Source organism: Bidens hawaiensis, unplaced genomic scaffold (assembly GCF_021521415.1).
Source record: "Bidens hawaiensis isolate Kalapana, Puna unplaced genomic scaffold, B.hawaiensis_p1.1 tig00008513_1, whole genome shotgun sequence".
Classification (NCBI taxonomy): Eukaryota; Viridiplantae; Streptophyta; class Magnoliopsida; order Asterales; family Asteraceae; genus Bidens; species Bidens hawaiensis.
Window position 1 is genome coordinate 306221 of NW_027491607.1, and position 72089 is coordinate 378309.

General features: G+C 35.2%; 2 protein-coding genes across 2 annotated transcripts; one reads left to right on the forward strand and one right to left on the reverse strand.

Moving 5' to 3' along the window:
- Nucleotides 1-4580: 4580 nt before the first annotated feature.
- LOC143529172 (syntaxin-132-like) lies at nucleotides 4581-28551 on the forward strand. The gene is made up of 10 exons (XM_077025016.1): nucleotides 4581-4811; nucleotides 11380-11499; nucleotides 12231-12304; nucleotides 12445-12487; nucleotides 12570-12630; nucleotides 12736-12761; nucleotides 12846-12923; nucleotides 13016-13096; nucleotides 13170-13235; nucleotides 28358-28551. The coding sequence occupies exons 1-10, from the start codon at nucleotides 4581-4583 to the stop codon at nucleotides 28520-28522; spliced, it is 945 nt and encodes a 314-aa protein (XP_076881131.1). The 3' UTR covers nucleotides 28523-28551.
- Nucleotides 28552-31615: 3064 nt separating this feature from the next.
- LOC143529173 (isocitrate lyase-like) lies at nucleotides 31616-42328 on the reverse strand. The gene is made up of 4 exons (XM_077025018.1): nucleotides 42268-42328; nucleotides 42047-42131; nucleotides 31813-32924; nucleotides 31616-31710 (listed from the first exon to the last, which is right to left on the reverse strand). Exons 1-4 carry the CDS (start codon nucleotides 42326-42328, stop codon nucleotides 31616-31618), a joined length of 1353 nt encoding a protein of 450 aa, XP_076881133.1.
- Between the last annotated feature and the right edge of the window lie 29761 nt (nucleotides 42329-72089).

The following is a 72089-nucleotide window of genomic DNA, read 5'->3' on the forward strand; positions in this document are numbered from 1 at the left end:
TTAAATGTATGAAAAGTTTTTTTTAAATTGGTTCATAACAAAAATTCTTTCAATTATATATATAATGGTTTTAGAGCTCGTGTAATACACGGAACGATTCATATACTAAAAGTACAAATAAATTTAAACAATAATAATTTATGGGAAAAAACATTATATATCTATAATTCTATTTATAATAATATCAATTGTTATTATTTCATAAATGAAATTACATTATTTCATTTATATTTATGTGCTTAAAACTTACTTGGTATCAATTTAAAGGGCATGCTTGTTTCCATGTAAAGAGCTCCCATCAGCATGAAGTACACAATAATCTTCAGGAAAAAAAAAGATGAACTGCGTAATTAACTCTTTAATTATAGATATAATGAACATAAAATAATATATTAATATAGTTAGTAAATAATGAATGAACTGAAATAATAATAAAATTATTTTCTAATATAAATATAAACAATTTATGTACACATGTTATATATATATATATGGGAACTATAAATTGAAAACTCAATTGAGTTAAAGAAACTTTGCAAACTCAATACTTGGTTCTCAAGATGCCACATCTTCTTATTTCACTTTTTGCTAGATTATGACATAAGGGCATTAAAGTCTTTATGATATAATATGTACTAACCTTCCATCTCTCTTTCTTAACAAACATATGTTTATGACAGATTGTTTTCATAAATGATCTCTCTCTCATCTCAATTTATTATTTTTTATTTTATATAAAGTGTAAACCACGGGAATTTTGAGATTTTGGACGAGTAGTATTTGCATTTTGCTTTTGATTGTTTTTTTTTTTTAATTTGTCTCTTTATCTTTGCAATATATGTGCTAAGTATAAAATGAAAACTCACTTGAGTTCTGAAAACTCTAGAAACTCATTCTCAACCACATGTTTTTAATTAATGTTTAAATCTTGTGGTTCACAATGAAAGTGAATAAAAAATGTAAATATAAATATAATTTTTTCTCTCTCCTGAAAACATATATAAAAATTAGTAAAAAATGTTAAAAAATAGTAAAACATTTTTTATTATGTTTTGATGTTTTGTATTAAATGTTTCAACATATATTACATGTAACAAAAAAAAACGATGTTACATAGGGTTTTCACAACTCAAGTGGATTTTCATTTTAACCTTTCCCGTAGGCTTCCTATATACTTTTATAAAATAAAAATGTAATCCCCAACAAAGAAACAAACATACTTAATTTTTGATATGTTTTTGAGTTTTTTTATTGATGATTTATTTTTTATTCTTTTAGTGATAGAGTTATAACTTTAATTACTTATTTTACAATAAAAAACCTTCATTTTATTTCGTAAGATGTTTATATTACTATACTATTAGATATTACTTCATTAACCATTAGTTTCTTAATATCACTGTAACCTTTAATTGATATATTATTTTAATTAAGAAATAAAATTAGTTCTACAACTAAATAATGCACATTTTCTATAAACAAACAAATAAAATAAAAAATAACATTACTTTGTGAACAAATAGAATAAAAATGATAAGATTATCAATATTTTTTAGAACAAATACTTCTACAATTAAAAAGTCTTATTAATCGTATGTAATATAGAGCAATTGTTATTGTTTATTTAAAAAAAAGTTACACATAAGCATATTTTTATATTTATAAAACTATATAACATATAATATTTTTAAGCAAGTTAACATATTTTTAAATATGTAAAACTATTTTTAAATTTAAAAAATACACTTATACTTGTAAAAGTATTATTTAAAAGTATGTAACAAATTTTTAAACAAGTTTGCGTATATACATATTTTATTATTTGTAATTTTTTTTAAAAATATGTAACACGTTTTTGAACAAGTTTACATATTTTTAAATATGTGAAAGCATTTTGAACATTAAAAAAAATTGTTATTGTCAAAATAAATTTACATATAAGCATATTTCTATATTCGTAAAAATATGTAACATAATTTTAAACAAGTTAACAGATTTTTAAATGCATAAAAGTTTTCTTACCTTTAAAAAAAATTTATAATTGTAAAAATATTTTAAAAATATGTAACAAGTTTACATATAAGCATATTTACATATCTGGGTTTTTTTTTAATATGCAACATGTTTACATATTTTTAAATATGTGGAGGTATTTTAAATTTATATGTGATAGTTCAAAAATAAACATGTAAACACAAATCTAAGATAAATTATATTAAAAATATATGTAAAGTTAAATGGTAACTCAATTAAAACAATTTCTTTTAACCTTAAAATTTGTAAATTACAAGTTCACATATTTTTTCTATTAAATAATATTTAAGAAAATTACGTATGTACAATTGTAAATAATAGTTATTAAAAATATTTTACAAAATAAATATATGAAAAGAACTTAAGGGTCTAAAACAAAAATGTAAAAATTCATTCTATATGATTTAACCGTCCTCTCTCTCGTAACCTACCTCCCGTAACCTACCTCCCGTAACCCTACCTCCCGGCCGCCCGCCTCACCTCCCGTAACCCCGCCTCTCTTCCGCCCGCCTCACCTCCGACAGTCTCCGCCAGTCTCTCTCCCGTAACCCTACCTCCCGGCCAGTTTCTCTCCCGTAACCCTTCCTCCCGACCGCCGCCACTATTCCCTCTCACCGGAAATCCTCCCCTCCACCTCACCTCCCGGCCCACCACCCTCCACAGTCGCCGCCCCAACCCAGCCTCACCTCAGTCACCACCACTATTCCCTCTATCCGCCTCACCTCAGTCACCCCAGTCCCCCACCCTGCTGCTTTGACCACGACCCTTGGCGGCATGGATTCAGAAGAATGGGAACATCCACGTAATCGGAAAGGGAAACGGAATGGTCATCAGGCTCAAGGTAATAACAAGGTTTTATCGAAGTTTTTTGTCTCAAATCTTCCCCCAAAGTGTTCTTCGCAAGACTTAAAAGATGTTATGGGTAGCTTTGGTCGTTACGAAGGTTCCTATATTGCTAGGAAGCTGGATAAATGGGGCAAGAGGTTTGCTTTCGTATCGTTTTCCAAGGTGAAAGATGTCAAACGGTTGGAAGATGAGTTATCAGACGTATGGATCGGTTCGTATAAGTTGTTTATTGCGATTGCTCGGTTTGTGGATGGTGGGAATCTACATAGACCCGATTCTGGTAATAGGAGGAAGACGGCCTCGGTCCCTGTTTATAGGCATGCAAATCCTAGTGGTCAAACAAACCCTAGTTCCGAAGGATCCGATAGGAATGGGGTTCCTTATGCATCAGTTGGTAATGGGCGTTCCTTTGTTGATTCCTTGTTAAATCGGAACAAAGTAGATGAGATTAAGGTGGATGATTCGGTGGAACGGTTTTCTCATTGGAAGGGATGTGCTCTTACGGGGAGGGTGGTGAATCTTCACACGTTAACGTCTCTGAAAAAGTTGGTTCGGAAGCATGGTTGGAGATCATTAGAGATTAAGTATCTGGGAGGGCTTTCAGTGGTGTTGGTATTCTACGTTAGTGGGGATAGGGATGCCTTTCTGAATAACAAAGACAAATGGTCAGATTGGTTTGAGTTTTTAGAACCTTGGTCTGATAGAAATGGAGTGGAGGAGGGTCGGATCGCCTGGCTCCAAGTTCATGGGGTTCCGGCTCAGTTGGTGTTAGACGAGGTTTTCGATTTGATTGGAAGCAGATTTAGCAAGGTGGTTCAACCGGCTTCCTTATCAGGTGAAGAGAACAACTTATCGTATACTCTCATCGGTGTGTTGAGTAAACAGTGCAAACGGATTGTGGACCGGGTGGACATTAATTGGAGGGGAAAAATTTTTAAAGTGTGGGTGGATGAAGATGTAGGGGAATGGATACCGGAATGTGTAGTAGAGTTTGAAGAGGATGATGGTCCCGTTTTACCGGAGGAGGATAAGTGTGATGATAATATCGTGCAGGATGAGCCCCATAATGTGCATCGTGAAGAGGGTGAAGGTTCTCAAGCTAACGAGTTTTCTGTCAGGGAACATGCTGTTAATGGGTTGGATGGTTGTGTGAACGATAATTCTAACGTGATGGTCGGTGAATTTTCGAACTCCTATGATCTTTCTAATGAGGAGGCGGTTGAGAATGGTAACGTTGATAGCACTAACGTTTCTGTGTTGAAAAGCAAGGGACATAAGAAGTTCAGACGGAAGTCTTTATTTTCTAATCGAAGTGGGGGTAGTGGTTCTAGGGAGCGTCCTAAGAAGAGACCAAGGGAGGATAAAGATATGTTTGATCTTGATAGGTTTATCGGTATTATGCACGTGCCTTCGGATGTTACTAGGGGTATCGAGACAGGTGTTGAAGGAGAGTTCTTAACACCGGATCTTAACAAAGGGATGTCTACTAATACGGAGGTGGTTCGAGACATCGAGGGAGAGTCTGAGGAGGCCTCGATGATTGGTAGAGGTATAGATCCGGTGCAACATCAAGGTCCGATTGAGGTGGAGTTGGAGAAGACCATTGAGCTGAGTAAGGCGTTAGGCGTTGAGAATTTGCAAGATTTTGTTTCTAATGTTAGAGAGGTTCTTGTTTCCGAAGGCTATCAAGATGGTGTTCAATGAATGTTTTTTCTCTGAACATCCGTGGGTTAGGGAGTTCTAGCAAAGCCGATTGGATTCGAGGTCTTCGAGTCCATCACGAGATTAGTTTTATTGTCTTACAAGAGTCGCAATTTGTTTCCTTGGATTCTGTGGATGTGGGTCGGTTTTGGGGTTATGGTGAGTATTCTTTTGATTGGGTTCCTTCATCTGGAAGGTCGGGTGGGTTATTATCGATCTGGGATTCTCAAGTCTTTTGTATGGAAAGGGTGGTCAAGAATAATAATTGGCTTCTTGTTTCGGGCACTGTGAAAGGAAAGAGTAGCTCATATCATATTCTCAATGTTTATTCTCCTCAAAATCTAGTTACTAAAAGAGCTCTTTGGGGGGAAATTCGTGATTTGATCGAGGAGGATAATGGGAGGTGGATTGTGGCAGGAGATTTTAACTCGGTTCGGTGTGCTGAGGATAGGCGGAATTCTTTGTTTAATGTGGGTGAGGCCAATGAGTTTAACGACTTCATTGATGATTCGAATCTTCACGAGTATTCCTTTAAAGGGAGGCGTTTTACTTTTGTCGCAGGAAATAAATTAAGCCGTATTGACAGAATCTTCGTTAATTGGGATTTTTTTATGGAAAGGCCGTGTGCGGAGTATATTGCTCTCGAGAGGAATAAGCCGGATCATAGTCTGTTGGTTTTGAAAATTGGTTCTTCCAAGAACTATGGTCCCAAACCGTTTAGGTTTTTCAATTCATGGCTTGGTAGAGAGGATTTTGGGACGTTGGTTAAGAAGACGTTTGTTGATGGCTCGTTTCATGGTTCTCCGGACGCGAGATTGCTGTATAAATTTAAAGCTTTGCGTGCTGCTATTACTAGATGGGCGATCGATTGTAAAGCCAAAGAAAATGAGGAAAGGGTTTTATTGGAGCAAGAGTTGCGGGACTTGGACCAAACCTTGGAGGTCCGGGATTTGTTGGAAGAAGAGACATGGTCTTTAAGCAAAATTAAAAGACGGCTAGGCGAGTTGGATAATCATTATTACCGGGATTTGAAGCAAAAGGCTCGTTGTAATTGGGCGATTCATGGAGACGAAAATTCTCGATTTTTTCACGGTTTTATTAATAAACGTAAAGTTTCAAATTATTTTCCGGGTTTGGAAGTGAATGGGGCGTGGGAAACAAACCCGGTTCTCATTAAAAAGGAAGTTTTGCGATTCTTTGCTGGTAAGTTTAAATAATCTATTACACTCCGGCCTCGGTTGATTGGATATGGGTTTTCGGTCTTGTCTTCGGTGGAGGCGGATTTTTTGATCAGTGATTTTTCCGTGCATGAGATCAAGAAGGCGGTTTTTGATTGCGGTGGTGACAAAGCTCCTGGGCCGGATGGTTTTAATTTTAGGTTCATTCGGTTTTTTTGGGAGTTGTTCGAGAAGGATTTTGTGGATATACTTGATCATTTTCATAAGGTTAAAAGTTTTTGCTCGGGGGTTGGTTCGTCTTTTATCACCTTAATTCCTAAGGTAAACAATCCGTCTTCTTTGGGGGATTTTAGACTGATAAGTCTCATTGGTTGTATCTTAAAGACTGTGTCGAAGGTGTTAGTGAATCGACTCAAAACGGTTATGAATAAGATTGTCTCAGAGCATCAGTCGGCTTTCTTATCCGGGAGATATATTCTTGATGGCCCTTTGGTGGCTAGTGAGGTTATTGCTTGGGCTAAAAAGAGGGAAAGAAGAATTTTTATGTTCAAGATTGACTTCGATAAAGCCTTTGATAATGTGAATTGGGAGTTCTTGTTGTCGGTTCTTTCTCAGATGGGTTTTCCTTCGGTCTGGTGCGATTGGATTAGTGGTATCTTGTTGGCGAGCAGATCGTCTGTTCTTGTTAATGGATCTCCTACTTTCGAATTTGGATGTCATAAAGGCATTCGTCAAGGTGACCCGCTATCGCCTTTTCTTTTTATTATTATGATGGAGGCTTTTTCAGGTATGTTGAAACAAGCCTGTGATATAGGTGCGTTTCATGGTATTACTCTTCCTAACGAAGGTCCTACTTTATCCCATCTTTTTTATGCGGATGATGCTATGATTATGGGAGAGTGGTCTTCTTTTAATTTTGATAACTTGAAACGTATTCTTCGCATATTTTACTTGTGTTCGGGGCTAAAGATTAATCTCCATAAATCAGTGTTATTTGGAGTAGGTGTAGAAGATGGTGAGATCGATATCCAAGCCGGTTTCATGGGTTGTAAGCCGGGTAGAATCCCGTTTACTTATCTTGGGATTATGGTTGGAGCTAACATGAATAGGGTGGTTAATTGGGAACCGGTTGTGTCCAAGTTCAAGAAGAGGCTTTCTAAATGGAAAGTTAATTCGTTATCTATTGCTGGTCGGTTAACCCTTATTAAATCGGTGCTGGATAGTCTTCCCACTTATTATTTTTCGCTTTTTAAGGCACCCAAGAAGGTTACCAATGATTTAGAAGCTTTGATGAGAAGGTTCTTATGGGGAGGTTCGGATGAAGTGAGGAAGATGTCTTGGGTGGCTTGGGAGGTAATCACCAAACCTATAAAAGAAGGGGGTTTAGGTATCGCTCGTTTAGAGGTTAATAATCAAGCGCTGATTACTAAATGGCTTGGGAGATTTCTAAATGATCAGCACGCGATGTGGAGAAGAGTAGTGTTGTCTATTCACGGGACCTCGCGCTGTTGGGGGCTTGCTCCGGTTAATAATGGGGTTCCCGGGGTTTGGAAGAATTGTGTTATGTTCTGGAACAAATTTAAGGTTGATGGTGTGGGTTTTAATAGAGTGATCTGGGCCACAGTCGGGAATGGTCGCCAAGTTAGGTTTTGGACGGATTTGTGGTTGGGTTCGGCGCCGGTTATGGACAAGTATCCGTCCTTATATGCGGTAGAAAAACATAAAAATGTCTTGTTAGCTGATCGGTTGGTGGTCACTGAATCTTCTCGTCGCATTGTGTGGGATTGGCTTAGAGCTCCTTGCTCCCATCAGGATGTGAGCGAGAAGCAGGAGTTGGAAGATCTCCTTCAAGGGGTGGTGATGGTTGACCGTGAAGATTCATGGTCTTGGGCGGTTGGTAGCTGCAAAGAGTTTGAGGTTTCGGCGATTAAAAGATGGATAGTGCGGTCCGTTGTGGACGCTGGGAGTTCCAGTTTCCAATGGAGCGATTGGGTCCCGAAAAAATGTAATATTTTTATGTGGAGGGCCGTTCTGGATAGCCTTCCAACCAAGCAGGCTTTAGCTAGACGTCATTTGTATTGTGATGATCATAGTTGCGCTTTATGTGAGAGTAATGAGGAATCGCTCGAGCACTTGTTAACCGGGTGTTCCATTTCTATGGCCGTTTGGAATGCGATTGGTTCATGGTTCAACATCCCTAGACTATTTGTTTTTCATGTCAATGATTTGGTGGAAGTGCATAAGGTTTGTGGTGCGATGGGGAATAAAAGGTTGATTATTCATGGAATTGTCATCATTACTTGTTGGAGGATTTGGCGGGCTAGGAATGAAAAGATTTTTTCGGGCAAGAGCACTAACGTGGCAGAAATGGTTGCGGATATAAAATCTTTGGGTTTTCTTTGGTACAAAAATAGATCTAAGATAGGGGTGGTGGATTGGAAAAGTTGATGTTTATTTGATGTAACGTGATTGTTGGTTTTGGTTTTTGGATTTCAGCGTCTTTCTCCGTCTTGGTGATAGTCGTTGGTTGTGTCTTTTTTTAATGAAAGTCAATTTTCAAAAAAAAAAAAAAAAAAAAAATATGATTTAACCTTGGATTTTTGTATAGATTTCTCACGATTTTTTTTCTGGATTTTTTACCTTTTAATAAAGTGTATTATTTGAGAAGAATGCTATTAATAAATCTAAAAATAAAACAAATGTGTGAGTTGACAAATGAACGTGACTCAAGTAAATCAAGCGTTGCATGTGATAGAAGAGAGAGAGAGAGAGAGAGAGAGAGAGGGTGTTGTTAAATGAGAGAGAATGAAAATTGTGTACAGTATTGTGTATTGTGTCAAAATTACCCTTTTGTTGTACTTATTCTTTGTTTTTCTATTTACCTTCTATCCTAACACCTAACTTTTAATCTTGTTCATAGCTTATCTTAAACAATGGCTAGAAAAAGGTTTTCAAAGTTTCTTCAAGTGAGAAGAGTTTTTAATATAACCTTTTCCTAAAATGAAAACCCATTTGAGTTATGAAAACTCTAGAAACCCATTTTCAACATGTTTTTAATTAATGTTTAAACTTGTGGTACACAATTAAAGTGAATAAAAAATGTAAATATAAATATAACTTTTTCTATCTTCTGAAAACATATATAAAAATTAGTAAAAAATGTTAAAAAAAATAGCAAAACTTTTTTTTTTATGTTTCGATATTTTGTATTAAATGTTACAACATATATCACATGTAACAAAAAAAAAAAGAAATTTCATAGGGTTTTCACAACTCAAATGGGTTTTCATTTTAACATTACCCTATATATATATATATATATATATATATATATATGACGTTTTATATATTTTCCGTCAATATATAACACAGGATCTAACATAGTAAAACAATACATTATTATTTTATTATTAACTAGTATAGAAGATACGTAGGAATATATGTTTATTTTTATATATAGAAAAATTTGGTGAACTTTCAAACGTTACAAATTTCAAACATTAAATTCAAATTTTAGTAAATGTGTATATCTTGAGTAAAATTTTTTTTATATAAAATAAAAGATAATTATAAATTTTAAATATTTTTAAAATATAGCAAGTAAATATTAAATTTGAAATATTAAAAAGTGTGAGGTTGGATGTGGGAATGACAAATAATAAAATTTGTATTTTTTATTAAAAGGTATAGTTATTAAAGTTTTATTGTTCAATGTAATACGGTTTTAAGGTTAAAGACTTTTAGCATGGACAGTCTTTGATTAGAAATATGTCTTAAGGGTTTCTTTACCTTATCTTTAGTGCTAAATGATATTATTATAATATTTTTTTTCTTAAATTAGTATTTTATAACTCATACCTTGCTATTCATTATTAATATCAATTAGTATTTAGATCCGCCGCGTTAAGGCGGGTATAGTTAAGATGTGTAACGCTCGGTGCTCGGTTCCAACAGATTTTACGTTGCATTAGTATAAAGCCCGTGAAAAATTTTTTTCATTCTAATCTTGTGTGCATTGTAACCATATAATCTGGACGGAAACAAAGAATATAAAATGTAAATTAATAGCTAAGTGTTAGTAAGTAGTCCACAAAGGAATTAGTAAGTAGTCCACAAAGGAAATCCACTTGTGGTGTAAAAGTGTTGTATATCGACAATCATCCAAAATCTTACAAAAGAGGATTGTTTCTTATGGCAAATATACTTACTAATTACAAAAAAATGTACATGTTGGTTACCAAAGGAAAAAATGGCTCTTGTACCGGTTGTGCTAATAGTGATGGGTCATGTCTTCTACAATTCATGGCATTCGTTTACGGGTCTTGTTTTTTTCCATAGCTTCAGAATCTGCGAAGAAATTTAATTGATTGTTTAATATATAGTTTTCAATTAACTCGTATGAATGAATATGAAGTTGCAGACAAATAATAGTGTAAAGCTATGCAATACGTAACCTGGATGAAAAATGTGTTGACCCAAACAAAAATAACACTTATTTGTCGACCTGTTATGACATAACTCATAGAGACCCCAACCCAATCTGACCCATAAATCCAGTCTAAACTTTGTCAAGCACTAAAACCATTTCAGCCAAAACCCAACACGACTTGAACTTAATCAGCAAGTTTTAAGCGCTACATTTGATGGTTCTAGACTGATAGACGCTTTAAATACTATTAATCTTTTATAAATCATGATATGAGCACTAAATAGGTGAACACAAATGATCCAATAGTCTTGTTTACCATGATGATGTGCTACTTACAAAAAATTGTGTTTGATTCACTTATATAGTCTTTGTTATTTGAGAACTTGATTTATGTATAAATGTATAGTTTATTAATTACAGATTAACCTAATTAATTTTGAGGATATGAAACAGTACCCTTAATTTGATTTCTCAATATGCAGCACATAAAAATATGTCTTCTTCCTCCCATCCTAGCGCAGACTGCATATAAAATAAATTAAAGGCTTGTAAGAGTACAATGAATAAAGCAAATATGTACACATTTAGATTTTCTATTTTCCTAGAACTTCGAATGTTATACACGTGAGCTCAGTTACATGATCATCATAGGCCATATCACAAATGGGCCCAGACTCATCTTCAGCAAATCACCATAGCATCACAAAAACCATTATAACATTCTAATTTTAACAATAAACCACCTAAATGCATTGGCTCAGATACATGATCATTATAGCTCTTGTTAACCAAGCCGACCCATAGGCTCATATACATGATCATCATAGCCCTTATCAACCAAACCAACCTATGGGCTCAGATACATAATCATCATAGCCCTTATCAACCAAACCGAGCTACAGGCTCGCAGCCCTTATCAACCGAACCCACGCAAATTCGATTGTAAAGCCAACGGCAAAACACCAAAGCACAATCGCCGCACAGTCAACGTTAGCAATAGAAACAGATTCAACAGCTGACCAGAGAGTAAAAGTAAACCACATTCCAAGTATCAGTCATGCCACCTGTGCATACAATCATCATGTTTTTTTACACCAGCTAAAGAAGGATGAGCATCTACTCTAAAGTAACCCATAGCCCCAACTCATTCCCCATTGTTTTTTATTGTTGTGAATGATTTTGATCCTTCAGCCATTTGATTATCCGGATTACTTGGCTTTAGCTATAAGGAAACGTATGGAGAAAGATGTTGATGAAGTTGGGAAGATTGCTCGTGGAATAAAAGCGAAAATAGAAACAGTCAATAAAGAGGTATGACCGTATGACTCTTTTTCTTAGGGTGTAAACAAGTTGAGCAACTCATAAGGTACTTGAGATTGGCTTGCTAAAAACTTAAATCGAGTTGAGCTTGAATGAGTTTGTGCTTGAGCCCAATCCCAAGCTTTTGGTGGAGCTCATTTAACAAATGAGTTTGAGAAAAAGCTTCAAATACCGAGTTTCACTATGCTCGCAACCTAAACAAGCCTATTATTATTTATATATGTATATAATAATTTTTAATTTGTATAATAATGTACAACGTAATAAATATCATTATATATAAAGTTATGCCAAACTAACTAAAATATATTTATTTTGTTATATATAAAATTATACTTATAAATGTATTAAAATTATATATATATATAAAACACTATGTAATAAATAATAAACAAGTCAAGGCCAACTGTGCTCAAGCTTGAAAAAAAATATTAACTAGTCATACTTAGTATCGGCTCTTGACACCCACACCCCTACTTATTTCTGGAGTTGGTTAAACGGCCGGGCCTGGTTATGGGTCCAATGGGCTTTGTGCAAACACATTGGGTTGTGTTGGGTTGGCAATTGTGCAAACACCTGGTCATTTCCTTTTTACATATATTATATGTATTTGATCTAAGGTAGAGTAATTTTTCAAACCAACCTAGTAAATGAATCCAAATTGTCACATCTACGGCCTTTTCAATTCGTTTAACCTATGCTCTATCTAACGATGCCCGCAGAACTTCGCCAACCGACAAAAACCGGGTTGCGGGCCAGGGACTGGCGTTGACCGCTCCAGGACAAATATGACAAAGTAAGTTTCAATAATCATTGGTTTTTAATATAATAAAGTAATAATCTCAGAATTCAACGGTCATGAGCTGACTCAGCCGTGAGTTGACTCAGTGAGTCGAATGTAAATGTATAAGCTTGTTTTTCATTCTATATTTACAGTGCTTTGACCAAGAGGTTTCGCGACATAATGACCGAATTTCAGGTATAAATTATCTTCTTATAACTCGGTGTTTTACTTATTTACTTGCTGATGTTATGAAAGTGTATGTCTTTACCGTGTTTAGACTTTAAGACGAAAGATTGATGACGAATACCGTGAAGTTGTGGAAAGAAGAGTTATTACAGGTTCGGGCCAACCATTTGACTTTTTAGAGTCAAACATGTAACTTTTAGAGTCAAACATATGGGTTTTCTACAATTTTGGTCCATTAAGTTTTAATATTTTTGCAGTTACTGGAACTCGGCCCGATGAAGAGGTGAGCCCGAATTTAAAACTAAATTTTAACTCTTATTATGTGTTTTCTATATGGTATTAACCTTATTGGTTGCTTTTATGCTAGACTATTAACAACCTTATAGAAACCGGAAACAGTGAGCAGATTTTCCAAAATGCAATGAAAGAAATGGGTCGAGGACAGGTATGCTCGTTACATATTCGGTACTTATATTTTAAAATAATGTAAGCGTACGAAAATTCTATTTTTTATTCATTAAACTCGGTTTCATTAAGGTACTAAACACGTTAGAAGAAATTCAAGAAAGACATGATGCCGTAAGGGAAATTGAAAAAAAACTTCTTGAGTTACATCAGGTAACTTATTCAACAAAAACACGATAGCTGACTTGAGGTTCTTATGTGCTGACCGAAGTTATGACATTGCTAGATATACCTCGATATGGCGGTTCTTATAGAGGCTCAAGGAGATCTACTGGATAATATCGAAAGCCAGGTAGTTTTAATTTATAAAACATTTTTTCGGGGTCTTAAATGGCAAATCCGAGTCAGGCGTGCTTTGTTGACTTGTACATTGTGCAACGGTACTTGTACACTGCTATGGATTTGTCACATTAAGCTCGAAGGAAAGCACTAAACGTCATTTCTATTAGCAATAATGCAATATGAAACTTGTCCTCTGTTTAGTCACTTGTACCTAGTGCGAAAAAAGTTGTACCTTTTTCCCCGAACCATTTATGTCCCACGTTGATTCAGGTGACAAATACCGTTGATCATGTCCAATCGGGGACAAGTGCGCTACAAACCGCAAAGAAACTACAGATCAAGAGTCGAAAATGCATGTGCATTGCAATTATTTTGCTGTTGGTTATAATAGTAATAGTTTTGGTTGCTGTTATTAAGCCATGGAAGAGTAGCAAGGGAGGCTGACACTTTTTTAAACACATTTACATGTCCGGTGTGCACTTTTTTTGTTTTTTATTTACTTTTATAAATAACTGATGTAGCAGTATAATTACAAAAACGAGAAAACTATACTAATAGGGTTTTCATAATCGGACTAAGAATTTAGACACCCATGTCATTGACTCAAGTTTAACAGAGAATGGATTCAGCTCGCTTCAAGTTCTGTATCTAGAGCTTGAGCTAAGCTCGTTTAATGTTTATTAATTGTTTTTATCTATAATATACATATATTGTTATGTTTATATTTATATGATTATAGTTCTTTACTTTTTTTTTTTATATAGCATAGTTTTTATTGTTTAGATATTTTTACCAGAATAGATATTTATCATATTAAAAAAAGGTTATAGACTTATAGTATTTAATTAAGTAATAGGTTTGTATACTTGTGAACACACTAAGGCTCAAGATATGAAACTCGAGCTTGGGCTCATTTAATGTGCTTTAGTTTCGATCGAATTCACTTCAAGCTTTTATGGAATTCATCTCAAGTAGTCTATAGATGGTTTTTCACGTTTTTGTTTCATGCATATAGTGTTGTTTTTAGAAAATGCCGGGTCAATTAGATACTTTTAAGTGTCATATAACTTGTGTGATATAGCCCGTGCACTGTATGGGACGTTAAGAGTTAAGATCCATCATTCTCATATGCAGACTAGTCAGCATGTCACTATAGCTTTTCACTCATGCTTTCTACATACTCATTTTACCCCAGCACCATCACACAAAACGTTCTCCCACGTAGCCTATTTATAAATGTTTAATTATATATTTTTTGAGAAAAAAAAAAGTTAAATTTGAGCACGTAATCCTTACATACCTAAGGATGGTTGTGCCTCAACGTTGCAACCATGTCTGGCAAGGGTCGACTAAGGATGGGCGTTGGATGTAGTCTAATAGATTTGTGTGGTGTATAGTTTATATATAGCAATATAAAGAGAGTTTAAGAATAAACCGAAACCTAATCAAATAAAATAATTAACTTTTATAAATAGTCGTTATATGATGGCTAACTATAGACCATCTTTTTCACCTTTCTATATATTTTTTAAGTAGTTTTTTTAAATAAATTTATATATTTGACATCTTTTCTTTTATAAAATGGTAAGTCGGTATGACTATTTCATATTTCATTTTTATAACATTTGTTGAAAAACGTTTTTCGAAGTTTAGATTAACTCGATTGTTGTCTATGATCTATGGTCATTGAAGGTTTTTTCAATGTCTTAAAATGATCTTTTTGTTCTCTCATGTTTTGATTTATGCAAAATTTTTTTTTAAATCAAAATTATAAATTTATCTTGTATTTAAGAGGATTTGAACCCATAATCTTCATTTTTGTTTTAGCTATCTTTTGCATGAGAGAATAAATTATAGAATTTTGTTTAGGATCTCAATGCACTCTCTTTAATTCTACATTACCAAAAACCCACCTAGTTTTAGCTATCTTTCGCATGAGAGAATAAATTATAGAATTTTTTTTTGGATCCCAATGCACTCTCTTTAATTCTACATTACCAAAAACCCACCTAAAATTCTATGGTTTGAAACCTTGCTACTTAGTTGAGAGGAATACACCGTCATAAGATGTGACTAAGTTTTTTTTGCCTATGATGTCAGTATTTTTTTCAGTGCTCATGCTTCTAACAACCAAGCCATAATATGATCGTTTTACATAATAAAAGACAATGTTATTAATGAATATATGATTAGTTGGAATAACATATAATAAAGTTACACTGTCATTACAGTATATAAAAAAAATACATTTTTATAGTTTTTCTCTACGGTTTTAACGTTTTAAAATGATGCATTACAACTTTAATAGCAAACTTTCGTAGGTTTGTTGACTTTCTTATCTAAAATCTTTTCATAAACCTTAAAATTCAAGTTTTAACAAATACAAATATAACAAACTAAAATTTTAAGTTTTTAGTTTTTTTTTTTTTAGAAAAAGAAACAATAATTATCTGATTTTATCAAGTCTGGATACAAATCTCACATAAACAAATATAATTTAGCATCATATTTCATTTTATCACTATATAAACTAGTAACCAAATTTTGAAATTGTTTCAATCAACTCACTTATAAAATATTTTGTTTCATTCAGATCATTAAAGTTTTTTTTAGTTCCAATCCTAGATAATTTACTTGTATAGCAAGTTATCTAAGTTTATTTTTTATTTATTTTTAAATAGTTTGATATTGCATAATATTTTTTAAAAAATGAAAAAAATAGTAAAAGTTGAGAAAAATAATTTTTAAATTGGGAAAATTTGCAAAAAGAAAAAAAACAGAAAAAATTGCAAAAAGAAATATGAAAAATTGCGAAATATCACAATATAATTAATATGTTCCTATTTTTTTTTTTTTGTTTTTTTTTCTGTATCGAAGCAATTAATAATTTGACTATTACATATTTTATTATCACCAAACTATCTTTATGAAGTATTTCTTAAAAAAATTGGTGGTTTCTTAAAAAAACCATAACTTAATTTTTCTACATTTTCTTTTGCCATTTTCGCAATTTAAAAATTAATTTTTTCGATTTTTAAAAAAATATTTTGCAATGTCAAACTATTTAAAAATTAAAAAAAAAAACTAGATTACCTGGTATCCAGGTAAAATATCTAGGATTGAAACAAAAACAAAAAATTTAGTGACCTGATTGGAACAAAATATTTTATAAGTGACCTAATTAGAACAATTTCAAAACTTAGGGTATGCTTGGTTGGAGGTAATAGAATGAAGGGGGAATGGAATGGGATAAGAAATGGAATGAACAAGCGAATGGAATAGATCATTACCATTCATTTGTCTTGTTTTGTTAACCAATAGGAATGAATTATTACTTTATGTGGTTTGGTATCCAAAAAAAAAATTGTAGGAATGAAATAGAAATAATAAAAACACTCATATCTTAAAATACGTTTTCAATAATAATAATAATAATAATAATAATAATAATAATAATAATAACTACAATGGCGACGGTGGTAGCTCCAGCGACGAAAACAGTGTTGGTGGCGGTGGCGGTCAAGCGAAAGGGGTGGCGGTGGTAGCATTGGTAGTGATGGCAATGGTACGACAGTGGTGGTTAGGAAACGAAAGTGGTGGTGGTGGTGATGGTCAGGCAGCGACAGTGACAATGGTTGCGGTGGTTACGGCTACGTTGTTGGCAGCGACGGTGACGCTGGTGGTAAGGTGGTGGTAGCGGCGGCGGAGTAGGTGGTGGTACCGATGGTGGTGGTGGTCAGTGGCGAATCTTGAGTATTTAGTATGTATGGGCCGAAAGTCACAACAATCAAATATTTTTTCCTACTTCTAAGTATCGGGTCGGCACTCCGATTCGGGTTGGGTCAAACAATAATTCCAAACCCTAACATTCCAAATTGAAAGAAATACAAAATGGTGAAATGCAAATTAGCGAACCTGGTCTCTGCTTGTTTCTGTTGACTGTTTCGATTAATTGATGTCACTCCCACAAGAGTCAGTTCCGAACCTCAGTCCTCAGCAGACAACGACAGTGCCCAATCAATCAATCGATTTCATCAATTCACTTGCTTGCTTCTCAGCTTCTGTTTTAACTTTTGTGCCAAAACTCATAAGTCAATAAGTCACACAACGACCGTCGAACGATGGAAACTCCATTTGTTGTTGTGTTCAAACATCAACCATATGTTAGGGTTGGATTTTAGGCTTAATGTTTTGTTTTTTTGTTTAAAGTTTATTTGGGTTTAGGGTTGGTCTTATGGATTTTATTTCTTAGCCTTCTTTTCTTTATCTTTACGTTTATTTCGTAAATGATTTCTGAACTTCGGCTTTAAACAAACTTTACATTCATAAAAATTCAAGCCTAGCCCGGACTCAAATAATATGGATGGGCCGGACTCAAATAACTTGGTTGGGCTGGACTCAATACATATATATATATTCTTAATTTTTCGAATAAAAGATACTACCGAGCGAAAAACGTGATTGGGCCGCGGCCCGGCTTGGCCCGAATAAAGATCTGCCAATGGTGGTGGTGGTTGTTGTTAGGTGTTGTTGTTGTTGAGAATATAGGGTGAAGAAGGAATGAAATGAAAAAAAAGAAGGGGGTGTGTGAATGAATGGTTTTGATGGAATGAGATTCCATGTGTAATCTATGATTCCATTCCATTAAGCAACCAAACACCACTTTTCTTATTTCCACGTAATGAATCATTCCATTTCCTCTGTCATTACTGCATACCAAATGCTACCTTGGTTACTATTCTATATACTAACCCCTTCATAAAAGCACATCTTCATTAAAAGTTTCATTCATGAAAAACAACCAACTCACTCCAATAGCCGTTGGTACGCCTCATCGAGGGGTCACACACTCACCCCTCTCAAAAATCAGAAAAACAAAAACAAATGTCGCAGGTTGCTTTAAATTTGAGGGAATTGGGTTATTAAATAACAAAATGGGCTTTCTTTTAATTGGTAAAAGATTTGGGCTTTTTTAAGAAAGAAAAATAATAATCGGCTTTCTTCAAATTGGAAAGAAGAATAACAGTTTAATTGGTTAAACTTTAACAATAAAAAAAGTTATTTAATAAAAGTTTCATGGGCAATGGCTCCGAAGCCTTTTTTATTTCTTTTCACAAAAATAATGGGTTTTATCATTTAAAAAAAAAAGATTGGGTTCGTTGTTCTATATAAAACGTAAAAAATGTATGATGTTAGGTGAACCCGACATCACCTATGTATGTATGTTCGCAACAGAATGTCATTGAACTAAAAGCCTCTTGGCAATTGAAGTGGACCAAATGAAATCAACACCGTTTTATTTTATTTTAATCGAACAAATCATATATTTTTGTTTCTATTTTCTTCGAAATACAATGTTGTTTGTGAATGAGTTAAACCAATTCTCTAATCCTTTTCCACTCTCATTCACAATAATAATCATATATAGTTACAATATGTGATTTTTATATTTAGTACATATACAATAGAATTTCCATGATATATAAATGATTTGACTAGCTTAAAATACTTATGCTGTTATACCCACACAGTCGGAGCGGGAGGAGACCGTAGGCTGAGACTGGATCGAAAATCATTGAATAACACCCGAGGAAGACCTTTGGTGAATATATCTGCTACCTGGTACCGAGATGGAACGTGAAGAACTCGAACTTGACCCCGTTGAACCTGCTCGCGAACAAAGTGAATATCTAGCTCAATGTGCTTCGTCCTTTGATGTGTACGGGGTTGTTAGACAAGTATATAGCACTAATGTTGTCACAATAAACAATTGTAGCCCGGGTCAGGGGACGACGTAGCTCTAATAATAGATTTCATAACCAACAAATTTCGGCAACGGCATTAGCAACCCCGCGATATTCGGCTTCCGCACTCAACCGAGAAATTGTTGCTTGTCGCTTGGAAGACCATGATAGCAGGTTGGAACCATGGTAGATGCAATATCCGCTCGTGGATCGTCGTGTGTCTGGACAACCTGCCCAATCCGCATCTGTGTAGGCAATGAGTGACGGGTTCGTTGAGGCTGTAAGAGTGAGACCGTACGACGAGGTACCCTTAATGTAGCGGAAGATGCGTTTAAGGGCATCCCAATGATCTGTTTTCGGGGCGTGCATGTGCGTACAGATCTGTTGAACCGCGTAACTGATATCGGGACGGGTGAAGGTTAAGTATTGTAGAGCGCCCGCAAGACTAGGGTAAAGAGTGGGATCTGCAAAGTCCGTTCCTGATTGGGCACCGAGCTTGGCACGTGTATCAACTGGAGTGTCCACCGTTTTGCATGTTTGCATGCCTGCACGATGGATGATGTCATTAGCGTATGTTTGTTGCGATAGAAACATCGAATTATCGTTACGAGTAACCGAGATCCCGAGGAAGAACCATAGCGAACCGAAGTCTTTCATGGCAAACTCATTTGCAAGATGAGACATGAGTTGAAGCCGAAGGCTTTCAGATGATGTTGTGAGGATGATATCATCCACGCAGAGGAGAAGATAAGCCGTATCGGTGCCGCTATGGAGGATGAAGAGGGAGTTGTCACAACGACTTTGTTGAAAACCCAATTGTAGAACAAAGTCGGTGAATCTTTGAAACTAAGCACGTGGGGCCTGTTTGAGGCCATATAGAGACTTTTTAAGCTTGCACACATAGTTCGGGAAGTTTTTATCACGAAATCCCATGGGTTGATACATATATACGGTTTCAGCGAGATGTCCGTGAAGAAAAGCATTTGTGACATCTAATTGGTGAACGGACCATGCCTTTGACAAAGCTATGGATAAAACTGTTGTAATGGTTGCCGGTTTCACGACCGGACTAAACGTTTCCCCACAATCAACCCCAGCCTGATGTAACCGACCATCACAGACTAGACGTGCCTTGTAACGTTCAAGTTTCCCATCACTATGAAATTTATGTTTAAACAACCACATGCTTCGGATGACATTCATGTTAGGTTGTCGAGGCACAAGATCCCATGTATCATTATTAATAAGTGCATGATAGTCGTCGGTCATGGCTTTGTGCCATTCTGGTATAGATAGGGCATAGGCGGGATTTTTAGGTATTGGAATGATGGTGGAGGTGGAGAGATTAAAGTGTCGTTCAGGTTTGATAATGCCGTCCATTGTGCGGGTGCGAATGGTACGAGTAGATGGAGGTGGGGTAGGGGTTAGGGATGGTTGAGAGTGTTCGGTGGATGGAATTTGATTTTGGTCAGAATGTGCATGAGAAAATTGTGTGTGGGGTGGTGTTGAGGTCTGTTGTGTATGCGTGGAGGGTGGATGGGCCGAGAGGTGGTGGGTTTAAGGTGGATTGGATCGGTGAAGAGGACTGGGCCGCCAAAAAGGGGTGGGTATTTGGGAATTGTGTGTTGGAAGTGGGAGTTTGGGACGTGGATTGTGAGTGACCCAGTTGTGAGGTTGGAATATGTGAGGAATTTGTGGTTGTGGAATTTTCAACAGTGGGTTGTGTTTGGGATGGAGTAATTTTTGGTTGTACATGTTCCCAAAGATGTGAAGGAAATGAAGAATTTAGAAAATCATAGGAGGGTGGGGTGGCAGTAGTGGTGGCGAATGGGAAGGTGGTTTCGTCAAAGACGACGTGGCGGGAAATAACTATTTGTTTTGTGCGTAGGTCAAGGCATTTATAACCACGATGGGTAGTCGGGTACCCAAGAAAAACGCATGGGTTTGATTGGGAAGCGAGTTTGTTAATGGTAGGGGAGGGGATGAGAGGGTAGCAAAGACAACCAAACACACGTAAATGATCATATGATGGTGACGTGTCATAGAGAAGTTTGGTGGGTGTTTTATTGTTGTGAGTAGGGCTAGGGAAGATATTTAGGAGGTACGTGGCCATATCTAGGGCGTGATGCCAAAAATGTTTGGGTAGGGAGGCATTGGCAAGAAGTGTGCGGATAATATTATTGATTGAACGGATTTTTCGCTCGGCTTTACCGTTTTGAGATTATGTATGTGGGCAAGAAAGGCGGAAGAGCATCCCATTTTGGTTAAAAAATTGTTGAAACGATGAATTAATATATTCTTTACCGTTGTCACATTGAAATGTTTTTATAGTTCTTTCAAATTGTGTTTTGTTTTGTTTAGCTAAGTGATGAAAGGTTGGGTACGTATCGGATTTATGGGCTAAAGGGTATGTCCACAAAAAATTAGTAAAGTCGTCTAAGAATAATATGTAATAACGATGACCCCTGGAGCTCAAGATGGGAGAGGTCCAAAGGTCACTATGTAATATATCAAAGGGTAAAGATGTGTAATTATTCTAATTAGAAAACGGTAATTTTATACTTTTACCAAACACGCAAGATTGACAAACATGTTTATTTAAATGCCCAAAATTGATAGAACAAGAATTTTTCAAAGTACGTAATAAAGTAGAACCCGGATGACCAAGGCGTTGGTACCAAAGGTGAGAGGAGATAGCTGCAAATGCGGTAGGTGGTGTGGTCTTGGCTCCAACCGAGGGAAGGAGATGATACAAATCACCGCTGCTGTTGCATCTGAGGATAGGGGTCCGGGTCTTGTAGTCCTTCACAAGAAAACCAAATGGGTCAAATTCAATAGATATCCAATTATCGGTTATTAACCGACGAACAGAGATAAGATTTTTTATTAGTTTGGATGCGTAAAGGACTTGGTTAAGTTTAAGGGGTGGGAAAGATGGGGAAAGTTGTTGAGTGCTATATCCATTAACCGGGATGGTTGTACCATCACCGACGATTATTTTAGACATGCAATTATTAACAAATGACTTAAAATTACCTTGATTATTTGTCATATGAGACGTGGCCCCGGTGTCCATGACCCAACTTTGCTCGGGGGGATTGAGTGACATCGTGTATTGTGCTTGCTCAATGTCGGTAGGAGCATAAGCAGTATGATGAGCTTGATTTGGTTTTGGGCATAGGATCCCGGCTCTTGCCATATTACCGACCATGGAGTTGTTGCTTGTGGGCCTGGACGGGTAAGGACGAGGAGGGGTGGCCCATTGTTGGTTGTTATTGAAGTGAGGTGGAGATGGGCCTGCCCACTGTTGACTGGACTGTTGCATACCAGCCCACTGTTGGGTGTTTGGTTGTTGCATGCTAGCCCAAGAGGGGTTCCATGGTTGATTGCAGGTGTTGTGAACTAGAGAAAGGAGTCCGACTACGACTATAAGAGTTTCTACCGCGACTCCGATCACGAAATCTCCCACGGCCACGACCACGATCAGACATAAAATCTGATGACGAGGGTTTGGCAGTGGTGTTGGTGTGAAGTGCGTGGGTGGCAGTTTTGGCGGCGTATGCCGTGTTGTTTGCAGACCGTCCTTCACGCATGCATAGTTTTGATCGGGCTTCATAAATACTACAGAAATCGGCAAAAGCAACAGCCATTTCGGTCGCAAATCGGTTGTGAATACCTTTTTGCGACCGAATTGCGACCGTTTTAAGCGGTCGGTTAAACTTTGGTCGGGAATTATTTTGCGACCATTTTATGCGACCAAAAATATTTTAGCGACTGACTTTGCGACTAATATTTCAGTAGCAAATTTAGCGACCAAATTTGTGTCCAGATCGTCTTTTCGACCGATTTTGTGACCGAACCTTTCGCTACCGAGATTGCGACCGCAATTTCTCACGACCGGTTTTGCAACCGTAAATTTTACGACCCATTTTGCGACAGAACTGTTTGCGACCGATTTCATTACTGAACCTTTCGCAACCGAGCTTGCAAACGCAATTTCTCGTGACCGATTTGTCGACTGAACCGTTTGTGACCGCAATCGCAACTAAACTGTCACAACCAATTTTGTGATCCGACTTTTGCAACCGATTTAGCTACTAGGTTTTGATTAAAACTTTCTACCGTCAAAGAATATTTTGTAAAATCAAAAGAATTAATATTTTTGATTTTGCTTTGTTTATTTACTTTAATACCATAATCAAATAGTCTAACACAATTGAACCAAGCCACTAAATTAACTAGACATTCATAAATGTAAATAACAAAGCATCCAAATAGAAGTACAATAAGTAATGCCAAATATTTATACAATAATTTAACTAACTAGAGAGGTATGTTTCTTCTGTTCTTCAAAAGGAAGATTGAACTTGATCTTTCAGTTAGATGTTTCCTCTTTCGTTAATTTGGCGTTTGCAGTCCTGTTTACTTAGATTTGCTCCATCATTGCAAGTTTTCCTTTTTTTTCTTTTTCTTTCTCTCGTTGTAGTTGTGCTATTTCTTTTTCTTTCTCTCGTTGTACCTATAATTTCGGTGTCCACATTAACAAAATTCAATTCAAGAATATAAACACAATATTCAAGTAACTTAAGCAAATATAAAAACGCAAAACTGTTGTTACCTGGATGGGATTAGGTCATATACAGAAATGGGGCTGTTGCAGTAACTTCTCTTAATTGGAAAGCCTTTCGTCTAAACATTAAATCAAAAAAATTCACAAGAGTTAAACTCGTAACTTCAATCGCAACGTAGCATACAAGTTAACGGAGTTGAATCTTACGTGATTAATGAGGAGAAGGCCGGCTCACTTGTGTCAGAGCTTCTTCGCATTTGTTCACAACAAAAAAAGATATATCTATCGACTTTGAGAGGGTTGTGAGTATAATTATTTGGATAAAATGTTAATTGAAAACTATATTTGATGAAATTTTGATGTCATCTTTAATTGAAAGTTACATGCTACGAGGCTAGCATTCATCAAACATGGATTAAATCTTTTTGTGATGAAAGATAAATTCATATTTAGAGTCCGATGCTTCAAATTGCTAAACGTTTAATAGGATAATAATGAATAGTAGATTGGTTTGAAAATTTTGAATTTAATATTAAGGATGTAAAATGAGTCAGCCCAGGTTGGGTTGCTCAAGCTCGAATTATCGACCCGGCCTGGCTAATATGTTTTAATGAGCTAATTCTCTGTTTATTTAAGAAAGATAATAAATTTTGAATTTTATACAATATACTAAATATGAAGTTTGTGCCGCTAGTGACCTAATTGTTTCACTCGGCAGCACCCAGTTGATCCATATTTTTTGTTATTTTTTAGGTATTTTTAATTTGTTATTCTTTTATTTAAAGCATATTTCTTAGATAAAGCATTTTGTTTTTTATTTAGTGCGACACCGTCGAATCCGGTCAAATTTGTGTCGTTTGCCGACGCAACTCACGGTTTTCTTCATTTGCCCTTTTTTCTTTTGTTTTTTAAAATATGTTCGTTTTTTGTATTTTGATGTTGGTAAATTTAGTTTTTGGGTTTAATTATAGTACCAACCGAACCCATATTAGTACACACACGGCTGCAACTCGATAGGTACATAAACAAATTAAAGATCCGAAATAAAGATACTAGTTTGATATAAATACTAGTATCAAACCGTTTGGAGTATTGTTTCGAGCTAAGTTTACATCAATCGACTCGCATCCTTCTTACAATCAAAAGCCATAGAAAATCAATTATAAATACCAGTATCAAGCCGTTTGAAATATCGTTAAGTTTTTTTTAACGGAGGACTATTGAGTAGATTTTTTAAAATTTGAGACCAACAGTGGCAACAAATAGGATTATTATCAACCAATAACCTATATTAATGTGATGGATTTGATGTTTGATGAATCCTAAATGGTTGGATTGGCTTGTAACGAGTCATATGATTTTGTAATGGGCTCCGAAAGAGTTGGGTTGTTTATACGAATTATATTAGTTCATAGTAGTTAGTTTTAGTATGTCATATGTGTTTTAATGTGTCAGATTGTGTCTTACGAGTCATAACAACTTTTAATGGGTATAGTGAACCTCGATAGGTCATATTGGCTTATAAAGATTTGTTTTAAGTCTTAAAAGTAATATATCATATATTAACCAATTATATTGGATCGTAATGAGCCATAGTAAGTTATGCATGTCTTAAGACGTCATATTGGCTCTGAAGAGTAATAATAGCTTTTAATGGGTTGTCACGTGCATGATAGGGTCACATATGTGTTAAATTAGAGTAGTTATGTTTATGATTAACCAATTCTAACACTAACTACCCTAATTGATCGTAATTAGTGATCATTGACCAATCAATGCCCTGATTAACTATAAGGTCATAAGGTACACTCTAACATCCAACATTAGATGACATGGCAATTTAAATATGCATTAAACCACTTCCCACTTGTGTTAAGTTTGTTAAAAATGCCTATGGATTATGCTTTACACTGGTTAAAAGGAACAATATTTATTAATTACTAATTGATTTGTTATTAATTGTGGATTAAACCATTTCCTTTGGGTGAGACGAAGTGAAAGAGAGAAAAATAAGTGAGGTGCTTATGTGGAGTTAAGAGGGGTTAAAGTATGTTAAAAAATTGTTAAAAGAATTAAAAGTTCAGAAGAGGAGGTATGACAAGTAAGAGATGGTGGTACGTTTAGCCTAACCTTTCCCATAATGTCCTTTGTTTCCCCTACATGACATATTCACCAACTGTTATCAGCCATCATCGAGTAATATTGCCTTCATTAACGCTAAATGACCCCTGATTGCTCATATTCATCTTTAAGTGATACTTGAAGTTCATTATACATTCGACTATTTCAACACTCTATCTATAAGAAAATTTTCAACTATGAAATTCAAAACTACTAAATTACAAATCTTGTGTAATAACTTTTATATTATTTTGAAATATTTTCTTAAACTAGCGACTGCAATTACTATCAAAACCATTTCAGTCGTTATATCGTGATCGTTTTTGCAACTGAAACATTTTTATAGTCATAAATTTGATTGCGCTTGTGGCAGACTTAGCATTTATTTTATTTTATCTTATAATTGATCGTTATTTATCTTGTATCAATCTCGGTTGGTAAATTTTGGATCCTTTTTCGACCAAATCAGTTTCGTTATATTATTTTTTCTCTCTTCAAAATTGGTCACCATATTTTCAACTGAAACAAATTCGATCGCTCCATTTGCGACCGATTAACAACCAAAAAACCGGGTTTCTAATTTTCTGACCGCTTCAGTATTGGTCACTAATTCTGCAACCGAACAAAATCGGTCGAAATTTTTATAATCAAATTAATTGTTATATTATTAGTTTTTCATTTTTTACAAAATTAGCTGCCATATTTGCAACTGAAACAATTTTAGGTCGATAATTTTGCGATGGATTTTGTTTCGGTCGCTATTTTGCAACCGAACAACAATTGGAAAATTTGCGACCATTTTTGTGACCAAATTAATTTCTATTTTTAAGATTTTTTTTATTTTTTAAAATAGCAACCATATTTGTAACCAAACCAACTTCGGTTAGTACATCTGTGACTAATTAACAGGAGATATTTGGTCGCTAATTTTGCGACTGATCTTCTTTTGGTCGCTGTTTTTGTAACTGAACAATTATTGGTTGGAAAATTTGCGACCATCTTTGCGACCAAATTAGTTTCTTTTTAATGATTTTTATATTTTTTAAAACTTGCAACCATATTTGCAGCCGAAATAACTTCGGTCGGTACAATTGCGACCGATAACTATCGGAAATATTCGGTCGCTAATTTTCCGACCTAATTTGTTTTGGTCGCTATTTTTGCGACCAACTTGGTTTTGGTCGCTAAATTTGCATCCGATATTGTTTTAGTCGCAAATTGGTTGCTAATTTTGCAACCATTTTTGTTGGTCGCAAATTTCGGTTGCTTTTGCCCATTTGTGTAGTAGTATAGAAGTCGGGAAGCGGCTTCATGTTGGAGATGATTGTAGCGGTAGTTTCGTATTGATCGCCAAGACCAGTTATGAGTTGAATGACAAGAGATTCATTATCGACAGGAGCGTCGACATTAGCGAGTTGGTCGGCAAGAACTTTTAAGGCTTGACAATAGGATGATATGTCCTTGAACCCGTCAAGACGAGTACTGTTAAATTGTTGCTTGAGAAGAGTGGCTCTGGTGGCTTTGTTATCTTGAAAGAGATTTTCCAAAGCAAGCCAGCGTCACACGCGCGAGCGTTTTTCTTCAGAATTGTTTGCAGCAAATCACTGGAAATCGTGCCGTAGATCCACTGAAGAACGATGACATCTAGACAATCCCAGTTATCTTCAGCCGGTGGGGTTTTATCACCCTCTTTTGGTGGTGATTTTGAGGAGGATTCAGTATGGATACGGGGAGAGAGGTGGTCGTGAACAAGGAAGGCACGACAATGTATCTTGAAAAGTTCGCTCCAGGACGTGTATGGTCCGGATTCCATTTCAAGAGTTATTGGGATATATGTTTTGATATTGGATACGGTCACCGCTGGATGTAACCTGGTGTCCATTGTAGAAGGTAAGTAAAGGTGATTGTGGAAGAGAGGTAAGGGACGAAGTGGAGTGGCGGCTGATTAGGGTTATAACTCTGGTCTCTGATACCATGTTAGAGTATAATCCTTTTCCATTCTCATTCACAATAATAATCATATATAGTTACAATATGTGATCTTCTATATTTAGTACATATACAATAGAATTTCCATAATATATAAATGATTTGACTAGTCTAAAATACTTATGCTATTACTTAAGAGTATGAAACTAGAAATATTCTTGTTATATATCTTCTAATTTTAAGTATTTAAGAGTGAGCAGCTTAATCTTCTAGTTTTTTACTATGTGTTTTAAAATTTTATGTCAAAATTTAATATTTTTATTTGTGTCTCTTTTATAAATTTAATAGTTTGCCATTGTTTATACATAAATACAATAGAAAACAAAAATTAATATGCAAACTTAGAATTTAAAGTATTAACACGTACAAAACAATTAATAAAATGTTTTCGGGTAAAAAGGTATGTTCATGTTAACTCACAAATACTCTATGTTATAATGACATGCATGTTTAACACTTTTAACCACAAATTTACAAATTAATTATTTAACTTGTGAAGCTAGTTTATTTTTGTTTGTGAGAATAATTATTTTTTCCTACATTTTCTAATTACTATAACTTTCTATCGTAAAGGAAGACCTCAAACAATAAACCATAATTAGTTTACAAAATTTTGTTTAAAAAAAGATCACAATTTCATTTAAAAAATAAGCGTAGGAAAGGAAAAACAAATAATTTATTGTGATATACGTTGTTGTTTATATGTAGGTCGCAAATGCAGTAGATCACGTACACATGGGTGCAGATGCCCTAACGACCGCCAAGAGCTTACAAAGGAGATCACGAAAGTGTATGCTGATCGGTATCACTTTGCTCCTCGTGATAGCTATTGTGATCATTCTCTCGATACTTAAGCCATGGAAGAAGAACTAATCTATGATCAACCGCTTGGATGAAGTTTTAACTTTTACACGTATTAATTAATAACTCAAATTCAATTTCAGTATCTAAATAAGTTTCCCAACTTGCTTATATTTTTTGAACATTTTGCAGAGTTATTTTCTTGAGTATAATGTTCTTTTAGAATTTATCCCAACTTGCTTATATTTTTTGAACATTTTGCAGAGTTATTTTCTTGAGTATAATGTTCTTTTAGAATTGATCACAAGACACGCTATTAAGTTTTTATAGTACATGTGCTAGCAAAATATAGCATATATATAAACACTAGAGCAAAATAACAGACTGTTTCTATTATATATATTTGTAAGATCCACATGAAGCATGATCTTAGTCATGCTGAATCTTCAAATACGACGGCGTAACAATTTCTTCTAGGTTAAAAAAGCAAGCCATGGCAACAACATTATCTGATCATGTCATAGTTACAATAATATATAATGTGGGCCGAGAATGCGTGCGAATAAGATGAGTAATCTAGCGCATACAAGAAGCAAGCACTTTATAACAAATTATAAACGACGTGCAGATCACACATGAAGACGTACAGTGCAACTTGCATACTTTAATATGAAAAACACTAAATCGAAGATAAAATTAAATCAAGCAATTGTTTTCCATTTCTGGATGACAATTTCAGAGTATATAAGTTTAGTTAGTGAAAAGAGCATACTCCTTACGACTTTTCAAATAAAGATATGCTTTATAATTTATATTTAGCTTAATTAATGACACAGCATGCAAATGTTAAATGCTTAAAGAAAGTAGAAGGCAGATGTGTTTGGAGGGAAATTAATACTATCATATAATGTAAAACTAAATTGTTTTGAAAAATAAAACATACAATATTTTTTAAGAAAAATATTAAAACTGTAGCCTGAAAAAACATCTATGTATAATAATACTGTTAAAACATAAAGTTTGTTTATATATATCAGATACATAAAGTTATAAAATGTTTATAAAATAAAATATATAATTGGGATTTCACCAATCATCCACTGATATCAACAAACGAACATCTAAAAATATGCAATTATATTTGGGATATGATCGAGCATGGAGCCGCTGCCATTCCAAAAGGTGGGGCCATATTGGTCAAGGGTGCCTTGAAAGGCGTGCATTGCTTGCACATAGTCTTATCATAACATCAACAGGATAAGTGCCACCTATTGTCTATTGGTTGAAAGAAACATCTTTTATGATCATGACAGTCAAGACGAGAATTCAATCGCTATGGATTATAGTTTGTGTTGGGGTAGAAGTAATCATCAAAATTCATCCTATCATATTAAATCATTAGTGATGACCTGCAACAAACAGGGGCATTAATGGAGGGATGATTTGGGAGCGTTAGCTCGCTCACCACATCAGGCTCAAGTGAAAAGAAATGGGGTGGATATGAGGAAATAAGATAATCAGCACTAGATGATGAAATACGATATGATGAATTTTGATGGTGGTTTCTACCCCTACACATCGTATAATCCATAACGATTGAATTCTCGTCGTGACGTCTATGATCATAAAAGGTGTTCGTCACTACAGGGCCGCCCCTAAAGAGGGGCTGGGTGGTTGACGGCCACAGGCCCGACATTCCGCTAGGCCCGAATTTGTTTTAAAAAAAATTATATGTATTGTTATTAAAACAATATGTATATTTAGTGTTTAAACTCAATTACATAACCATTAGCTTGGTCTAGTGGCAAAGGAATATTACTCCCAACTAAAAGGTTATGGGTTCTTGTCACATTTGAGTCTTGTTTAATCCTATTTTTATACAAACGTTTTTTACACAACCTAAATTATAACCAAGTAAGCCCATAGCAAAATTAAATTGTTTAAACCCAACAAAATACTCCTTTCACCTACGGACAAAAAAATTTTCGACTTCAATCCAAAATTTTTTTTCTTTCTCGGAGCCGGCACTGCATCACTGTGTGCGTGATCGATGTGGCCACACTACCCGGGTTAGCACCCTCTCTAGCGGACCACAACAATTAGTCATATGTTTGTTGTGACACCAATACTAAATTAAGGTTAGGTTCGTTAAGGTGACAACAATAAACCACAAAAATAAATTAGCAAACAATGACAATAGCATTGACACACATGCAATTTATAAATTTATTATGGAACTAACACTAAACGAAAAAAAACGAAAGTTAGTAAACGCCATAATAATAATGACACTCATATTAGCTTACTAGCTTTTAAACCCGTGTATTACACGGGATTTATCAAATGATAAAAATAAAAAAAGTCTTTTATTTCAATTATGATTCTCAAAATACTTATAAATTAATTTAATGTAGATTTAAAGGAAAAACAAATGGGTTAATGAAAATTACTAAAATAGCACGGTTTTGGAAACGTCGGGTGTGGATTTGCAAGAACTTTAATTGTGCTAAAGTTGCGTAGTTGGTTAAACTTTAGGTATGAAAATGACACTATGTTATAAAATCCACACTATGTTATAACCCGTTTGACAAAATGATTTTGACCCATGATCCATGGATAGCTAGAATGAATGAGATGAGAGATTAGAAATTATGAGAAATGTAAGCTTAACACCCAAGCTTTAACAGTTTCTTTTATTAGTATTGTAAGATAAGATGTAAGATAAGATGATAAAAAAAATAATAATTAAAATGACGCTTATTCAATTAGTAAAACATGAGTGTTGTGGTGGTGAGTCGACGTTTCGATTCCAATACCAAACCCAAAATTTCGTCAAATTAAAATACTTAAATACAAATATAAAATGTTTAAAACTTAAACGACATCAAATAGACGCAAATTTAATCAGTTTCGATTATTATTTCATGAAAATAACCATAAGTCGATAACCCAACCACTTAATACACTTAATAGTTTATATTTGAAGTTATATGAAACTTAACACAAAAAACCAAACATATAAAATATCTGTTTTCAACACCAGCCAATGCTCAGCCTAAACAAAAACATCCCGACATTATTCACCACTTAAAACATAATTAAACCAAAGATAAAAAAATATTCAAACTTTGCCGTAGATATCGATCTCACTTAACCAACAAGTTTCTACATCCTTGATTTCGCGATCACAACACCGCCGTCTCCCATGTCGGTGGACCCGGTCCTCGTCCACGTCTCCTTGAACTGCTTCTCGGTAACTCCTGCACTCGCAAAACGAATTAATTAGTTACACACTTACACAACTTAATTATATAGTTATAAGTCACTAAAAGCTGCAGATGTATTTACTATTTAGTATTTACCTTTGCCCATAGCAGCAGTTGAAGTTATGCCTCCTTGAACGGTCCTAAGCATCTTAACATAATAATTAGCACCAGACCATTTTTGATGAGCCAATGTGTCTACCCCATTATTCCTCTCCTCTCTTTGAATCCGCTCCACGTAAGCCAACATCCCTCTCGTCGCGAAATCTTTTGCGAAGGTGTCAACAATCAATGCGTCCGCGTGGAAACCAGCAAGCGTTATGAACTGCCAAACGTATCCCAACTTGGCTATTTTCGGGATGAAGTCCATCATCTGACGGTCGCTCATCCCCGAGGCGTCCCAGTTAAAAGAAGGGGAGAGGTTGTAAGCTAACATAGTCTCGGGTTTCATCGTTTTTACCCCTTGAGCAAATTTGGTGCACTCGACCATGTCTGGGCTCGCCGTCTCCATCCATATCACATCCGCGTGGTTAGCAAAAGCCCAGCCGCGGACTATTGCGGCTTCCACCGAGCCTTTGAACCGGTAGAAACCTTCTCTAGTTCTTGGCAAGTCCCAGTCCCAGAAAAAGTTGGTTAACCCGAGTCTTGACACGATTTCTCTAGCGTCCTCGTTCGACAAACACTTCTCGTAGCTCGAGTGGTTCATCCATTCGTTTAGCTTCCTTCTCTTTTCCGTTTCGGAAACGTTCATTGCTCCGATGGCATCCACAACAGCGTCTGAAAATGTTTTCAGATGTGCCATGGAGAGCCAGTTGTCTTCCAGGGCAAGCTCGGGCCCACTTTTGCCCGCATCCATTGCCTCTGACAACAGCGTGGCCAACCCTTTACCTTTAAGTTTAAGGTTGGTCACACCAATAATAAACTGGTGGTCGCGCGTATCGATGTTGGATTGGATCAGGGTGGCACCCACTGCATCGGTACGGGCGACCAACACAGTTTCAGTTCCCATTATGTCAAACTGTAGGCGGGCGGCTACAAGCCGGTTGATATGTTCGCTAACGGCTACCAAAACTTTTCCAGCCATGTGACCACATTTCTTGGTCACGGATGACTGGTCCTCTATGTGGACCCTGGCCCCACCATGTTCCACAAAAAGCTTACAAAGCTTTACAGTTGAAAATTTTAGGACCCTATCCGAAATCCGATCCAATCTGAATAAGGAATGCTCTTATCCAATCCAAATCTATCCGAATTCAATTAGGATCGAATTCGGATTATAACCTAAAATAGTTTGTTAATATTTTGTTCCTAACCGTTAATAGTTTAGAATCACAATAAACATACAAACTGGAAAATACGAATTTGTCTTGAACATAAATTTAAAGTTCAAACTTTAAATAATATTCTAATAAAATAAGGAAAAATCTCATAGAATAGGAACCAACTTTCAAAAATGTTCCAATTAGCTCACTGATGCATATTTTTTTCAAATCGGGTCACTAAATCTTAAAATCAAGTCTCATACTGTGTCAAGAAAGAAATGGAGAATAAGATGTGGCGGTAGGAATTTGCAATATATATAGTTAAATTTAAAAAATTTAAAAATACGTTAATTGTATTAAAATGTAAAAAAAAAAAATAAAATTCGCGTCGCCACTCAACGACAACTTCAAAAAAAAGATAAAAAAATTTCTTATGTGAAACAAAAAAAAAAGCAAGGCTAAAAAAACATGTTAAAACCTTTAATTTAATCAAACATGAAAGTTGAGTGACTTAATTGGAACATTTTTTAAAATTTAGTGAACTAATTGGAACACTTTTGAAAGTTGGTTACTATTCTATGAAGTTGCCCCTTCTAATAAATATACCAAATCGGAAAATACCACTAAAGCATGTTATTTATTCGGATTAAACGGATATCTGAATAATTCGAATAATCTGAATTTTTTAAAATTCCATACCTGAATCCGAATTAGTTATTCGGATCGATTTATTTCATTTTCGGTTTTTGTTTGGATATCAGCTTTTTCGAATTTCGGATTTTTGAACACCAATGAATCAACAAGATTCAGGGTCTGTTTGGTATGACGAAATGAAATGGATGAGGGAATGGAATGGATGTGAGAATAGAATGAACAAATGAATGAAATAGATAATTACCATTTCATTGTCATATTTGGCTACCATATAGGAAGAGAATGATTATTATTATTATTATTATTATTTTATTTTATTTTTTATTACCGTGTAGGAATGAAATGATCACCCCTTTATTATTATTACTAGTTTTTATCCCTCCGTATTACGGGGGTTGTTTTACATTTTTCGTTTTTTAATATTTATTTTTTAGATTTTAAATTTTTTTATTTTAAGAAAGTTAATAATATACTTAGGTCATGTTTGGGATTCCCTATTTGCCCCTCCTTTTGACTTATGTAAGTTGTTTTTTGATATGTTACTCCCTCCCAACTTATCAAAACCTTCTTTTTCCTTCTTTAAAAACTTAAAAAAGACACAATTACCCAACACCTTTTTAACTTATAAAAGTTAACAAGTTACAAGAAGGAAAAAATATGAAATCCCGAACACCCCCATTATGGTGGTTTGATGATGAAAGGGTTTCACAAATAAATGACATGTTATAACTCGTTTAAAAGCTATCTGGATTCGGTGACCCATGACCCGCTTATGTTTTTTTACTATAAAATTGTTTCTTAATTATAAATAATATTTTTTTTTAAAAAAAAATCTGATATTAATTTTTAGTATATCCGTATTTTATAGAATTTTCACATCAAATATTTGGTAAGATTAATTTTTAATTTAATGAGATTTTATAACCCGTATAAGAGCTATCTGGGTTAGGTGAGACCCATACCCGTGAATTCGGGTCAAATGCATGAGAAGTCTTCATTTACAAATATTTGGTGGCTTGAGAGAATTTAGTGAGCAACTAGAGAGCTTTGAAAGGCTTTCGTTTACTACTACTGTTGCTGCTACTGCTACTGCTACTACGACCACTACTATGACCACTACTACTACTAACGATTATCATCATCATTATTATTATTATTATTATTATTATTATTTTTTGGTTACCGTGTAGGAATGTAATGATCATCCCTTTATTATTATTATTATTATTATTATTATTATTATTATTATTATTATCACTAATAATAATAATATAAATATTCATATTAACTCATTTTTAGGAGCCGCGTGTTTCCACGAGATCATTAAACCGAATGAAAATAAACATAAAAATATTGAATCATCGATGCGTGTTGTAAAGAGTTGACTCGTCAAACCATAGAAATAATATTGATAATACAATAGTCACTCTAATATAATGATAGTTATATTATAACTAGATTTTCTATCCGGCGCGTTTCGCCGGTACAATTGGCAAAACCCCAGCATTAAAACCCGGGCGTTGGTAAAACCCGAGTATTACGATGATAAGTTGACACGAATTCAGTCAATACCAACTTAAGGTATCGGAATTAAAACAAAAGGGTCAGTAAAACTCGAGCGTTGCGGTGGGGAGTCGGTAAAACCTGAGCGTTGTTGGTCTCGAGATTTGTGGTGGTAAATCAACACAAATTTAATTTGTTTCAATTATGTTCGTTACGATACTGGAACTACGAAACAAAATAAAAATACAAAAAAAAGCCTTTGTCCAATATCGGACTGCCACTTGGACCAATAAGATGCTAGCATCGCCAAACTTTCAAATTATATATATTAGATAATATACAAACAATAATTATAATATAATAATAAGCATAATATATTATTATTGTTGTTGTTGTTGATGATGTTGTATCCCTTGAAAGAATGAGAAAAAAACCCTATTGCTAAAAGAACGAAAATTCAATGTTTGAAAGAAATTTCATTTACTATAAAATTGTTCATTCCATTATCATATAACAACTAAAAATAGATTTTTTTCATTCTTTTAAATAACCCTTTCCATTCTGTACTTCATTTCCTTACACCAAACCAAACGCTAACTCAAAATCCATAATTCAAAGACCAGGGCCAAATAAAGAAAAGCCCTATGTATAATAAGGAGGTTTGACAAGCCATCATATGCATAAATATCCACATCTTAAAGCTGACCTAAATAACTATTCAAAATATTACAAGCAAGTGTTATACCTGGAGTAGGTTCGTAAAACTCAGCCGATGATAAATCCAAACGTTGTCGGTCCCGAGTGTAGAGGCGGTAAGTCGACGCAAATTCGGTCAGTTTCGGTTAAGTGCGTTATAATACCGGAACTAAAACCCAAATATAAAACAAAAACAGATAAAATTTAAGGTGGATCAATTGAGTGGTGTCAGTCGATAACGCTCGGGCGTTGAGAAGATCCGAGCATTGTTGATCCCGGAAGTTGAGGTGGTGAGTCTACGCAAATGTGGCTGATTTCCGTCACGCTGGTTACGGTACCGAAATTAAAAAAAAATAAAGTGAGTCTACGCGAATTCATTCGGTTCCTTTATGTTTGTCACGATATCAGAACTAAAACAAAAAACAAAAAAATAACCAAAATTCAAGGACTAATACGGTGCCGCCAAGTGGCCCAATCGGCACTCAGCGGCACCAAAGTTTGTAATTATTATAAACTAGTTTTTTACACAGCGCGTAGCGCAAGATAGTGTCACACCCCGACTAGCACAATGCGGAAGCATAAAACGGGAATGTAACAGACACCTCTGATATCAACACATTGTTTATAAAGAAACATTACAAACTAATTTACAATATATTACATTTCTTCGTTCTATCATTGTTTTACAGTCTAGGCGATACAAAAAAAACTAGTTCGTTAACTATACATTCTTACTACTATCGCCCTTGCTTCTATTCACGTAGCATCAACCACACACCTCAGGCAAGTAAAAGGTCACCAAATCATTCCAATTTAGGTACACCTGAAAAGCAGTTTAAAACGGGTCAACTACTATAGTTGGTGAGTTTCACGAGTTTCAAGAAAACAGTAATGAGTATTCACAAGTTAACACTTGTAATCATGAAATAAGTATGTATGTATGTAAATGATGTATGTGATGTAATTATGCTAAGCTACAGTGAAGCCTGGACTGTTCGTGCTGCGTGCCTCCATTTCCCACGCTCAATCAACCACTGTGGCCCCTTTCCGCCCACAACATGCCCCGGTAGCTATGTCTAACACTACAAAGCTGGTTCGTAAAAATGAAATATGGACATGTGCAAACGGGATAATGTCTTAGCAACCGTGCTGGCCCCGCCTGGGTTTGTCAAACCAATAGTACTATTCACAAGCTACCGGCTTGAAGTTAATCACTGTGATCGTGGGGACTTTAGTGTGTTAGCACTTATATGTAATCAAACATGCTTTTCACCCCAAAAGTTCGCAAAACAGTTTAAAAGTGGGGTCATGAAACTCACGGTTTAGTAGATATTCAGCACTGTATCAACTCGTGGTTTGTTCAGTCAGCTATCAGTAGTTTCTATAATCAATATTATAATAATATTAATATTTTAATATTATTATAATCTCAATACTAAACTGGGCTGTATAACTAATCTGGGTGTAGCTGGAACGCCCAGAAAGTGGTAATAGGCTTAGGTTGTGATGTTGTTCAATGTCTAATACTTAAAACCGAACTTGGCTCAGACTTTCGTTTTCCCAGCTGGGCCAAGTTGTTCGTTTACGCGTTCAGAAAACACTTATGGGAAAATAAGCTTGAGTAAATGTATTGGTTAATAAAATGATTAAGTTATAAAGAAGGATCACCTATTAGGGTCCCAGATTAGTCACGGGGCCCGTTTCCGTTTATTCAGTTTGATTTGAGAAGAAACGCGCACAATCCACCCGGATTGTCCAGGTTTCTCATAAAAAAGTTCATTTTTACTTAATTAGTACAAAAATACGATTTTTGATCACTCTTGGTGTTTTGATATTCCCGCAGATTCACTAGTCGCGAACTTGCCGGTTTTTATAAAAACTGAATTTGTTTAATATTCAGATTAGCATAATTAATTAACTGTTAATCATTAAATTATTAAAATTTAACCACTTATCAATTAAAATATGTAGATTTTTATAAAAATATTTTTGAAATTTATTTACTGATTTATTAATTTATAAAAATTCATTTTATCAGCTATATTTCGTCTGAAAATCGTCCGTTTACCCCAAACAATTTCCAAAAATTCCACAAAAATTCCTGAATACTCAAATCATGTCCCAAAACAACCTGTATCAATTCCAGAATGTAAAAAGCTCGTGCAATATTCTTTTCAGCCCAAATTCGGCTGTAAAAATTCACATGAACGCAATTAAACAAAACACCTTTAAACTTCTCCAAGTGATCCCAAAATTCATATGTGATCAAAATACATCAAATATGAGTTCCCAGAAAAATTTCATAATTTTTGAAGTATTTTAGCTATTTTTCCCAAATAAACGTCCCAATTCGGTAAAAATTTCGCCAAATATTCTCGGATGGTCGAAAAATTACCAAATTTGAACAGGGACTCATTGACATGGTCCCTGATGTCCCTAAAAAATTTCAAGTCCTAAAAATATGCACATCATAACCTTAACCTAAATAGCCCATAAGCTAGTGTTTCGGCATTACCTTAGCGGGTTTGGCTCGTTTCCGACCTTTTAATCAAGTTTTCAGGTTCTTGTGCTTCTAAGAAAGCTAGGTAAAAGTCCTATATCACAAACCAAGCAATATTTCATCAACATAACAGCCCTTAACTTAGGGTTTCGGCTAGTGCACAAAAACGAACTTTTGAACCGTAAAAACGTCGTTTCAACCCTTTAATCCGTGTTTATGGCCAAAAAAACTATCAAAACAGGTTCCTTACCATGTGTATGATCAAAACATGTTTATGGACCATTTTTAGGATTTTTACACGGTTAGGAATGATTTTTAGTAACCAAGACATGTTTTTATGGTATTAAACAAGTTTAAACAAGCATAAAAGCTACTTATTTAAGCTCTTTACCTTAGGGTTTGGAGGTTTTCTGGCTGGAGCAGAAGTTGTGTCCAGAGTTTTCATGAAATGATGTTGAAAATGGCTTGAATCTAGTTTAAATGTGAAAGAATAAAAGGGGGGGGGGGTGGCGGCTGCGGCCGGGATTCCTTATGGGCCCCCTTTGGGCTGTTTTGGCCCAATGATCTGGTTTCTCCAGCCCAAATACGAAAAGCCCGGTCCAAATTTAGTTCGGGTTCGTTTTTGGCGCGAAAAACTTATCGGGTGCGTTAAACAGCTCGAAAACGAGTGTTTTTCGGCTAGTTTTGTGTAAAATTATAAAAACATACTATATGTTTGTAAAAATCAAAAATATTTTCACGGATCACTTAAAACATTTCAAATAAGTGTTTAGTAAGTCTTTTTCGGCTTAACGGATGATACAATGCTTGGTTTGTAACTATCTTTCGCGTTTAAATCTATAGCGGGTAGTTAAACGAGCATGTTTTCGTTTTACTTGTTTGCTATCAAACTAAGACCATATTTCTAATATTTTAGCTTGTATAGATCGTATATCACTTATAGATGGCCCCCCGAGATATCTGGGTCATAACTCGACCCGTTCGGTTAATCGTTTGTTTGTTATGCAAAAAGCCTTTATTTGATTAATCGGTAAATACGTACTGAGGTGTACCTTGTTTTGGCTCAAATGTCACAGATAGGTCGGTAAAACTCAGACGGTGGTAAAACTCAAGCGTTGAGCCGGCAAATCGACGCGAATTCGGTCGGTCTCGGTGACATGCGTTATTGTACTGGAATTAAAACAAAAAAAATTATAATAATTGAGGTGGACCAATGTGGTGGTGTTGGTCGGTAAAACTCGAGAGCTGGTAAAACCCGACTGTTGTCGATCACGGGCTTTGAGGCGGTGAGTTTACAGGAATTCGGTCGGTTTCCGTCATAATTGTTATGATGCCGGAGCTAAAAAAATTGGCGTACGGTCGATTTTCGTTTCATTTGTTATGGTGACTGAACTAGAAAACAAAAACAAAATTTACAGATCAGTTTGGTGCCGCTAAGTGGCCTAATAGAGCACTTGCGACACCAAACTTCTTATTTTTTGTATAGTAATAATTAGTTTAATTGAATACTTTGGTGCCATAAAAGTTTATAAGGTTATGAGTTTGAGTATTTAGTTAATTACTTTCAAGATTTATTTAAATTATTGAGCTGGTTTGATTGTTTATGAAATATTTTCTAATCCTTGATTTATTAATCAACCCAAGTTCAAGTCCTCATTGTATTTATTTTCTTGGGCTTTTATCTTGAAGAAGTAAATCAACATTTTGATTTTTTTCTATTCTTTTTTCTTTGGTTAGCTGGAGATTGGAATTAATTATATTAATATTTCTTTTGTTTCTTTTATGATTTATATCATTTATTTTTATTATTATTATTTTCTTTTAATATGACAATTTTATAAAATTATTATCTGGGTTTATTTTCGTACGATAACGAACTTATTTAATACCGACTGAATTCGCGTCGATTCATCACCGTAACACCTGGTTTTACTGGCTGAATAAACGTTGTTTAAATATGTTATTTTTTGTATATGAATGAACTCGCGTTGCTGCGCCGCGTTGTTGCGGGGGGCTTATATCTAGTTATATATAATTATAATTTATAGCTCGTTAGTCATACACCAATTAATAATTTGACCTATTTTTCACTTGTGATCTAGTGGTAGGAGGTTTGAGTTTTCCAATGAAGACTCAAGTTCGAATCCCACTTGTGTCATTTTGGATGGATATTTGCAATGGAAGATTTGAGCCATGCCTTGTGCAAAGGTTGTTAATTTGAACCCAAGCCCACCCGGGTTTTCGTCTCATCGTGTGTTACGTCAGAGAGTTCTGCTCTTGTGGTGACACAACGACTGTCAAGTGGCAGCCGACGGTATGGTTTCCCAGGGGAACGCCCAAGCCAAACTCTGATAGCCAATATGGGCCCGACTAAGAAAGCATAGTTTGGTCAGAGTGAGGTAACGAGACTCTCCAAATATAAAAAGTGCAGAAGCTTAAATACAAGAAAATCGCGATTCTAAAAAAATTAATAATTTGACCTATGTACACATTACTATGTACGGGTTTGATTATGGAAAGGATCCCATAAAAGTTAACGGGATGACTCTTAACACAATGTAATTAGAAACTTTACTTTTGGGTACATTTAATTTCTAGACTACGTACCATATAAATATCTAAAACATGTTGATCCACCATCCATCAAAGCTAAATCGATGATACTTCTTTGTTTAATTGTATAGAATTAAGGGTATGTTTGGTTGAAGGTAATAGAATGAAGGGGGAAAGGAATGGAAGAAGGAATGGAATGGACAATAAAATGAAATGTATCATTAACATTTCTTTGTCTTGTTTGGTTAACCTATGAGAATAAAATGAATTAGTACTTTATGTTATTTGGTATCCAAAAAAAAATTGTAGGATTGAAATAGAAATAATAAAAACACTCCTTTCTAAAAATAATTTTTTTTACAAAAAAAAACCCGCAATGGCGATGGTGGTGGTAGCTCCGGCGACGAAAATGGTGGTGTCGGTGGCGACGGTGGTGGTGGGCGTTGGTTGTGGTGGTGGTGGTCAAGCGGTGGTGGCATTGGTAGTGATGGCGATGGTAGGGTGGCGACGACGGTGGTGGCGGTGGTGACGAAGGTGGTGGCAACGACGGTGGTGGCGGTGGCAGCAATGGTATGTGGTGGTGGTCATTGTTAGGTGGTGGTGTTGTTCAGAAAGTATGGTGAAAGAGGAATGAAATGAAAAAGAAGAATGGGGATGGGAAGGAATGACTTTGATGAAATGAGATTCCATGTGTAATGAATGATTCCATACTATTAAGCAACCAAACATCACTTTTTCCATTCCTATGTAATGAATTATTCCATTTTCACTGTCATTCCTGCATACCAAACGCTACCAAAGTATGAAATATTAAAATTAAAAAGTTATTGATTTTATTTATCATTACAAATTGTTACGCTAACAAAACTATTTTAATATGTCTATAACATTATTAAGTCGTGTGAGGTAGGTAATTGGGACCAGCTTGAGAGTGACATTGGGCGGGTTTATATTAATGGACCTAAACATAAACTATAGCACTAAATTAAATATTAACTGGGATGTATGTTATTATAAAAATACATGTAAAAATTAAGTAGCTAGATTTTTCATTCTTTTATTATATGTGTACGTAACCAGAATAATATATGTGTAACGATAGCCACTTGAAGAAAGCTAAGGAAGGACACAATAGATATTTCATTCATGCAGCGTCCCTTCTTACAACTGATATTTGTTTCTTTTAGCCTGCAATCCTGCTGCATAACACGTGCACATAGAAAACAAAACTTTGTAGCGAAACCTCCTAACTATAACAAGTTAAATATGGTGAACGTAATGTTAAAAAAAATAAAAATAATCATAAACACATTTATTTTTTATTTTATAACGGTAAATTTCTTAACTTTTATTATCGATGAGATTTAAACCCAAAACTTTTTAAACCCTCCCAACCGAATATGTTTAAAGCAAAGCCTTTGTCTTTGCCAATAGACCGCCATCCCATTGTCAATGAATCACCAACACATATTTAGTTACACTATTTGTTAAGGAAACTGAGATATTCAATTATGATCTTTATAACAAAACTGGTTGCTTTAAAACCTCGTGTTGTGGTTTGATGTAGTGAAAATTAATTTAGTCGGTAATAGTTTGATTCGTTATAGTATGACCGGTTAGGTATCTACATACGCAATGGTAACTGAAAAGAAAACTCAAATAAAATCGTAATATAATCAAAACGATATTTAGAGAATCATGCTATAAAACCTTACCAAACGTCTATATTTTATTTTGTGCCTCATTAGCTGATTAGTATATTTATATTTGGTAACAGGTTTTTGGGCTAACATTAAAGATGCATTTGGCTTGATTGTTGTGGTGTTTACTTCAGAAGATGTGGGTGGTTTTTCACCCGGGTTCGAGGGTCTGTCAATGCAGATGTGAATCGTTTTTCTGGTATGTGTTATTACCTTTGTCTTTCAACATTAGATAGTGGTTGATGAATCTTTGACTACCCACTTCTATGGCAATTATATTTGTGATGAATGCATAGTTATGTGTAGTTATCAATGAAGTCACACAAGTGAGTTAGGTCCTTATATGCTGAGAATAAGTTTATGTTCATCAATTTGGGGAAGGAAATTGTTTCAGTTTTTTGGTAACGTAATGAAAATGACAAAAATTGACTGAATTCACGTAGACTCATTGTGTTTTGTTTTAGTTCCAGTACAATACTGTAACGAACTTTACGAACCGACCGAAAACCGATTTTGTTTTTGTTTTTGTTTAGTTCCGGTACTGTAACGAACGTGATGGAAAGCTACCGCATTTTCGTAGGCTGGCCAGCTCAACAATCGGGATCGACAATGGTTTGGTTTTACCAAGGCTCGAGTTTTATCGACTAATGTCACCGCATTGGTCCACCTCGATTTTTATAATTTTTTTGTGTTATTTTTTGTTTTAGTTCCAGTACAATAACGTCCGCCAATCAAAATCGGCCGAAATCGTGTAGACTTACAGACTCAACGCTTGGGTTTTAGCACTACCCAAGTTTTACTAACCTGCCCTGGCGCAACGTGCTTGACGAAACACTAGTTTTTATTAAAATAGAAAAAAGAAAACAATCATCTACATTTAAAAAAAAAACCTGTGGATTAAAATATTATCGGAATTTCCCATTTTATAAAATTGATTATTATTCTTATTAAAATTAGTTACTAGTAATATATCTTATCTTACTCTTCTAATAAACAAAAATACTAATGCTTAGGTGTCTTAACCATATTTAATCATAGTCTAAATTTCTTTCCTAATTTTCTAATCCCTCACCTCATTCATCCTAGCTATCCATGGATCACGAGTGTAATATATGTTATCTTACTCTTCTAATAAACAAAAATACTAATGCTTAGGTGTCCTAACCATATTTAATTATAGTCTAAATTTCTTTCCTAATTTTCTAATCTCTCACCTCATTCATCATGGCTATCCATGAATCATGAGTAAAACCATTTTGTCAAAAGAGTTATAACTTAGAGAATTAGGAGGAAAATTAGGCTATGAATGTAAACCTAAATAAATTTATTTTATCATTTGTTTATTTCATCTAGCTCTAGAACTTGTGTCAAACACAAGATTTGTCAATTATTTAAATTAATAAAATTAATTATTTAAACAAACAAGAAAAAGATACAAAGTAAAAACATAAAATAAAAAATGATGATTATGTTTATAGTCCTAATAATACTAAATAGTACATACTTGTGATAAAACTAAAAATGTTGTATATAAAAAAAATTTCTCTGATTTGTAAAATTAAGAATCTAGACTTCTTATTGTTTGTACTACATATTTCATTATTTTTTTCATTTAATTTTGTGTCTTTATTCAAAAAGAAACTTTATTAATTTTTATCATTTGACAAATCTCGTGTAATTCACGAGTTTAAAAGCTAGGTTAAGAATCAAAGTTAAACTAAGTTAATTGTTAACATTATTAAATGCTTAATTAACTTTGTGAGGGATTTAAGTATTTAACCAAATTATTATACTTAAAGGACTTAAACTGTCTAACTGTCAAATGATCTAACTTGAAAAAATGAAAACAAAAAATTGATGCCATGTGCCAGATATGAACATGGGTATGAGCCGTGGTCAAAGATTAACATAGGTCTAAGACTGAGAGTACTCGAGCGTTGTGGGCGACTTTTTGGCCTAAAACGTCTCCTCTCTCTTGGCGTTTTGGCCTTAAAAAACCCTTTCAACATTTTGTAAACAACAATGGTAGAAGAAAATAGTGGGGCCAAGAAGAGGAAGCAACTAATGAAAAAGGAAGATGATGGTGTGTTGGCATTTTCAACTACTGGTGGCCGAAGCACCACACCAAGTTGTTTTCTTGTATCAAATTTGATTCACATGCGTCAGAAGAGGGTCAATTGCAGTACAAGAAAACTTGACCTTTACCGATGGTAAATATCTGTCGGCAACATGCGTCAGAAATTCATTGATGGATTACCGACGAATTGGATACATTCAAAATCCATTTGAATTTAAATTTAAGTAAATTTATATACATACATCTATATATATGATTGTTTATTTAAATGACCTTTAATCATCCTTCAATAATCGCCCTTTTTTTTAGGATATCCATCAATGAGATGTTGGAATAGTATGCTTGATTAGCGACATTCAACAACGCTATTACCAAGGTACGATCCAAGGGTCACATCAAGAACAACAACTAATTAAAGATTGTTTAATGGTTAAATGATCTAACACGAAATGCCGTACTGGTAATAATCATAATCATGAGTTGATTATTGTTATATATGAAGCAAAAATAATTAACGAGTTTTATTTATCTAAGAGATGGATATTAAATAATAGTTATTTAATTATTTTGTTTAAGATTGATGTTTTTTTTTTATTTTAATTAATTCTTAATTAAGTTGATCAAAGTTGAGAGTCTTGTTTGTAGTTTAACAAAATAAAATGTTATTAGTTAAAAGTTAATAAACATTATTTAATTGTTTATTTGATAAATAATTAATTACATAATTACAGAGATAATTATGAAATTCAAATCTAAAAGAATATTCTTTTGGCATCTTGGAATGTGCTTTTTGATTAAAACCCTAACAGAAGATTATAAAAAGAATCGGTTTTGGATTAATCCGTTAATAAATCATAAAACATAAAAAGAATTAGATTTTCTCTCCCTTTCTCTACGTCCTGCAACCACTACCAGCCCACCTTTCCCACCCTTCTTTCAGCGGCTACCGCCCACGCTAAGACAACTCTTTGATGTGATGTCGTGCTCTAGTAAAAAAACAAGTATTTATTAACTTAAATGCCTATAACTAGTACGGGTAAGTAAGGTTATCTACACAGAGAATCAGTGGAGAGTGCAAGTCATAATCATATTTTACTAATTAATTAACTAGACGGACAGACATGTCATGCAGTTTAAAAGATTTGATTATAAAAACATGATTACTTTAGTTGTAAAACAATTCAAGAAAAAGGTGACGCTCTTTAGGTTTCGGGTTATGCAATCCTCTAAACAACTATGAATCCTATCAATTGGATACGCACATAGACATGAATCATCAGTGAAAATTGATAAGCAATTACTAGACACAGTAATTTGGTCATGATGATACATAGAACCTAATCCGATTAATTGACATAACTGAACGTGGTCTACCTAATTCAGTTTGTTAATGTAAGATTTAGATGAATTAATGATCAATGATAATAGTTCAATGACTATAAGAACTTAATACTAAATGTTGATGAACACAACCTATCAATTGATGATAAACCCTAGTCCTAGACAAATAATAGTTTAAGCAATCAAACTAAAATAAAGATAGATTAATCATAGAATCAACCACACTTCAATCCAATAACAGATAGAAAACACAGTTACATTCAGTTTCATACAAAAACCTTACACCTAAAGTGTTCACAATGGGTTTAGCCTTTCCTCTGCATGATGATCAGGTCGCTTATGTGTTGAATTGATGAAAACATAGAATGATTAACGAACCAGGAGCTCTGAGAGGGTGCAAAATATCCCTCTTAGTCGTCTATGGTTCCTGGAACGAATGATATGTCGAATGGGGGCTGGAAAGTGGTTTTATGACAATTAGGTTTATTTTTCCCGTCATGTGTCTTCTTCACGTAGCACGAAAGTGTAAACTTCTGTCCTTCGCGTAGCGCAAGGGACAAATAGCCAGCTTTCAGTTTCTGGCTCCTTCGGTAGCGTGAATGATCATGTTCCAATCCGTCACGTAGCGTGATGAGGCTTCTTAATAGGGAAGTTTTCCCATTTGATTGATTTATTTCATGGAACGCATGCAGGTCACTTCCACTCATCTCGAAATGTCAATCCAAGCTCTTATATAGCCTCAATAAGCCTCTATAGCATTCAACAACTTGAAATACAAAAGCACACTTGAAGTACCACAGTTCACACTATAAAATCAATAAAACTAAACATTTAATACGTTAAACTATAAGAAATATACCCGACCATCACACCCCACACTTATGTCACACCTTGCCAAGGCGGAAACGCGGGCACGTGACGTCATGAATATCGTTAGCATATGATTTTTACAAACATAGTAGTATTAGGATACCATTAGTTTTCAAAAGAGTTTTACAAACCACGAGATATTTTTAACAAGATATACATAAATAAGAGATTTCTCGTATATGACCCATATATCAATCGGGTTATACATCTGAAATCTCTCCAAAATAGGTATCCTAATTATGCATCAAGGTCCTGGTTCCATGATTTCCTTACAAGCTTGTTAATTCCCTGAAAGAAACATAAATTTTAAAAGGTCAACACAATGGCTGGTGAGTCCACAAGTTTTAAGACTCGAAATAAAATCACGTTGTTTATAAAACATTGAATCAGTTCACAAACAAGTATACGATAAATTATTGAAACAAACACGGTAATCCTCCGTAGAGTGCGCTAATTCTATGAATTAATATACGACACATGAGCCTATAACCAAACCACGGCTTATATCCTTTTTGCCCTGCTCAAATCACAGATGGAATACACGCACCCTGGTTCGATGCAATATCGGAGGCTAGCGCGACTAACCTAAAATAGGGGGAATGTCAAGGCCAATAGTACTATTCGTATATTCCTGTGGCTAATTCCGTTAGCTAATGGTTATATTATGCAAGCAAGGGACTTATACCACTACATAGTCCAACTCAAGTCCGTATAAGGATCGGTTGTTTTGTTTCTAATTATCGTATATAAAAGCAGTTGCGTATGTTCCCCCCTAGATGAAAACAATAAAACAATAAAAAGGGGTCATGATACTCACCTTGCGAGTTCAGTGATCGATTCGCTAGCAATTTTATATTAACCCGATCCCGCTGCCTTCACACATCCTAAACGCGTGAGGTTAGTTTGTTCATTATCGACTCGCAAGTTGGTTTATGCTAGTTGCTTTCACCAACCAAACGTTTCGTTTGTTATGTGTATGTCGGTTTCTTTCACCAACCGAACACTTCGTTTGTTAAGTTCATGTCGGTTGCTTTCACCAACCGAACGTTTAGTTTAATTTTTGGACGACCTGTTTGTGAAAAGTTTTTATATACTTTTTGGAGAATAAACGTTTATGTATATACTTATATAAATTAAGAATAAAATTCTTATTAGCGTCGGTGTAATTTGGATATAACATGTGTTTGTTTGGGTGAGTATTAAATATATATTAAAATAGCCATGGAACATATGCATAGAACTATTGGGTTTAACACCCCTATCATGGTTAGTTGCGCTAACCATTGACCAGCATAATGATAACATATTATCCGAAAACACTCCTCGTGATGCACTTGGTGGGGGAAAACTATATCTCATCTTGGTTCGGTTATAGGCTCATGTGCATTGACGAAGCTAAGTGTATGGTCGGGGGATCCTCATCCCCCTATTTTTTTTCTCAGTAGTGTAAATTTATCTGTTTTTATTAGGAACTTTTATAAGTAGTGCAAATTTACCGATTTTCGTCTGAAAATTTGAGCTCGGACCCCTTGTTTATGATTTTTTTGATACTTATTGAGCCCCGCCTCCTCCGCGTTATCGTCCAAGTTTCGTCACTGCTCATGTGTCACATACTTCGTAGTCACAATTAGTCTACGATGATCTACAATTTGTTTTGTTTATCGTATTTACCATCAAAGTTTTCCAACAAACTATTTTACATAATGATGTTTAAATCTGTGAATTCTTAAACATTATGATGACATTTTAAAGTATGTTTTTTTTACTAGAAAATAATGCTAGTAATAGAGAAACATTTTGAGCAAGCAAGCGCTGCATTATAGGATACCACGTTTGGGAGGATTTTCCTCTTGTAACATAGGACGTTTTGGTTCATAGTTCTAAACTCTTGGTACTTTGATTTTAAACAATTGGATTTGTAAAACAATTTAAACACTTCGGTGTTCATTCTATGTTACTTGCTTAAAACAATAGCTATGAACGCCATGAACGTTGCGCCTTGCGATTTTGCATAAACTCTCCATCCCTCTTTACCCTTGGTTTTGACGAATGAGAAAAATGGTGGTTGATAGACTAGAAAGGATAATGATTGCCACCTCTCAATGATGATGCCATGTGTATTATTTTATAAAAATACGAGATGATATATTGGAGAATGTGTCTAAGTTTGATGATGATGTATGGATGGGATGATGATAACAATCAAAATCAACGCCATGCCAAAATAATTGCGACTTCATCATCATCAATAATATTAAATCGATGGCATTATCATCATCATCAACATCTGTTTCAACCCATCTTTACTATTTTTGACGTTGTAAAATTGCTAGAGTTTTTATAAAGTTGTTACTTTAATTACCAAAATTATTAAACTGCAAAAGGAAAATGACTACCAAAGCAAGCAATTATTTAAAACAAAAAATACGTTTTTGCTTTATGTTGTAAAAGATTCAAAGAGAAAAAGAAAAATTAAAAATGTCGACAAAAGGAGTGGCCTTTTTACCTTTGTCATGACTACCCAATTACAAAATTTCTTCTAAGTTTGTTAAATGATAAGAATTACGGTCACCCGCAATCCGTTTATATGTTCGATTATTAGCTCTTAATTCCCACCCCAATATCACTTATGTAACTATACCTCCTATATTAGGATCGTACGATCCAAAAGTAAGGTCATGATTCTAAAAACCCGTAGTTAATATTTTTCACATATTTGCAATGAACAAATAGAGTAAAGCCACAATTTAAACTGGATTAATAGTTGATTGAACTTTATTTATTATGTAATAATATATTGATCCCAACATCTTGATGATCGGGTATAGTTCATATATATTATCATACTAATTGGTTCGCTTTAGTTAAAATATCGTGTGAACTTTGTAACTTCAAGCATGTTAATTTATTTGTTTCAGGTCTTTGAACGTTATGGATGCTACGTGAAGGAAGCTAAAAACGGGAAAAATAACCTAAATTATATTAACATGCTTTTGATCCTCCATTCGAGATATCTTTCATACCAACAGCTGAACAGGAACCCTAAGGCGATTTTGCATCATCTTGGAGCTTTTGGTTCGTCCAATCAGTCCATGTGTCCATCCTTTCATCAAATAAGCGAGTTAATCATTATGCCTATGTCAGGCTAAACACTAATTGGTTTCTTGTAAAACTGATTATGATCGGATTCTATGTGCTTCATTGATTCAAAGTTTGATTAATCATATTATTTATCTTTCTTTGCTTTCGTGTTGATTGTTTAAACAATTTGTGATTTGATTATCATTCTATGCATCAACTATTCGGTTGTGTTCATTAGCATTCTTATAGCCAATAATCTGATAGCCGTTAGTTATTTCATGATAACTGATTTTCATATTATAAAACTTGTAATTAGATAGATCGCGTTCAGTTGTGTTAACAATTCGGACAGGGTTTTGTTTGTCATCACAACCAAACTACTAGGTCTAGTAATTATTGCGCAGTCAACTTAACAGAATCCATGATTAGTTTTTTATCGCATTACCTGAACCTGAAGTGAATCACTCTCTTCTTAAATTGTTTACAAACTCTAAAAGTAATTGTGTTGCATTTAAACATCTTTCTATACTGCTTGACATCGTCTGTCCGCTTAGTCTGGTAATTAATAAGTCATGAGTTTCACTTGCACTTTCCACTGATTCTTTGAGGAGACGACCTTACTTACCGATACTAGTTATAGGTATTTAAGCATTAAAATACTTGTTTTTTTATTAGAGCACAACATCTACATCGTATCTCTAAAAATTTTTTATTCTATTTTTTTAAGTATAAAATCACCTCCTTTCATAAATTTAAAATAAGAAATACGTAAGTGTTAGTCTAAGATAAGAAAGTTGCCAAATTATAGATGAGGAGTTTTTATAGGTATTTGAGAAAGTTTTTTTTATTTCTTTCTTTTTTTAACGAACAACAAATAAATCTTATTAAACCAGAAACCGAGACCTCAAAACCAAAGATAGAGCGCGTGAGTACTCAGAATAATCAAAACCCACTCATTAACCAACCCGAAAATCAAGAGTAACCATAAGACCAAGAATACCAAATCCCACAAAATGACTTACCACCCAACGAAAACCAAAATGTTAACTGAAATAGTAAACATAGGGTGGTAATCGAAATCGAAAACACAACTAAATTTTGATGATAACCGTTCAGCAAGGTCAAGACCACATAATCGTTAGAGGCCGTTTGAGTTTGAGGTAAAGGAGAGCATGTTTGATCATGGTATTGAGAGAGTCATGGACTTGGATGAAAGGTAGGATTGGGGTGCTAATTATGAAGATGAAGAAGAGTTTGAGGATGCTCAAGGGGCCAATATTATCAGAGAAATCAACAACAGTACCCACAAAACAATCGAGCACCTAACCAATATCGTCAACAATATCAATACTCGAGGAATCAACAAGCACCGAGACGGTAGGTTAATAGGGGACCACAAGTTCCATTTTATGAGTATGGTGGCGGGGTCCCTAAAGCCATTTCATTCCACAGGTTGCAACAAACCACCTAACTATCATTATTACATTAAGAGATGGGAGAACATTTTTAGTGAGACAGAGTAGTTTTGACCGAGGTACCCACATTCCATGGAGCTATAGAGGAACCGTACTTACATTTGAGTGATTTTAACTCAATATGTGTGTAAGGCCCCATTCCCGGTAACCCTACTTTGGTGTTGGATTTACTCATAAACACAGTTCTAAAATCAGAGTTAATTTAAACTTTCGCGAAATAATTTAAAACTTCAAACATCACATTACAAACATTCATTTTTGTCTTAATATACAAATTGTCTTTTCACAACATAACATAAAATAGTCATGAAACTTCTTCGTAGATGCCAGTCTCTTTAGCTCGTGCTATGTGTCCCTCCTCAAGCCAGCTGCCTCAACCTATCTGCCTACATGCATACTAAAAGTCAGCTACGCTGAGTGAGTTCTAGTTAATCAATTTAACATACAATACATTCCTATCCTTACTCATACGCGTCCGAAGATACGTATTCATACCTTACTTTGCTATTACATCTTTCACACATACTTTATATACATGCATACGTACTTACATACTTTCTTTCATAAAACCCTATGGTATAAGCTAAAACATCTCAGATATTATAAGGGTCTGGTCCCTAACATCTCAGATATTATAAGGGTCTGGTCCCTATCATCTTAGATATTATAAGGGTCTGGTCCCTATCATCTTAGATATTATAAGGGTCTGGTCCCTATCATCTCAAATATTATGAGGGTCTGGTCCCTATCATCTCACATATTATGAGGGTCTGGTCCTTATCATCTTAGATATTATAAGGGTCTGGTCCCTATCATCTCAGATATTATGAGGGTTTGGTCCCTATTATTAGTGCATACTTTACTTGTCTTATGCATATAATATTTACATACACATTCATTCACATAACCATCCTATAGCAATAACCTTCAATGCACGATCATACACGTATCATATACCTATCACCTAAGATAAGCCTTTTAACTGCCACTTAGAAGTATGCACACAGCCCTGAAAACATAACAAGGAAATGGGGCTAGAACTCACCTGGAGTCGGTTTCTCTCGCTGTTAATGGTAATGTCCTTTCTTAGTTGAGCACGGCTAACTGTACAATACATCACGCGTGTCAGTTATCCATTACTACTACTTCCTACATCTAAGTTAATGAAACTCTCATCTAACGGGGGTCCGGGGGCAGCGCCCCTAGTAGCGGGGTCCAGGGGCGGCAGCCCCTAGTAGGGTCCAAGGGGCAAAGCCCCTGGCTGGGGTTGAGCTGCCAGGTCAGCTCGGAAAAATTTTATTTTCGTTAACAGTCCTTTAACAAAAACGCATCAGAAAATTAATCGGGTCACAGCTTAAACAATTTCGCATGGGAGGTTTCGTTTCGCTTCGCATGGGAGCGTTTTGCTTCGCATGGCTGAGCGAAGCGAAATGCCTGTTTCGCTTCTCAAGGCTGAGCGAAGCGAAATGCCTTCCTTTCTTCGTTTTTACCATTTTAAAGCTATTTTACTTCATGACTCTTCCTCAGGACCTGATTTTTACTCTTTCCCAACTTTCAACACATTCTGACCCCATGCACTAGATCCTGAACCCATTTCTCAAAGTCCAAACACCACCTTTTTATCACAAAGTGCACCCGAGAGGTTATAACTTACCAAGTTTATATTTTTCTTACATTTCACAACCCGATCGATCATTATATCTGTTTGCATGCCGATTCTAACCATAAAACTTAACCATTTAAACCGAAACCTACCTTTTTGCTTCGGGTTCGGGTTTAGATCTGGACAATACGTAGATCTGGACGTGATTCTTTGTTAAACACGAGATTCCACCCTTCTTTGCTCTGATTTAAATCCGAGTGCTAGAGAGAGAGAGTTTGTTTGTGTTTCTTGAGTGTGTGTGTGTTTGTGTGTTTGGATGAGAAAAGAAAAGAAAAGAATAAGTGGTTGGGTTTATATAGAGGGGGGTTTCATGGGTCCCACCACCCATTCCCAATTCCTACTTCCCAAACACTTAGCACATAACTACCTTAACGACACACAACTATTAACAAAACTTTCTGTTATTTATTTAACAAAAGTTGGATGTTACAATGTGCTACTATTTCCAGTCAGGGATTCACCGCGAATGAGGTGAAATTGGTCACTTTTTAGTTCAGTCTGATGGATGAGCGAGACAGTGGTTTTTATCATTAACTTCAGCCAGTATTTACATGTGGCGTGACTTAGCTCAGCAGTTTCTCGATGAAATTACGCACCACCGAGAACCTCAGAGGCCCGAGCTGCGATTTGAAATTATCAGCAGCGCACAAGTGAGAAATTTTATGAATACTTTTAGAGGTTCAAATTATTTTGGAGGACTTGCTCTCACTGATGTGCTAAAAGTAGTTATTAATTTATTAACTCGCTAATCTAGACACTAAGTAATAATTCTAGACTCTTAACTTAACTAAAACTACTAACCGGCAAGTGAACCGGTCGACTTTAATACATCTAAGCAAGTCCGGATATCGAATCCATGAGACTCTTTTATTACGTAAACTAGTTAAATTAGACTCAATTACAGACACGACTATTTATTTTATTATTATTTTAAGGGGGGTTTTATTAAAATACTAATTTTAAACTAATTAATAAAACTATCACTAAGACTTAAAGACGACTTAAACCTAGACTAATTCAAATGATGACAAACAACCACATAGGCTAGAATCCATAATGTATCAATTATCAAATAGTTGGAAAATGCTAAGTTATGTAACTAGTATCATAAAATAGTCACTTAAAGAAAACCCGAACATGACCCCTGGCCCTTCTCAAGAAGACACCTGTGGATCTCTATTAAGTTCTTAAAAACACTAGTTTAATTAGACTCGCTTACGGTCGCTAATTATTTTATGACAAGTACCTCTATAAGAAATCCTACCTTACAGCGTGGAAATCAAAGGTAATTAAAGAATTCGCTCGACTAGATAGACAAGACAAAGAAACCAACCTAGACGGACTCCTTACAGAGTACTAAATCTAGCAATTTATCAACCAAGACCTATCACATAATCTATCATCTTACAGTTATTTAGATTAGCTGCACACTTAAGTCTATGTCATTTATTAATATTGTTCCTATGGTTTTAATGCATATCAACCATAAACTAGTAAAAAACATACAGTAGATGATCTAATAGAATCCTATTATATGAAACAATCACCAAGGAAACTGTGAAACAATAAAATTCACCAAACAATCCTAAGCACACATATGCATCGAATGAATAACAAGGAACCTCTTACTTAATCATAAACCATAATAAAAGCAAAGTCCAAATTAAAATCCAATATCAACAAAAGTTCATCATAAACCTAGGTGGTTTAAGGGGTTTAGCCAACAACCATACTCAAGAACAAAACAAATAAATAAGGTTCAAATAATAAATTCATGACGAAAACAATAAATTCGAACCAAATATTAATGATGTTTTGATGAGTAGGTGCTGAACCCTAACGCTCACTACCCGAACCAAAGCTTCTCTCTTTTTTTTCTTCTTTCTTTTTCGTTTTCTCCTCTTATACGTGGCCCCCTCTCTTCCGTTCGTAGGGTTCTGCTTCTTTTTTTTCAATAATCTAGCCATGACCCTTTTATTATTGTGCAGATCTCCTCCCAAGAATAATCCACCGCCTTATTTTCCTTTTTGTGTTCATGGGCTGAAATTTGGGCCCCTCATCAAATATTATGCTAGATCATTTATAAAATTCTCAATTGATTTATTTGGTGGCTTTTTCCATGATTCACGTAGCCTCACTCATATCATTTAATTCTTTGCATTTTGTTACCTGTATGGCTGTATTAATAATTTACATATTAACAACATTAAAGTCATATTTTGATTATATAAGAATCTAATTAATTCATCATAACACATTGGAATCCCATGACATATCAAATGATGATATTAATTATCTTAAAGACCATTAAATCACTTTCAACAACTTTAACTATGAACTTCAATTTATAAAATAAAGAAACCGATTAATAGTTTCTAAGTCAATTTACTCATTCGTCTCAAATTTAAGATAAATACTCATATTAGCTTGTTTGAGCTTGAAATCTTTTAAGTCTAAGTATGAACCATGAACGAATATATTTTAATAAAACCGCCCTAAAACTACTTAAAAATGTAGGATGTATTAACATTATAATATGTATAATTTAGACCATATCACTCACCATGGAATGTCCTTATGGGAATTAATAAAGGCTTTCCATGACTGTCTGTCGAGTGACGACTTTTGGGATCTTCAGTCAACTACTAATGGGTCTTTCTAAACGAATGATGAGAATGAGGATTGGAGATACTTGGAAACACATGAGATAACCCTCCAAGAGGCTGGTCCAGCCGATTTAGATGGTAAAAAGATCAGTTGTGAAAGCAATGAATAGTAACGTGTCTGAGGATAGCATGTCCAGAATGGAAAAGGAATTGGATCAATTAATGGTCACGGGCATGAAAGAGAGGAATAAGTCGGCAAAGACATACCCAGTTTACAAACAGTGTGGGGAATTGGGACATGATGTGTCTAGTTGCGGGGTCATACATGACGAGGAAGATGAGGAGGTTGAGGTAAACTTTGTTCAGGGTGAAACAAGGTACAATAATAAGAATATGAACTCGAATACCTGTCATCTGGGCCTCAGAAACCACCGAAACTTCAGTTATGGAAATCCAAACATTCAGCAAAACCCGAAATTTTAGGGTAGTTCTCATAAAACAGGCTATCGGTCAAATCAACGGTAGTATGGGAACGGTTTGGGAAATGCTCAGAGCGGGTATAATTAGAGAGAATCAGATGGGTACAATATGGGGTATAAAAAGAGTTATCAATAGGGCCAAGGGAATTCTTCAAGTAACAAAGAGGAATCAATTAAGGATGTGATGGACTTTCTGAAGCAAATGAAGCAGATCAGGAGACTCAAAATGAAAGTGTTAATCATAGATTAGAGCTCCAGAGGAAAGCTAATGCCTCAAGGGATAAGCAGGTGAGTCAACTCGCTAAAGAAGTGGCAAGTTTGAAAAACAAACCCATCCAAGCTACCAAGTGACACCTTGAAGAACCCGAGCCATCAGAATAGCAGCTCATCTTGCAGAAGAACACCCACATCAACCAGCTAAGTGACCTTAGGAGCGGTAAGGTTTATGATAATAGGGTAAATCCACCATCATCCTTCATTGAGGGTGTGGTGGAAGATTAATACAAAATCGAAAATGGGGATAGTGATGCTGATGCGGATATTAAAACTAATACAAAACCGGAAAATTAATAATTAAAATGTTAATAATTCATCAAATGAAAAGGAAACCACAACCTCCAAGAAAACGGGTGTAACGAATAAACCCGTTCCATTTCCTCGGGCATTGATGAATCTAGAAGCATCATTATCAGTTAAAAAGAGGGACCCACAACAGGAGGAAATGTGGGAAATATTTAAACATGTTAAAATTAATTTACCCCTCACTGATGTCATTAAGCAAGTCTTCGCCTATGCTAAATATTAGAAGGACTTGTGTACTCAAAAACGAACTCACAAAATACCTAAACAAGTTGATTTAACTGCTAATGTGAGTTTGATTTTGACATGTATCCTCCCACCTAAACTCTAGGATCCGGGAACGCCAATAATACCCATTCAAGTGGGTGATTTTAAAATGACAAAGGCGTTGCTAGACCTTGGAGCTGGGGTAAGTATTCTCCCAGGAAGCTTATATGACCAATATGATTTGGTCCACTCAAAAAAGCTGACACCATTGTGGTGTTAACTGATTTGACTCTTAAGCTTCCCAGGGGAATTGTTACTAATGTAATTGTGATGATTAAAGATTTTTATTACCCGATTGACTTCCTATGTGACATTTGTGGCAAAACCAAGTACACCTTTGTATTCATATATCGAATAAGCGATTAACCGCTTATTGCGTAACGAACGAACGAATAACCAAACAGATCTGGTTATGACCCGGATATCCTGGGGGGCATCTATAAGTGATATACGTTTAATATAAGCCAACATATTGATATTATGGCCTTAGTACAATAGCAAACTAGTTAAACGAAAACATACTCGTGTAACCACTCGCTATGACGTTAAACGTGAAACACAGTTACAAAGCAAGCATTGTTTCGTCCGTTAAGCCTAAAAATACCTATAAAACACTTAATTGGAATGTTTTAAGTGATCCGTGAAAATATTTTTGATTTTTACAAACAAATAGTATGTTTTTCTAAATTTACAAGAAATTGGCCGAAAAACACTCGTTTTCGCGCTGTGTGTCGTACACGATATATTTTTCTTAACAAAAATCGAACCCGAAATAAACTTGGACTCAGGAATTCATGTTCGAACATGCAAAATGAGGCAAATGGACCCAAAATGGGGCCCAAGGGGGAGGGGGGTCCTAACTTCCGCCCCGCCAAAGAGGAGCCCCCTCCCCCCTTAAACCCTTTTCATATTTAGACAATTCCTAGATATTTTACCAACACTTTCTTGCATCTTCTGGACCATAAACCTTTGCTCTTTCTCACACACTCAAAGACCTAAGTGAACTCACTTATTTTGATCATTATACGCATGTTTAATCATAGTTTTTATATAAATATTGGATATTGATTACCAAAAATCATCCCTAACAATGCAAAAAACCCTAAAAATTGTCTAAAAACATGTTTTGATTATACACATGGTTAAGAACCTGGTTTGATAAGTTTTTTGGCTATAAACACGGATTAGAGGGTTTAAATCACATTTTTATGGTTCAAAAGTTCAGTTAAAAAGCCCTAACCGAAACCCTAAGTTTCAAGGCTGATCTTTTGATGATACATGCTTGGTTTTGTGATATAGGAACTATAGTTACATTACTTAGAAGTACAAGTACCTAGAAGTACAAGTACAAGTACTCGTTTAAGGGCTGCTTAGGATCAGATTGTGACATGCTTGTTGTTAGCTTGTAAAATTTTACAGGGATGAGTCTCTGTTATTAGTAATTTTTCGACCATTCGAGAATATTTGGCGAATTTATTACCGTTTAAGGACGTTTATTTGGAAAAAATACTTAAAATTCTTAAAATTATGACATTTTGTGGAGAACTCAGGGATGACATAATATTATCACCTGTAAAATTTGGCATCATTTGGAGAACCCTATATATGTTTTCTGGATTCGCTTTTTAAGTTCTGAGAATTTTAAATGGGGTTTTGGGATTTATTTTGATCACTCAGAATTTTTTTCGGATTTTTCGGAAATCTTTTGGTATAAAAGGATGATTTACGGGTTAAATATAGCCTATAAAATGAAATTTTATAAATTAATAAATAATTCTAGAAATATTTTTATAAGAATCTACATATTTTACTTGACAAGTGTACAAATTTTCATAGTTTAATGATAAAAGGATAATATGTTTTGCTAAATTGAATGTTAAAAAAATTCAATTATGATTAAAACCGACGGGTTTGTGATTAACGAACCTGCTAGAATATCAGAACATCAAGAGTGATAAAAAAAATCATATCTTCGGGTTAATTGAATAAAACCGAACTTTTTATGAGAATCCGGATAATTCGGATGGATTGTGCGCGTTTTTCTCCAAACCAGAATAAGCAGAAGCGAGCCCCGTAGCGAATCCATACATCTAATCTGTGATTTTTCTTTATAAATTTAATCAATTTATCAACCAACACGTTACCCGAGTTCATATGGTCATAACTATTTTCTAAACGCGTAAACGATCAGCTTGGCCAGCTGGTGAAATGGGGAAATTGAGGCAAGTTTGGTTTTGAACATAAGGCATTGAACAACGTCACAATCCAAGGCTATTGACATGTTCTGGGCATGACAGCTATACCCAGACTAGATATACAACCCAGTTTAGTGTGGAGATTATAATAATATTAAAACATTAATATTATTCTAATATTGACTATATGGACTAAGTGATAGCAAGGGAAACAAACCCCGAGCTGATATCGCACTGAGTACCTACTAAATTGTGAGTTTCATGACCCCTCTTTTCAAACTGTTTACGAACTTTTGGGATGAAAAGCATGTTTATATACGTTTATCAATCTTAAAGCGGTTCAAGATATGAATTATCTAAATGTTCATATACGAAAAGTCCCCACAAACATAATGATTGACTACGTGCTGATGAAAGGTGAATAGTATTGTTGATTGATAAATTAGATGGAGATAGTACGAATTCCAAAACATTATGAAATTACACGTGACTATATGTTTATACAAACACACTATGAAATGTTAAACTTAACAAATTGGGGGAAAACATGGTCTATGAAGGCTATGGGTATAACGTGGTCTGTGGAGGGCATGAGCCTATTATGGGCGGAAGGGGGGCCATAATAGTAACAAACTAAAGTTGAGTATGGCCTATGTGCCAAGTTCTGCTGCAACTTAATAAACAAAGTTGAGTATCGCCTATGTGCCAAGTTTTGCTGCAACTTACTAAACAAAGTTGAGTATGGCCTATGTGTCATGTTCTGCTGCAACTTAATAAACAAAGTTGAGTATCACCTATGTGCCAAGTTCTGCTGCAACTTAGTAAACAAAGTTGAGTATAGCCTATGTGCCAAGTTCTGCTGCAACTTAATAAACAAAGTTGAGTATTGCTTATGTGCCAAGTTCTGCTGCAATTTAACAAACAAAGTTGAGTATGGCCTATGAGCCAAGTTCTGCTGCAACTAAACAAACTAATGTTGAGTATGGTTTATGAGCCAAGTTCTGCTGCAATTAAACAAACTAACTTGATTACAACATAAATGCCAATAAAATACTGTGATTATACATATTGTGGGCGGAAGGGGGGGGGGGGGGCACAGTGATTGATTGTACGTGAGAAATACTATATATATATATATATATATATATATATATATATATATATATATATATCCGTGCACATACTATGTGGGTGAGCGTAGGAAATACTATATTATATATGTATCTATATACATACTATGTAGGTGAGCATAGGAAATACCATATACATATGTATGTATGTATGTATGTGTATATATATAATCTATATATACATACTATGTAGTACTTGATTTAGTTACTTGGAATCGTTGTGGGTGGAAAGGGGGCCATAGTGGTTGATTTTACGTGGAAAATGAAGGCACATAGTACGAACAAACGGTCATGATCTCCTTGTAATATTTCATACTTATATCATAAACATACAAATATACATATGTACATACAATCATACAAATGTGCATACATACAAACGTAAATACATTTTTACATATGCATGTACATACAAACTATGATCGTGTGGTACGCAGAACTGATTTCCTTGAAACTTATGAAACTCACCAACTATTCGTAGTTGCCCTGTTTTCAATATCTTTTCAGGTGTACAGATACTTGAAGTAGACTGGTTATGTGTTATGTGTTTGAATTGTGATCAATTCCGTGTAAATTGATGCAAGTGTGAGAGTATGAAGTTAAGTAGTTAACGGACTAGTTTTGATTGTATCACCTAGTTTGTAAAAGATGTTAGAACAATGTAATATATTGTAAATCAGTTAGAAATGTGTCTTTATAAACAATGTGTTTGATACAGTTATGTTTGTTACATTACCCTTTTACGCTTCCGCAAATCGCTTAACGGGGTGTGACATCCTGGTTCTAGATTATGTGATAATTTACCTTAGAAACCTTAGAAACAGGGAAGTTGACATGGCATTTGAAAATAAAAATATGCGGTTGAATATTTTTTCAAACGTTCTAACTCTCTGGTGAGTGATGAATGCTTTATGTCTAACATCATTAACGGGTTGAACCCTCATGAAAATGAGGAAGATGTCGTAGATGAGTGTCTATTTGCTGCATTAAAACATTCGATCACTCGTTGCAGTTACAGGAGGAAGAAAAAGCAGTTGAGGTGTATGCTGCAAGTGTTAGGAAATCACCAAGGTCTCAACAGGTGGAGAGATTACCGGATACCATAGACTCCAAATTGAGACCCTCACTAGAGAATCCATCAGTGGTTGAGTTGAAGGAGCTCCAGAAACACCTCAAATATGCGTTTTGGGGGAAAATGAGACATTGTCGGCCATCATTACTTCAAATTTAGAATAAGACCAAGAAAAGGCATTGATGGGAGCTTTAAAGGAGTATGAGGCGGTAACCGGATGGACGATAGCATATTTGAGGGGGATTAGTCCATCTATTTTGATGCATAAAATTATTACTGATCCCGAGGTGAAACCCACACATGATGCTCAAATAAGGCTAAATCCAAATATATGGGATGTTGTGAAGAATGGCATTTTAAAGTGGTTAGATGCAGGAATCATTTTCCCATTTTCAGATCGGACATGGTTTTTCAATATGGTCAGATATGGTCGGGGATTCACTTGAAATTTTTATGGATGATTTTTCAATATTTGGCCCATATTTTGAATCATGTTTAAATGAATTAACTAAAGTTTTACAAAGATGTGTTGAAACGAATTTGGTCTTAAGTCGAGAGAAGGTTAATTTTGTCTTTCAAAAGGGAACAACTTTGGGGCAACTTTGAGGCATGTCGTCTCAAGTATGGGGATTGTGGTTGACCGAAGAAAGGTAAATGCTATATCTAATCTACCACCCCCGACAAATGTTAAGGGCATCTGGTCATTTTTGGTACATGCTGAATTTATCGACGGCTTATGAAAAACTTTAGTGTCATCAAAAAACCATTGTGTAACTTATTACTAAAAGATGTACCATTTATTTTTTATGAGGATTGTGTTAATGGCTTTAATTTTCTTAAAAACTAATTGGTTGAAGACTCGATCTTGATGTCACCCGATTGGTCACTTCCTTTTGCAATCATGTGTGACGTGAGGTTGAGGCTGTTTGGGTCAATGGTAGACAAGAAACCCATTGCCATATACTACGCAAGCAAAACCCTTTCTGATGCTCAAATAAATTATACCACTACGGAAAAGGAGTTGCTTACGGTAGTATATGATTTGGATAAGGTTCAATTTTATATTTGGGGAAGCAAAGTTGTTGTGTTTTCAGATCATAGTGCAGTGAAATATTCGATGGAAAAGAAAGGTGCAAAGCCGCGCTTCATCAGATGGATTTTGTTTGCTACAAGAGTACGATGTGGAGGTACGTGACAAGAAGGGGAGAGAAAAATTAGACACGGATCACTTGTCCAGAATGCTTGGTCAAGAGGAGGAATGCAACAATCGTCAAATTTCAAATCCGAAAACCGGCCCGTTAAATTTTTATTGTTATTTTATTTTATTATCCGGACTATTATTATTTAATCAAATCGATGAGTTTATTATTTTATTAGTCTTTATTTCATTACCGACCGCTCAGATTAGTTCGCTTATTTTACAAAATATTATAACTATAGTGAATGTACAAAATCTATCCTAACCTATGTTTAGTTCTAATTTTTATACCCAGCCTAAGAGTAGGGACAAATCTGCAAATTGTTTAAATAAAATTCTATTCTTTTCTTCCTCCCTTTCCCGTCGACCCCCCCCCCCCTTCTCAATTTGGACGATTTCTGACCATATAACGGGAGTTGAACTTGGTTACTTGTATCTTGTCCATCACGAGATCAAACTATATAGTAAGTATATTTAGTTGACTGCTAGGACCAACAAAATTGTTCAATTTGCATTAACTATTTCATGGACCGACATCAACCTTAATACCCTATAAATGCTCGATCAAAATAGAATTAATTTGTCCTACATATTCTTTACAGCATTACGAATCATAACCCTTAACAAATTGCAACATATAAGCCGTGTAAGATCAAGTTCTGGATCGTATTCTTGGCCAATAATGTTAGATCTAGTATGTCAAATGTCATATTTTGTAATATTGTTTAGTAGCAGCGCATAAGTCCCTAGTGTCCGCATAATTTATGTGGTGCATGAGTTATGTGCCGTATAAAAACTTATGCGCCCCTAGGCTGACTTTTGATGTCTATAAATAGTTCTTGACTTATGCGCTGGCCAGAGAGGTTTTGGTGATTTCTAGAGAGAGAAAGTATTGTCTAGAGAAAGAAAGTGCTTGAATATTGTCATATCTGCGTGTATTGATTATTGAAGATTAATGAAATGGACTTTAAAGTTACTTTTGTGTTTTCTATGTTGATGGATTTCCGCACTTCAAAGTTAAAGCCAATAACATCATCAATCCTATGCTCATCTACGTCAGCATCACGTTCTTTCAAGTGGTATCAAAGCATTAGGCTCATTATTTGCTTGAATTATACAAAGTTTCATTGAAGTTTGAAGTCTTTTCTACATATCTCAAGATTTCACCGTCAATTTCTCACCAAACTCTCACATTATGATCCTTACATGTCCGTTGTATACCCTTCAGAAATTCAAGTAATTTCATCAAGGAAATTATTGCCAAAATGTCAAAAGTTTGTCAAGATCATTCTGAGCGCATAATTGTGAGTGCATAAGTATACTTTAATGTATATCTTATACGACACATAATATTGTACTTATAAGTTGCATAAGTACTGACTTATACGCTTGACTTTTGTTGCCTTACCTAGTTATACGATGACCATTACCAAGACTTACCCGTTGATCTTGGCTTTCCACTTATACGTTGATCTGCCTATTTGCAATATCAAACTTATACGTTGACCAAGTTTGACCGGCTTGTATTTGACCTAATTTTCATAAATGAAGAATCTCAACGCGTTCGTATCTCAGCCATCTACATTGCTACAAAATCTGAATCTCGAGAACGAGATGGGGACGTTGAACAAGCCCCAAAGCTGCTGAAGATGGAAGATTATCCCTCACGGGTAGATAAATTTGAGACATATGTGCAAGCCCTAAACTACGAGATGTGGACCGTAGTTGAAGAGGAATATCTGATCACTAAAAACGAAAACGGTAGCAACTATCATTTGTCACAAATTGAAGATTGGGAGAAACCGTTGTTCATGAGGGAAAAGAAAATGCTAAACTTATTCCAGCAAGCTATAGAAGTCGAGATATTTCAATTGTTACAACACAAAGGCTCATGTTACCAAATCAGGAAAGCCCTTCTGAACAAGGATAGAGGAAATCTTGACATACGTAAGAGCAAGATGGCATTGCTGAAGAAGGAGTTTGATATCTTTACCCAATTCAAAGGTGAAACACTCGCACAACTGATTGAACGCCATTTCTATTTCTCACTATATTGGTCTGTACTACAAGAGCTCTCAATCAGTTGTTACCCCAAGTCCTAAGATACAAACAACATTCTGTACTGAAAACACGGGACATGCCTTTGTGGGAAATATGCTTGCTACTCCTCAATACAATAGCAGCTATTCTGGCACTATTCCAACTAACCAAACACCTCCTAGCTCTCAACAATCAGATCCTGATGTGTTACAATGCAACATAGATGTAAACATCAAAAATGCTAGTGGGATGATTCCAGAAAACTTCAAAGAACACATGGCCTTCCTAGGATCTTGTTAGACTCTTATGAATGCCTAATTGCATGCAGGATTGGGAACTATAACATGACCACGGAGGAAAATGACCAGATAGATTCAGAAGAAATGGAGATGATCGACATTCGCTGGTGCATGGCAAGTGTGATTAGAATAGCATAGCAATTTAATTGCTGGGAAGAATGTTCTGGAGGGATCACCATCAAAGCTGGGATTTGACAAATCAAAAGGGAGATGCTTCAGGTGCAAGGAGAATGGACATTTCAAATGATAATGCACGAGTAAGGAAATTGGTAATAATATAGCCAATCCATTTGGTCGGGACTACTACAAACAGACAATATATCACCAACCATCACCAAATGTAGCTGAGTCTTCAAACAGTGGGAAGAAGCCAACAGAAGCTTCATCTTCTCAAACCAAAGCCTGTCATGCATCTCAGGCTAATGAGGGTTTCAATTGGAACTCTGTATTCTAAGCTAACATGGCTGAAATGGTGAATCAGGAAGCTAAAGATGTTAAAGTTGAGTGTGATGAAGTTTTTGAGTTGAAAGAGGTTGATGGGGTTGAAGAGGTCAAGACTAAGAAAAAACAGGTTGAAGAGGATCAATTGGTGAATGAAGTTGCTGGGGTTAAACAGGGCAATGAGGTTGTTGATGAATGTGTAGATGATAAAGATGATAAGTTGCCGCTGATGACTCAGAGGATGATTTGCCTCACATATACGACAAGATTCATTCTGTACGCTCTGATTATTTCCAATAAATGTTTCCTCCTGACATTATAGAAAGTTTTGCAGTCTGGTTTAACGGCGAGGAGCTGCCGTATGGAAAGATTGATTTTGGAGATGCTGAAGAGGATGAACAACTGAGGAGTCAAAGCAAGAAGAAGAGACCAAGGAACAAGCTCAAGATACTCTAATTGATGGTCTGGTTGAGGACATCATTGATATGGAGCCTGAAGTATCAAGAGAGGAGTTTCTACCTTCCAAACAGACATTTATGGCAAATCAGGTAACTCCCTCGTCTTTTATATGTGAAAATTCTGAGCTACCTTTGAGGAGTGTGAATTTAAGAATTTAGAAAATAAACAACTTAAAAAACACTATGACACATCCTTACTAGATCTTAAGTATGTAAAAGAGGCTTATGATAAACTTCAAAAGTGTGAGAAGAAGCTGTGAGAAAAAATCCTACAAGATGAGAAAACCATTTAATGCTTAAATACACTATTGAAGACAAACAGATTGCTATAAACAGACATATAGTTGAGAATGCAACTCTCAAACTTGAATTGCAAACACTCAAGATTGAGACTGAACGTATAAACTTGAAACTGACAAGTTATTCTGCCTCATCATATGTTTTGGACCACATCATTCCCAAAACTTCATCCTGTGAAAAGAAATCTGAGGGTGATGTGGTTGAGCCTAGGAAACCTGATGAAGGTTATCATGCAGTCCTGCCTTCTATCTGGAATTCTTATGTGCTAAAAAAATCCAAGGGTTTTAAGAAGGCGTTGAAAGTGGAAATCGTTACTCCACTTCATGATTCCAAATCTAGGTTACCTGAATCTGTTGATTTAAGAAAAATATTCATAGCTCCGAGTGTGATAGTGAAATCCGAGTTAAAAGTTGCTGAAACTGCCTTAACCGAGAAACCTGTTAAGGTTAAATCTTCAGACAGTAAGGGCTTTGATAACAATGTGAGATTTGCCAAACAATTTTCTATCACAAGAGGCAAACTCATGAAGTTAACAAACCAAAGTAATTTAATAAAATAGTGTTTGCGAAAGGGACAACTTCAGAATCGAAAAAAGAGGCCATTTTCCATAATCAATCTAATCAAGAATTTTTTAGACAAGAGGCTGACTGAGAGCATGCTGAAGCAGCACCACCGGTAAACAAGTTTGTAGGCCGAAAGAGATGCTTCAACTGCAATAAGGTGGGTCATGTATTTTATGCATGTCCTACTATAATAAAGCATGCTCATGTTCACCAACCGAAGTTGATTCCAATGAAACATGTTATCTCTTAGGTTGTTGACAAGAAGATAAATGTTTCAAGGTCCGAATCAGTTAGGATCTTGAAAAGAACTGATGATGTTAACATAAAAAGAATTTTTGAGAAAGGTGAAAGTTCCACTAACAAAAACTCATCTTTTTACATTAAAAAGAAATCTTCTGGACAGAACTGGGTGGCTAAACCATCTGTGTCAAATATCAATCCACTTTCATGTGACTCAAAAATAGATGATATGTTGTTGTATAAATTAAAATAACCCAAGATAAAAAAGGCTTGTGTTTCCTAGTTTCACCAATCCATTAACTGTATGTGTAGGGGCTTCAAAGATCTCACGATTCAAGGTGGATTATGGATTACAGAGCCTCTCGGCACATGATGGGTACCCTTCACCTTCTAGAGAATGTTAGATCAATTCGTGGGGGTTATGTCAGATTTGCTGGAAACCAGGGTGGACAAATAGTCGGGGAGGGAACATTGTCAAACGGAAAAGTCATGTTTGATAAGGTGAATTACATCACCGAGTTGGAGAACAACTTATTAAGCATATCACAAATTTGTGTTAAGACATTCTCGACACACTTCACGAACAAGGAGTGCATGATCTTGAAACCTGGTTTCAAGATTCCTGATAAACGGATTCCGATGCGTGCTCCTCGAGCGAATGATTTGTGTGTTCTCAAATTGAGTACTACCTCTACTTCGTCATCCAGCTCTCAATGTTTCATTTACAAAGCATCTGAGAAGAAGTCTATCTTATGGCATCGGAGGATGGGTCACATCAATGTCAGAAAGATGAACCATTTAGTTGATAATCAATTGGTCGATGGGGTAAGTATGAAGATATTCCATTTGAATGAAGATTGTATTGAGTGCAAGAAGGGGAAACGGTCGATGAAGCCGCATCCAAAGAAGTTGGTTAACACCATTAACTTGCCTTTTGAGAGTCCATATGGATCTTTTTGGTCCGGTGAATGTCAAAAGTATCACTGGGGAACTCTATTGCCTAGTGGTTACTGATGATTTTTCAAGATTATTGTTGGAGACTTTGTACAATCTGCATTTCGAAGGATCCGAAGCGACAATGGGACGGAGTTTAAGAACAATAAGATATTAGAGTACTGTGACCTTCGTGACAAAATCGAGTATGCCCTAGTATTTGTTTATCGAATAAGCGATTAACCGCTTATAGCGTAACAAGCGAACGAATAACCGCTTATTGCGTAACAAGCGAACGAATAAACAAACTTTTGTGAGAAACCCGAACAATTTGGATAGATTGTGCGCATTTTTCACTAAACCAAACTGAATAAACGGAAATGAGCCCCGTAGCGAATCCAGACCCCTAAATTGTGATCTTTCTTTATAACTTAATCACTTTATCAACCAACACGTTTACCCAAGTCTACATACTCATAACTATTTTTCAAATGAGTAAACGAGCAACTTGGCCCTGCTGATGAAACTGGGAAACTGAGCCAAGTTCTATTTTAAATATTAGATATAAAACAACATCACAATCTAAGCCTACTGACACTTTCAAGGCGTGACAGCTATACCCAGACTAGATATACAGCCTAGTCTAGTATGAAGATTATAATAATATTAAAATATTAATATTAATATAATATTGACTATAGGGACTAAGAGATAGCAAGGGAAACGAACCCCGAGCTGACATTGCCCTCAGTACCTACTAGACCGTGTGTTTCATGACCCCTCTTTTCAAACTGTTTACAAAATTTTGGGGTGAGAAGCATGTTTATGGACGCTAACTATCTGAAAACGGTTCAAGATATGAATTATCTGAACGTTCTTATACGAAAAGTCCCTACAAACATAATGATTAACTACGTGCAAATGAAAGGTGAATATTATTATTGATTGTTAAATTAAATGGAGATACTACGAATGCCAAAACATAATGAAATTACACGTGACAACCTGTTCATACAAATACGCTATGTAATGTTAAACACAGCAGGTTGGGGAAATAACGTGGTCCGTAATGACCAAGGGAATAACGTGGTCTGTAGTGGCCATGGGAATAACTTGGTCTGTAATGACCATGAGGATAACGTGGTCTGTAATGACCATGGGAATAACGTGGTCTGTAAAGGCCATGGGAATAACGTGGTGTGTGACAGCCATGGGGATAACATGGTCTATGACGGCAATGAGAACAATGTGGGTAGTGGAGGCCACGAGGTTATTGTGGGCGGAAGGGGGGCCACAGTGATTGATGGTGCGTGGGAAATACTATACATGTATATATATGTGTATACCTATATATATATACATATTATGTGAATAGGCGTAGGAAATACTATATAAATATATATATATATATATATATACTCTGTGTAACTCTGTGTAATGGTTGATTGTATGTGGAACCGTTGTGGGCGGAAAGGTAGCCATAATGGTCAATGTCACTCGGAACCTTTGTGGGAAGAAGGGGAGCCACAATGGTTGATTTTACGTGGAAAATGAAGGCACGTAGTACGAACGAATAGACACGATTCTATCGTAATTTTCAAACTTATATCGTAAAAACATACGTACATACACATGTACATACAAAGATTCAGATGTACATATATGTAAGCGTAAATACATTTTTTTACATACACGCGTACATACAAACTATGACTGTGTGGTACACAGAACTGACTTTGTTAAAAGTTATGAAACTCACCAACTATTCGTAGTTGACCTGTTTCTAACATGCTTTTCAGGTTATCAGAAAAGTGGAGTAGATTGCTTATGTGATACGTGTTTGGATTGTGATCGATGCTGTGAGCATTCGAGTTAGAAGTGAAGTAGTACACCGACTAGTTTTGATTGTATCACCTAGTTTGTAAAAGATGTTAGAACAATGTAATATATTGTGAATTAGTTAGTAATGTTTCTTTATGAACAATGTATTTGATACCAGTGGCTTCTGTTACATTACCGTTTTACGCTTCCGCAAATCGCTTAACAGGGTGTGACAGAAGTTGGTATCAGAGCCATTGGTTATAAACGATTAGGTTATCCCTTAGGATACCTAAAATATAACCGTAGGCTCGATTATATCTGGGAAAATTAATAATAAGTAATGATATATACTGATGGATGCCGGGATGAACTCGTAAGGCAAGTGAGTTATTATGGTCCGGAACATAATAACAGACTTGCTTGTACGAGGGAATTCGGAGAGAAGTCGCGGCACATACCGATAGGTAAAAATGGCAACATATGTGTATAAAGGTTATGTGGAATATATATGTAACATACATACGTGCTTATCTGAAACAAGATGTATGGATACGTGTACGTACGGTACTATCGATAATATTAAATCTTATCGTAATATATATTATATTCAATTATAATCAATAATAATTCTTATTATAATTAAAGTTTTAATTTATTAAAACTAATACTATATTTTATCATAATTAATATTATACCTGGTCTAACAAATAAAATATTTTATTTTTGCCCTAATTAATAATATCCTTTACTCTGATCAAAGTATCGAAAAATGTTATTTTATGACTAACTGTTGTACCGGAAGATATCGAGATCGGATAGCTTTATGTCGGATGAAGAACTAGTATTGCCTGTAAACGAGAATACGAGAATGCTTTAACGAGCTCAAACTGAACCTTGTGATAGACGGAACCACAAAGGGGCTTAATATGCAAGGCCCAGGAAAAAACCGTGGGAGGTGTGACCTTCGTACAATAATTTCTAGATAATATATATAATACTTCTCAGCTTGAGTCTAATCTTTATTTTATATACTCATTTCTTTGATATTAAACTAAACTGTTTTCTAGTGACTTTCCATTTCTGTTGTTCAAAAACAAACACTATCCCTAGGAAAATACCTAGTGATGAGTCCGATTTATCGAATTATAAATATAATATTACCTTATTGAGTTCCCAATTCTATAACAGACCATGACTACCAATAGATATAATGTGCCAACGATATTTCAAAAAGAAATATTAATAATAATAATTCCCTTTACCTATCACGAGTGCAACTGACTCTGATGAACCTCCCTAACTAGCAAACTTTTGAAGCCATCTGTGTACAAGAACCTCCAATGTCTCCTATATTTTATCATTCCAATTGATGTATTATAAAAGAGAAACCCCATGCTCACGAATCGATGGCGTGCCCTAACTGGAATGGGACACACTTACCCCCAACCAGTAAATTACCACTTTTAGTAAACCCGACATGTGTACGGATACTGAATGACCTAGTGAAAGAATATATTCTATAGTTATATTTAACAACATCCACAGTTCAAGTGGAATATACACATGCATTCCTATTGTAACGCACAGATTAAACTCGTAATGGGCATATGCTTACTTACGGGAGAGGCCGAACAAAAACAATTGCCCAATGATGGGATTGTATCGGAATAATTGTCGTGCAAATTGTGAACCGTTCATAATTGTTATAATTTGTACTTGGATAGATAAGGATAGTACGGTATTGTTGTGTATAGCCTTTGATACTTCATGCAAGCATCATGCTAATATGGAGGACGATTTGGACATTTCATTACAAACATTGTCCCTTATTGGGTTAAAATTATTTGTCACTAGGTGATAACTATCGATATATATGCAAACTTTGGCCTTTGTTAGGCTAAATCTATATATTATCCTTAGTATATAGACTCGAGAACAAGATCCGTGTGATACCAATGTGCTATTTGAAATACCTGATTACTTGCTAACGTGATTCCTTTGTGATGATTTATGTAACGAACTATTATTAATTGCGGTATAATTGGTTATTATTATAGAATGGCCCCGGAGAAAACAATCATACTATTTGAGGTAGTGGTGGCCGAGATGATTGTTCGGCAACTACAGACAGTAACTCTTACAATAGCAGCACGATTTGCTGCTGGCATTAACATGACAATGAATACAAATCAAATACTGAACACTAATGCTACTACCAATATTAATAAGTTCCCCCCACTAAATGCCATTGGCAACAACATTCTCTTACCGAACATGAATACTAGTCGTAACAACCGTGATCCTTCACAATGAGAATATTCTTTTAAACAATCTATGTCATACAAACCTGTAAATTTTAGTGGTACTGAATATCAAATGG

What these genes read in the sequence shown, in the direction of transcription:
- LOC143529172 (XM_077025016.1), top strand. Translation starts at nt 4,581, where the DNA reads ATGAATGTTTTTTCTCTGAACATCCGTGGGTTAGGGAGTTCTAGCAAA. An exon ending in TAGAAACAGTCAATAAAGAG is followed by an intron (nt 11,500 to 12,230) that starts GTATGACCGTAT and finishes CGATGCCCGCAG; the next exon opens with AACTTCGCCAACCGACAAAA. An exon ending in GGAAAGAAGAGTTATTACAG is followed by an intron (nt 12,631 to 12,735) that starts GTTCGGGCCAAC and finishes ATATTTTTGCAG; the next exon opens with TTACTGGAACTCGGCCCGAT.
- LOC143529173 (XM_077025018.1), bottom strand. Translation starts at nt 42,328, where the DNA reads ATGGGATGGCGGTCTATTGGCAAAGACAAAGGCTTTGCTTTAAACATA. An exon ending in AAACATATTCGGTTGGGAGG is followed by an intron (nt 42,132 to 42,267) that starts GTTTAAAAAGTT and finishes AACTTGTTATAG; the next exon opens with TTAGGAGGTTTCGCTACAAA. An exon ending in AACTGCTGCTATGGGCAAAG is followed by an intron (nt 31,711 to 31,812) that starts GTAAATACTAAA and finishes TTGCGAGTGCAG; the next exon opens with GAGTTACCGAGAAGCAGTTC.